General features: G+C 37.5%; 1 protein-coding gene across 1 annotated transcript; it reads left to right on the forward strand.

The window, feature by feature from the left end:
* Positions 1–9253: 9253 nt before the first annotated feature.
* LOC149774725 (uncharacterized) lies at positions 9254–24362 on the forward strand. Its single transcript, XM_089944989.1, has 2 exons — positions 9254–9551; positions 21814–24362. Exon 2 carries the CDS (start codon positions 22002–22004, stop codon positions 24360–24362), a length of 2361 nt encoding a protein of 786 aa, XP_089801115.1. The 5' UTR covers positions 9254–9551; positions 21814–22001.
* The last annotated feature ends 47727 nt before the right edge of the window (positions 24363–72089 follow it).

The following is a 72089-nucleotide window of genomic DNA, read 5'->3' on the forward strand; positions in this document are numbered from 1 at the left end:
CTGTGTGTAGTGTGTAGTCCAGCTGGTAAATTTAAGGCAACATAAGGACCATACTAATATCAACTAGGTCTAATTATTTCATGGTAATCATAGTATGTGGTGATAGATATCAAGGCATAGATTTATTATCATAATTTCGTGAGTGTGTATTAAGTGTGAATGACCATAGCTAGTTCTGTTGAATCCTGATAGACTAAACCTGATGCAAAAGAGTGGGAATATTTGTTGATCCCAGTAGATGGACAAACTTGATATGTAATTAGGTTCGATGTTATCTTCTTGTTTTGAAAGAAAGAGAAAATAGTTCTACAAACGCCTGAATTGTGGGGATAAAGAGTACAGTCCGCAACCAAGAGGTTGATGAACAAAATAGGCTAACGAGAAAGAGAGAGAGAGAGAGAGAGAGTGAGGTGATCGGCATCTGATGAAATAGTTTCTATCAATATAAGAAAGTGTAACTGAGAGTCAAATAATTGTGTAACTAAGTTTCTGAAAGAATGGGAATTATATAAACGTCACGTTTGATTTCATTTTATTCGTGTAATTGATAAAATTGTATTTTAAAGACTAGGGTTTGAGTTATCCTGTTTTATATCTCTGATCAGTTCTCTGTATTCTGTACATAAAATTCATATGTTATTTTATTAATTACCAGATCGGTGCAATAACACCGTGGCCGATCATCTCCTAGATATAGATAACCAAGAACCCTAAGAAGTAGGGGACATCTGACACACATCTTCTCCACACCCTGATATATCTCTGATCAGTTCTCTATATTCTGTACATTAAATTCATATGTTTTTTTATATTAATTAACAGATCGGGGCAAAAACACTATGGCCGATCATCTCCTAGATATAGATAACCAAGAACCCTAAGGAGTAGGGGACATCTGACACACATCTTCTCCACACCCTGACAAATTGGATCGTTCTTCACGGGATCTTGACTAATTTATTCGAGTAAGGAAGTTGATTGAATATCAAACAAAGCGTGATTATCCAAAAGGTCGATAATAATATGTATACTTTTGACTGATTTGCTTTGCAACATTATTTAAGCATTTACTTTCTGTACGGTTGATTACTCTTCACACCCTCCGTGTTAAACTCATGCCAGAATTCCCACAAAATAACAATTTATGTATTTCGTAGTCATTAATAATCAAGAAAAACCATGCAGACAGTTTGTACATTAGTAATAACCGTATGTTGCTACAGCGTATATTTAAGAACAAAAACTAAAATATTCAGAACATACAGTGTCGTTTTACTGTCAGGGACGGAAGTCGGGTGGTGGGATGGGTGGGTTTATACAACCTTTGAATCAAGATAGGTTTCCAGATTTCCGGCTTAGAGATAGTATTGCCATATTTTAAGATTTTCATTTCCTCGATGTTCTTGACTCAGTTTTCATTTTGTTTAATTTATATGTATGTATTGCTAACTAATGTTGATCGTTAATCAAAGACCTTACACCAAATAAATTTTCCTATTTTAAAAGATTCCACCACCCACCACCCACCGACGGAGGTTATATAATTAGTCTCTCATATTGCGGTGTCTTCTACGTGCAATGTGCTCTCGTGCTAGCGTGTGTGTATATCTATCTATCTATCTATCTATCTATCTATCTATCTATCTATCTATCTCTGTCTGTCCGTCTGTCCGTCCCTCCGTCCGCCCGTCCGTCCGTCCGTCCATCAATCCATCTATTCTGTCTATCTATCTATCCATCCATCCATCCATCAATCCATCCATCCATCCATCCATCCATCCATCCATCCATCCATCTATGTATATATCTATCTATCTATCTATCTATCTATCTATCTATCTATCTATCTATCTATTTATCTATCTATCTATCTTTGATTGTATAAATCCCAAGGAAAGTCCATACTTACTGTTACATCGAACGTGATTTTTATAGGCTACTTGGTGTAAGTTCAATTTCAAGGTCTTTACTCAGCTCAAACACTTTTCTCTCTCACACCAGGTTTATGGGTAATTTGTCCCTTATGCATGAGGGGGATGGGGAACGGAAAACAGAAAGCATTGAGATGAAATTATGTCCCATATTAAATTCATTTAGAAAATGGGGATTATTACTACATTTTATATATATGTTCATATGTTAATAGTGAAGAATGAGTTGAGAGCACACAGTTGCAAGGGCGCCGCTGCAACAATGTTTATACATGCGTCATGGGATGGTCACAATTTGGTATTCCAACAGTATAGGTATACCAAATTTCTTTTGCAACACTTTAAAAGCTATGCTACACAGACACACACACATGGACACACACACATACACACACACACACACACACATACACACACACACACACACACATATATATTGTAATGTAACTGCCAAGTTAAGATATAAATATATAGCATATGTTGTCATAACTTACTTAAAATATCCATGTTATGTCACCGATTACAAAATGAAAATTATACACTCTAACAGGGATAATCTGATTATACAAACTGGACCACTATGTAAAAAAAAGATTGCGAAATATGTAAACATGCACAAAGTTGATGATATATGTACTTTGAGGAGATGGCAAAGTTTGAAAAATCCAGAACTGTTTTGCCTTGCCGTGGGATAGTGTCCAAGACTAATACGAACTTCTTCCTGGCATCAGGCAAATAGATTTTGAAAGCCCAACTAACTATAATCCGAGGGTCTATTATGCATCAAACGGAGGACTAGTACTAATAACTGATGACGAGATTTACAAATATAACAACTGTACGAGATATGTGAAGGGGGATCATACAATCTCATTCAGTTAACTTTTTTAATTCCTACTTGTTTAACATTTGACATCATCAACATTCATGTGTTTCCATGTAATATATTGCATTGAAACTGTTGTAGTAACACGTTCTTGATCCCTCCTCCAAGAAGATCTAATACGGCCAGAGCAATACTGTTGTGTCTATATTATACATCATATATTAGAAACGATTTTGTTTAAAACAAAGTATACATGAAGAGCAGTCTATTATGGGCTAGCAAGCTGCCAACCATTTTCAAGATGCCTACCATGGTGACCATACTTAACATCAGATAGGCACTATTTTAATTGAGGACCAAGACATTACAAGAATTCTGTTTGTGAGAACCTCATAGTGTTGCTACTATCCATTCAGGCGTAGTAAGAACAATACTTCGAATATGGATGATATGTTGGCCATGTCTGAGTGGTATACGTTTCATTTAAAACCAATTAGACTATGTGAGGTAAACTTTCATGGCAATCCTCAAGGTCAATTCGTAACAGCAATATTATCCTCACCTTTTCTGTGATAAATTCAATGAGCATAGTTCACTTAAAGTGATCGTGGATGTAAATATCTGAACAATTTCGTTGAATGTCATGCAAAATACCATGGAAACAATGCTTTACTTGAGAAGAATATGACAAGTGCTATGGATTCCCCTCCTCGTTGCTCTAAATTATATAATAATCATTTTTAAACTAAGAACTGGAGTTCTGTACAGCTGTAAATTTACCCTCACTCTATTTGATATCTCTGTCTTGTTCTATTGTCCTGAAACTTCTTACAATGGCCCACGCTAATGTTCAAATCGCTTCTCCTGTACGTAATAATAATAAACACATGAATACGATCTGGAAAATACGCGAAACACGATGAGAATCAGACGCAATCCTAGTAAACATGGTAATAACTTGAACCACAACATCAGATCGTGCCGCTTGGGCTAAGCCTTTCAGAATTTCACAAATTCAATACTGGCAAAAACAATTTATTTTCAACGACTTTGTAACTGCGTTCCTATTTATAGACTTCCCGATAGCATACTCATTATACCCATTCTTATCAGCCAGCATAGGTCATAGCGCTAGTATATATATATATATATATATTTCAATATCGTAAATCTCTGTATAGCCTCTATAGAATGAAGCATCGCGATCTGAGTAAAGCAAATACAAATAGATATCAATCTATTCTCAACGCTTCAATCATCTAGACGCAATGCAAGAATGGGTACCTGTGTATTTTCTTCAGTGTGGAGAAATACCGGTAAAATGTAGAGAATAAGAATTATTATTCTCTGTTTTATGTATATGTCATAAAAATGTGCGCTGCGTAAATTTCATCAAACTTCCTTCTGAACCTCTCTCCGTCTCTCTCTCTGTCTCTCTCTAATACAAATTAATCTACTTGCCAGTAGCAATTATGTCATACATAATAGTTTTTAACAACTGTATGATGGCCCACAACTGCGATATTTAAATTACCTGCTAGATGTTACTTCCCTTGCCATATTCCCGTTCATCGAAATCGTCCTATCGAATGATGGCACTTTTAATGCTGCAGGACCATAGTCTTGATTGATTCTAAATATAGATTTCATGATCTAAAGCGACGTTCGAGTAAATCTTAGACTTGATATATTCAATTAGTATGAATATCAAAAACTAAAAAAACAATGACCATAACAATTTGCACACTATATATATATATATATATATATATATATATATATATATATATATATATATATATATATATATATATATATATATATATATAGTCATTTTAAGTGCATGGGAGTGATCAAGAGATCGTGTGCGTCAAGGATTGTTTGAAGATAAATACAATAAACTGACAACGAAGAGTGCAAATCTAGTTCTTGAATACTCTGGATGCAATTAACTGTCTTTTTTTCAAAAGAAAAACACACAATATGGAGAAGATATATAATAAACACAAACAAGTGGTCAACTGTCAATGTTCATATGAAACGTTCTACTAGAATCAAAGCAAGAAAGAATTGTTTTTCTTTCGATTAGTTGACTTCAGGATGACTGATGATGCTGGGCATCTTTTTGTATCGACCTACAAGTAGATGATTCGTACCACTGTGTCTCTTTTACGTACACGTGTTACCGTAAATTATCCCCTCCCCCCCGATATTTTTTGTTTAATAGTAATTTTATGCGAGTGAGTGACCAATTAGCAAACTGAAGGAAAAAAAATTGCATGTAAATGTGCTTGGTGTAAATAGATGATTCACGTGTTTGTCTTTTTCTAGTCTTCTTGACTGAGGACGCTTGATTGAAGTCTTATAATGTGGCGGTATCCAGCAAAGTCTTTTTCTTTTCCATGCTTCGCAACTCCAGTTGGAGTTGTAAGAAACTGTAATTGGTGTTGCATCACTGAAGGCGTGACCTTGGGAAGAGAAGTTTTCTAACCGGGCGTCTGTCCAGCATTTTTATCATCCAATCAGATCTGTGAAGATCGATGCTTTTGGGCTGGTTCTCTGACATACTGAAGGTCACAGATGTTACATAGGATGATACTAATCACATTCTCTGTTTGGCACGTTCTGTTAGGTCCATGTATATAGATACAGCTACACAAAAGGATCAAGCTTCATAGATATGACTGGATGACAAAGAAGCTGTACAGAAGGCCAGTCGCAGAACACTTATCCTCCCCTGGCTAGACTTTCAGTGATATAACACTTATCGCAATTGCTCACAACCCCAACTGGAGTCCACAAACTAGGAAAGAAATTAAATATTACTGGATATACCACCTTAGTAAATTGAAACCAAGCAGTTTAAACCAAGCAGACTAGAAAAAACACAACGATGCCGAAAAAAATATTATCTGTTGCATTCGCCAGTTTCTTTTAAATAATTCTCCAAATTTACTTAATAGCCTATGACTACTATTGCAACGAAATATCCGGGATATAATCTGCACTTACATACAGTTACATAAAATAACATATATCGTTACTGTTCATCCAGTTCTAGGTCAATATATATATATATATGCACTGTCAATATGTGTAAATACGTATCAGAATATCGACACAATAATGGTAGTTTTGTCATTTTTATCGTAAATTCTGCAAATATGAAAATGATAAATTGCTCTGTCGATTTTAGTAAGATAACTTACTTGAACATATGCAAATTTGACATAACGACTGAACTCTAAACAGTTGGGATACGAACAATAAGGATTCAAATGTGTTAGTAAAATCCGACCTTCCCCATTCCTCCAAAATCTTTTCTAGTTTCACATTACCATAAGCGACTATTCACTTCCTGCTTGATTACAGAATGCATTTAACGGTAAACAATTATGTGCTCGGCTGTTCATCATTCAAGAGCGGTACGTGCATAAGTCTGATATTAATGTAGTTGCACAATTCCAGACAAATAGTGGTCAATTTCTTGAATGCCAATCTTCTAATTCATCGCATTTTCTTTTACAGTCATTAAAATATTTGATCCGTTTTTATCCACATAACACGAAATTAGTTGTAAATATATTTCAAAATAATTTATGTAAATAATCATAACGCATATATTGTTATTTAAATCGGTAGTTTGTCCTTTATTTCCTTGGTAGAAGGTATAGTCCTTGTCTACCTGAGTTATGTCATTTTCTTTATAAAATATTTACTAAAATTTTAGTTCAAGACCTAACCTTGTCTACGAACTTAAAATGTTCCGGAAATATCTTTTTCAGTTTGATGGAATTTTTCAAAGGAAATCACTCACTAACAATGACTATCAGAAGAATCAATTGCGTTGTTGTTAAGTGGGTATTTTTACATATAGCTAAATTTATTCTTGTTTTATGATCATTCTGTGGTAACTATGACAATTGTGTTCACATATAATTTGAGAGGAACTATTATCTAATTATTCTTTTTTTACTAAGTGCTCCTTTACTATTCGGACCAAAACACAACTTTGGGATTATTGAGAACTTATTGACATTATTGTTTGTACCATTATGGTCAATCAGGACCAGAAAGACTATTAGCAATCATTCGGAACATCCCACATTTTGGACTTGTGATATAACATTTACAATTATATGGGATCTAAGTCACAATACAGCAAGTGTCTTTTGAATTTTCGTTTTTCATGTGAAATAAATTGTTTGTTGGATTTTATGCAAATTGGTTTCAATTAAGACATCGATTAGTAGCAATATATCATGATCGATGATGTTTATTTAAATATAAAAATAGTGTACTTGATACCAGATAATATTAGTGTAAATGCTAATTTACAAAAGTCCCATTTATGTATTAGGATCAAATTATCCGAAAGTAACACAATAATCACCGCTCGCATCTTATGGAAGTAGTTATTTTTAAACGCGAATCTTTACGGCCTGTGCCTGTTCATTTTGATCAAGCAATAGATCTCAGAATGGTTGCGTTAGCGCTAGGGTAGTATGAAATAACTCTTACCGCACTTTTATGTTATAATTGATAAAACAGTGTGAGGTCTATTACTTGTTTACATTGTATTAATCAAGTCTGACTGGGCTAGTCATTTTGATTTATGAAATATTTTAGTCCGTCTGGTCCATTACTTCGTCAATCCGATTTTGATCGTATCATTTTCCACAGTGCGAGCTGAAAATTTAACACCAAAAGAAAAATGTCACTGCTGATACATCTCTGTATACATCAGTATTACTCATTTTGCATTGAGCTCACAACTATTTTTGAGGCTACCTCTCTTTTCGTCTTCATCATCGTCTTGATATATATATATATATATATATATATATATATATACAATAATAAGTAGATGAAGAAAATGAATAAGGGAACAAAGTCAAAAACGTTTTCCAAACGTTATCGGCTAAATAAGTTCATCATCAGCGTAATGTGTGTGTGTCCGTGTGTGTGTGTGTGTGTTAGCACTTTTGCACTTGCACAATTTATTACTCACAAGTTTATGTCAAGCATAAATTCATTGAAAGTTGATACGCCCTCTTGATATTACTACTCATGTTAGAGGGAACAATCCGTTCCGAGACCTGAATGCCATTTATGCAATTGTTTTTTATAGTGACAGTTATCACTTAAGGACACTTTCTTTTAGCTGACATTCTATTTAACTGATGTATTTGGTTACACTTTTTTACTGACTGTTCTCTGTATTTAATTATTTCTTGCTGACAAATATGCCTGTCTTTAAGAATACACGTATTATAATATAAAAGTAGTGCAGTGATGGTGATAGAGTCAAATTATTACTGTATTTGAAACTCAGATACATGGTGAGAATTTAACATTTTTAGCCCGATTTCCTCTGCTAAGCAAAACTAATTGCTACATTAACATTTCACATCAGTGATAGGTTTCTAAGGGTAACCCGGCAAAGTAAACATGCTGCAAGGAAAATACTTATTTGATCGTGTAAAAATGCTGACGCTGCTACTAGCGCCATAAGAGATGATTTGGCCCGCATGATACGTTGATAAATCAAAATTAGAATTCTCTTTATCAAACTGCATAGTCCATAATTCCGTATTAAAATATAAAATATAAGAGTATTGTTAAAGATATTCAAAAGTTTCGTATGTCCATGGATTTGAAGTCTGAGTCTTGGCAAATAAGAGTTTACGCCTTTTGTTTCACTCATTTAGACTGACTTTACTTCGTTGGCTGTACTTGTGAAAGCCTTTAAATCTTTAAATTTGCAAGCGACTTATATATGGGTTACGACGGCATATGGGTTAAGACCTGCACATGGATTAAGACGTAATATGCGTTAAGACTGACATATTGGTTAAGATGGCATATGCCAAGAGTGAAAAATCAAGATTTGGTCGTTTTAATTACACTATTGACACATTATTGTCTGACATGGTTTTGTATCTCACCTGTAAACGCTACGTTGCAAGTTTCAAGTCATACCAACCGAGATAACTCCCAGCTGCATATGAAAAAGATTCATTTAATTGTGGGTATTTAAAAATAATAATTGATGATTCCAAATTTAAGTTTCTAACGGGTATCCTATTTTAACTCCACCTTAAACGACTTCCAGCTATATGCAGGTCCCTTCATCGGGAAACAGCTTAGTTGTGTTAAGACTAAGTACTCGTAATTATGCTTATTTATGAGGACATGACCCAAAGGTGTTCCATGCACATGTTTTGGAAGAATCTGCACACGAGTATGCCAGTCGGATACAAATATATTATAACACACACTTGTAATAAACCCTGGTCTGATGGGATAATACCTCTTGCTAATATACACACTTCTTTCAAAATTACCCTTGTTACCTGTTTAAATATTTAAACTTCCTTATACAACACATATAACACTTCTGTTCATATTTTCTTGATTATGCATTTGCGCCCTCTGGAGGTTTGATATTTCAATTGGCAACCTATTCAGTGACTCGAGTTACATTGTTGATTATTTATATGACAATTGTGGTTGAGCGCCTGTAGAATATCGATGTGGTACATTATCGGGACTAGTAACCTATTTGTGTTTAAGTTCTATGTTTTTTTCTCTGCAGAAAATATAAACCTTCTTTCGTCATTATCTCAAGAATGGATTGTAGAAACTGATATATAATCTGTCCGGAAGAACAGCTTGGCGAATTTATTCCATGGACATTGTATTGCAGACTATTCTTCTTCTTGGTTTGGGTTAAGTTTGACAGCAGCTTAGATTGATCCGAGTTTCAATGAATTGCCAAGAATGTGAGGAAGGTAAGTAGGATTGCGAAGAATCGCAGGACACTACGCAACATTGTCTTATCTATATTAAATGTATACAGTAATTGTAGATCACATATAATAAGCGCATTCGTGTCATTGTGACAGTCTTCGACTCTTACTATTTAAAGATGGCGTTAGTTGTGGAATGCTGTTGTTAAAAGACCAGACATCCTAGCAATTCTAAGTGTTTTCAGAGACGATAATATTGAATGCGTGATGAAGGTACTGCTCTGACAGAGTGTTCATGATGATAATATTGAATGTGTGATAAAGCTACTACTCTGACAGGGTATTAATGACGATACTATTGAATGTGTGATGAAGCTGCTACTTTGACAGGGTGTTCATGATGATACTATTGAATGTGTGATGGAGCCACTTTAGTCCGATTTAGTCAATAACACGTATGTTTCCGTTTTTTATTCTTGTGTTATTGTTTTAAATAATCTTTAACAAATTGAGTCATATCAATATGATGTCCACAGTGTGGCATTTATAATAATGTTTGGAACTGGGACAACATGCCGCAGACATTTGGCATCATGTCCGACCCAGTTACAATGTCCTGACACCAGGCCGACCACACCTAGTAATGCTATGAGCCAAGCGAGGCAGCTGCTAGTACCATTTTTATAAATATTTCGTATGATTCGGCAGGGGTTTGAACCCACGACCTCCCTCATCCGATGCTGAATCTCTAACTACTTGGGACACCGGAGCGGCCATCCCAAAGTTGGGTGAAAGTAGGATAATATCATCCACGTCTATTACAACATATGAAGTGCTCAAAACAATTATTCAATTCATGATACTTAAGCAATAATATTGTTATAATCAATCGTCTCCTATAAGAATTTGAGATATATTTACCTTTATTTACCTAGTCCGATAAATCACCCTCCCCCAATCTATATTGATACTGATGGAAGATATGTTGGTCCGATATTACCTGTTTATTAAATGTGCCATTGTGCTGCATGCAAATCATTCTAAAAAACACCTGCATACAGTTTAGATTATTACTGTGATTTAGCGCTAAACTCAAAATGGATAATTGTCAAATATGATGTTACTATATACATCTTGAAATGCCACGAATACATGCTTTTGTTCGGTAAGACCATGTTGACTACTAATTTGTACTAAAGGGTGATGTAATAGCACTTCCAGAGAGTGCAATTTTGGTACGTGCTAGAAACGACATCGTTAAAATGATTTCTGATTGCATAAACGATAACAAACATAATTCTTCAGTCACTAAAGTGGTTAACATAGGCATCCACAATCTGCATATTTAGTCCCCAAGATTAGCTTGAAAATATCTCCGCAAAACCCAAATATGAAACTGAGGGAAATTGCACTGGCAAATCGTAATGAGGCTTAAGACAGTTGTCCTTGATGTTGTGAGAATCCGTTATTGAAAGTGCCGGTAGGGTCAAGAACTACGGTTTGTGCATCTGCATTAGCATTTCCTCAGACGTTTGGAGGCCGCCTTACTGCATACGGTTAAGAGCCTAGATTATTAGATTTATCTTTGAAAAACATCATAAATGGTCCAGCTGATTTCGCGTAATCACAGCTGTATCTAGTAAGTTCAAAAGTAGTCACGACAAGATCTACGTTGTCAAGAACTGACACCGTTTCCCTTCCACTGATGGAATAACGTACACTGTTGGACCACGCCATGGAACCATTGATGACTCGTCCGTAGCAGACACAATAGCAGGTCAACCCACAAATGTGTCTACCACGTACGAGTGCATATATAACCGAGTTTGTATCATCATTTATTTGATTTGTAGTTAATCGTGATGGAATATAGTCTGGTGTGTGCATGCAAGGTGATAGGTACCGTTCATCCACGGACTTGGTTCAAATCTCCATATAATACAAATTAAAAATTCTCTAACTAAAGTTCAATGGCATTAGGACGCCTTCAAGTCGTGAATAAGGTCTTTGGTATGCAAGGACCTATCGGTTACATGCAGCATTAACACACATTACTGGTAATTCATGATTCGGTTGACTATTTGAATTATTGTCATAGATCAAGCTTTGACAGTAATAGTATCCAGAGATGTGATTTTATTAGGATATTCACTTCAAAGTGTTCCTCGTTGCTCTGTTACCATCGTCCAATCTTTTCTTAAACAGAACTATTAGTTCCACCAATAAAGGTGAACGTCTGTGCGCCATATCGAACTCAAGTTCCGGTAATCGCTGCTCGTAGAGTTGGATGTTGTTTAAATGTTTTTGTGTGCGACATCGCACACAAAATGAAGACATTATTGTACACTAATCGTATTACTCAATGGCATGACGAAAAAGAAAAGTCATAGATATTACCGTTATTAGCTTGTACTCGTAAGCAACACCTCAAAATCATCCAAGGGTGATGATATACTTCTCACTTGATTCGTGCATTGGTTATTGATTTAGCTAGATCAGGAAAAATTCAACCGTTTTCTAAATATTATTTTATGATGGCTGCACTCGGATCTGTTGTATATTAATTGCACCGTCGGCTGATGCTAATCCCTGTTATAATGCTTTCAAAGATTCCTAAAAGTGATCATTGACAACGAATCGTCCACCAGAAGCGTCATCACGGTTGATTTCTTTCAACAGTCGATGAAGCATCTACTATTCACAATTAAAATAAATACAATAACAGTGTTGTCGTTTGCAAGTATGTGATACCTGAGCACTAAATCAATTCCACGCAGACATTTTCACGAGGTCGTCACAAAAACACTGATATCATTTTTTTGGGTTCTATGATACGCACATATGACTTATGTAATCCGTGGCAACTGAAACAAGTTGATGATATTTCATGGCATCGATGTCCATAGCCTTGCAAACATCCATTTGACTTGTGCTACTTCCCAATCTTGGGGTGCATTTCGTGAAATATATCCGTGGATCACTAAGGATCCGTAAAGTTTTCTCAACATTTTTTTTTAACAGAAGTTCCAACCGTTAATATCGTGCCGGTTTTAACGAAAGCGTCGATCACAACCGTGTTTCACATGTCAATTACTGCTATATAAAATGTCTGCCAGTGATATCATAGAAGTGTATGAAAAGCGACGCCGTACAGCCTTTATATAAAAGCAGGATTACTTCCTATTGTGATAAAACGTTGCAAAGTGTGCAGGATATGCTACAAGTGCGATAAAATGAGCGAAAAGACCTGACGTTCGGTAATTAACAAGTAATTGAATCACTGATCAAACCGGGAAAGAAAATTATGACATATGCTAAGGATATTAAAATCCATCAAGCGCAACTGTGACGTAACGGCAACATAAGAGAAATATGGTGAAATCCGTAAGATACCACCAATGATATCAAGCGAAAGAGCAACTCCAGAGACTATTGGATACTTACCAACGGTGATAGCTCACGTCAGAGAAGATGTAGGCAAAATTGAAGATGCGATAAGTGCACTTGCAAAAGACACACATGTAGTTTGATGAAGGCGTTAGAGATGTAGCTGCCAAAGTACCAGACGTGCCACCTGACTATAAATCAGCCCCACATCACCTCAATACATTAAGTAAATGCTCGCCAGCCGATCTGCACACTGATGAGGTACAATGAAGAAAGCCAGTATTCACCAGCAAAGACTCTAAAACTTATAAACATGAACAAGAGCCCACATTCAGCTCTATCATTACAATTGAATTGCTGAAATATTTTTTCACTTTGGAATGTCGTCCTTAAGAACAGACTTTCGTTGGCCATAACTTGAACATTGTTTAGGGCCTAAAATGACTAGATATCATATTGCGCCTGACATGGTCACAATGACCACAATGACGAAGATCAACATATCACATTCCGCCGTCAGTGGTAGTTATAAAAGCAAAACTGAAACAACGGAGATAGGCCATGGAAGTAGACCCTCCCAAAGTATATATAGTCTGGGTTTTCACAACGTGTTGAAGCATGTGATGTATTAACAAACAGGTCTCCACCACCAGTATATATTTCATGTCATAATAATCCTTTGACACATATTCATTTTACTCTTTTGAATCAAGACTGGCATTTAATTTAATTTAGCAGCATTAATCAAAGTCTATTGATTGCCGTGTGGTATTAATCAAAATATATCGAGTCTCTTACAAACTAAAGAGGAAACTAAAGACATTTTTTGCAAACAAAAGTTTATTTGTTCGCGATTAGCAAGATAACTTCAATGCAGATGGTTTAAACAATCAGACAGAATGTCCCTAAAAAGAATTATGTATATCTAGACTTAAATATTTTATATTCGGGACACGTTTGCCATCAACTAATTTTCATATTGCAAGTTACTCCTAAACAATAAAAGAACTAACGGATCAGTTTGATATTTTCTGCAAAGAAGGCATTCCCATACTCGCCGGAGACTTCAGTGGTGAGTTAAGTTCACTGTTTAGTTCCAAAGCAAATTGTCTAATATCAAACGCTAGAGGCACTATTCTAGAAAAGTGTCTGAGCGATAGGCATTTAGTATCTGTTAATAGTCAATCCATTTGTGAAGGGACTGATTTTACTTTTTTCTTAACCGGTGGCAAATAAAAATCTTTGATAGACGATATACTATTGCAAAAAAGTAAATTCGATCTAGTGGTTACGGCAGAAATAATAGATGATCATCCTTTGAACATTTCAGATCATCATCCTGTAAAAATCGAGTTGGTCACACCTTTTGTACATAATGCAACAATGGCTGACGAGCATATCATTCATTCCATAAATTGAAAGAAAGCCTCAGCTAAACAAATAAATAGATATAAGGAAGCAACACGCAATGACTTGTTAGCGCAGCTGCATCAGGCAGAACTAGCGACGAATGTCGATATTGAAATTATTATTCAAGACACGGTAAAGATTTTACATGAAGCAGCTTCTAGGTTTCTCCCCATAAAGAGGTTTTGCCCGTACGCTAACCTCTATTAAAAACTATTAAACGTAAAAAAGTTTCACACGGAAATGCGGCTGAAACACAGGATATGCATTTCTAATGGTAGGCCAAGAGGCTTTGAATATATGTCATACGCGAAGTATAAGAAAGCAAAGAAATTGTTTGCAAAAGAATTATTGAAAGCTAAAGAAATGTACGATAGAGAACAATTCAGGGAGATTGAAAAGGCTGCAGAGCTCGATATTTCTACTCTGTATAAGTTTATACGGAATAAAAGAAATGAACTCGATTACATTCATGAAATGGAATCAAACGGAAAAATTGTACGCGACCACGACTCTATTAGAGAGTTATGGGCAAATCATTTTTCCAGTTTGTTACTACTTGACAATACTTATCTGTACGATAAGAATCATTACCAGATGGTCTTAGCAGAGGTTAGAAAACAGAGGAAAGAAACCTATTCACACTTTGATGAAGTTGTTGATTAAATTCCCACTAGAGATGAAATCAGTAGTGCAATTAGCTCTCTCAGTAACGATAAGGCATGTGGTCACAACGGTATTGTTGCTGAGCATTTACTGTTTGTGGACCCTCCAAGCAGTGTACAATTACTTGAAATTATATTCACAAAAGTGTACGAGGCCGAGAAGTACCCGAGCCATTTTAAACAAGGTTTGGTAATATCAATATTCAAAGGAGGAAGAAAGAACAAATTAGATATGAATAATTACCGAGATATAACCATAATTCCAGTGCTTCTGAAAATTCTACAACAAATTATATATAGTAGACTACTTATATTTTCTAAGCAGATTTCTTTTCCAAATCCATTGCAGCAGGGTTTTATAAATAATTACGGTAGTATCACTGCAGCGTTCTGTATTAAAGAATATATCTGCTACTATTTGGATAAAGATACTCCTTTCTATGCTACATTTCTTGATAATGCTAAAGCCTTCAACACAGTTTGGCACAGTGGGTTATTCTACAAGTTGTACAGACTTGGCATCAAAGGAAAGACCTGGCGCATCACGAAAGACTCGTTTAAGAGAGTAGCAAGCTCCGTTTTATTTGCGGGCAAGCTGTCCAAACGCTTCGCTATTAGGCAGGGTGTAGGACAGGGCTGTATCTTGTCTGTTTGGTTCTTTTTTGTAATGATAGATAATTTGATCACGGAATTAGATCACACTTTGCGAGGTATAAGACTTGTCGATCTCCACCTGCCTTGTGTCTCATTAGCAGATGACGCAACTGTAATGTCTAACCCGCATCATTCAATGCAACAGCTGCTTGACACAATTTTTAACTATGCGAAAAGGTGGCGATTACAATATAACGCAGAAAAAAGTTGCACCATCTTGTTTACTAACAAAAGAACGACTGGTATACCTTTTTTTATGCTCGACAAATCTCCAATTCCGGATGTCAAAAGTAAGAAGTATGCCGGCATGCATCTAAAATGCAGCTTAAAACCAAACGACGCGATAAACGAAGCATGCGATAAAGGCAAACACTTGTTAAACTCTTTTTATTGTATTGGCATTAGAGATGTAGGAATGAACACTTTAGCAAGTCTGAAGATTTGGAAAAGAATTATTCTACCCTAGGTCCTATATGGATGTGAACTATGGTCAGGTATCATAAACTCAAATATAGAAGAACTCGAGTTATGCCAGAGATATGCAGCGCGACGTATGCAAGCTTTCGATAAATATTCACCTACGGAGGCAACGAGTAGTACCTTAGGACTCTGGTCAATGGAAGCATACATAGATAGGATGAAATTGATCTTTTTGAACCGATTGTGTAAGGGCAATTAGACTTTTATCTGGAAAAAGTTTTGCATTATTCGCTTATGTCAGTATCTGAACAACCCGCTAAAACAGACGGGATTTATACCTGATATTGACAGAATAACTAAGAAATATGGTATGAGAAGTATTCTTTTAGACTATGCAGCAAGAGTGCAAACAGAAGATATTATTCAAAACCATGAAGAAACTACCTGGAGAGCAAATATGGAACTAAGGTGTGATTTAATTCACTTCAGAAACATTCATTTGGACTTAAAACCAAGTAATATATGGTTTCTTGGGCGTAAATTTCTATCCATGTTATGGCCTCTCTCTGAAGTAATGAAACAATATATCATGCCTGTTGGTAAAGTTATGGTATGCAAACTCTGTGGAAAAGAGACTGACGACAGAGCGAAACATCCTATTTTAGGTTGCGAAATACTGCTTAAGATCAAAGCAATATAGGATAAGGAAAGAAAAGAAGCGGAGAACAAAAAAAAACAGAAAGACTTCGAAACAAATGATTAGCAAAAGCCTCATGGTCCAGGGTAAATTTCAGCGACGGGTCATCGTGCCTGCGAAGCTGAAAAAGAAGAAAAGGAAATGGAGGTGAAGTTCACAAAGCCCACTGAATAGATGGTGCAAAATATGGAGGTCAAGCAGAAAGTGAAACAAAGCTCAATGGTCCCTTTCATAGTCAGTACATTTCCAGAAAAAGTAATATTTCGCTCTTGCCAAAAACATTTCGTCCCTGTGCTTGAGTGCATCTGTTTTCTTTCTTTTTGTTGTTGTCTTTTTCGTATGTCCCTATCAACTCTATAAACTCAACAATCCGGTCACAAATATCTTACAGTAAATTTCGAATTTATGCATTCAGTAATCATCCTTTCGTAAGACAATCACTGCATCTGATATATTTACCAGTGAAATTTATTCACTTCAATGTTAAAATAGATCGTCAAACCTTACCAGTACCAACCTATGTGACATCACAAGCATTGCCTTTATAACTGATTTTGTTTGTAAAAATGTTCATTTTTTTCGGATGGACATTTACTTTTTGATTTAGAATTTCCTAACAAAAATATAATTTTTAATATTAGTAGTTATACGTTCTGAGTTCATTTTATGCTAAACAAATGAAAGGTCCATCATCTGAGTCAGAATGAACGTAATTCTGCCTTCTTCTTTCATTATAAACTATTTGCATTACAATACAATCATGTGACAAACATAATCTCAAATAGATAATAACTAAATATTACATTTATTAAATTCGTTGAATAAAATAACGCTTTTGCAAGCCTCGGCGAGAAAAAAGCTGGATATTAATCAATTCGTTCCGTAAATGAAACCTTGAATGATAAACCATTTGAAATCCTCCATATAACAATTTGTGCTGTAACTTAACTCATGCTGATTTGGTTGTAAACTAGTTTTATCCCGAAAATACGTTGTTGCAACATATTTAAACCATATCTCACACCACATGAAGCTGTTAACATGTTTATACTTACAGATTGGCCATATATGATCATCTATTTGAATCCGCCGGGATACATGATTGCGCTGTAAAGGAAATTTTATATTCACGATTAAATTTAATTGACGACACACAACGGTGTTTCATGTTTACAGTGAGTACATTACAATGAAAGTGAACTATTCTTAATGCTTGATAAACCAGATGACATTTATTCTGCAAAGGTCATATCAGGTGTCATTAGTCATACAACTTATAGTTGGTACCATACAACTTTAACTAAACTTCTTGTAGTGAGTGTCATACAGTATTAATCTGATTGTTCTTAATGTCATACAGTATTAATCTGATTGTTCTTAATGTCATACAGTATTTATCTAGCTGTTTTAATGAGTATCATGCAGTATTAATAGAGCTGTTTTTAGATAGAGTCATTCGGTAATAATCATAGAGAATGGCGTTCAAAATGAATCTAGCTGCTCGTAGCTTGTGTCATAAAGTATTGATAGCATTGCTAACCAAAAAGTACAAGGTGAAGTCCTTGATCTTTATGTCACTTTGAACAATGGATTCTGACAATATCAACGGCATTCTCGTGCAGGCACATTGCGATTTGTATCATGTGTATTTCACCTCAGTCATATCTGTGGGATTAGCAGAGAAGTTAGCAGGGTTATTATTGGGGTAAACATCCAGTCCCATTAACCATTAGAACCAACTCCAAGGATGAAATTCCTCGTGGTACAGATGCCATTAATGGCAAAGTTGAATTGTCAATTATCTCAGAAGGTACTTGTGCATTGAAACTGTTCCCGATTGCATAAACGAAATAAGCAAACTCCAATGAGTCTGTAATAAGTGAAGGTTATACTCTACTGAATGTACACTCAGCTGTGTTAACGACACTGGTTTGCAAATTTGCCAACACGAATATTGTTCACTGTACCCGCTTTATTAGTTCCCGTTAGAGTTGTTCAGGAACCTCGTTGTTGATATGAAGTTTCATACGCGGCAAGTGCAGCTGCGGCTGTTGGTTATGAATGTTATGTTGTGATATTTTATTTCACGACTGTTGGTAGATGGTGTTTGTGGTCGAATGAGGGTCCTTGATGGCCCTGTGAAACATTCGAAACTAAACTGTTTAACTTATTATGCCAGATCAAGAAGTAAAATTCGGCCTTAGTAAGCATCTTCTGGGGTATTTCAAAGGCATTAAAAGCATATGTAGGCTAACACCTAAAGTTAACTGGAAATGTTCCTTTGTGGTTGGCCCAATCAAAACACACAAAGTCTGCGATCAAACATAAAAACACATCAGTGGTGCTAAAGGTGTCGAAACAAAAGCTAATGCATTACAGAAGACTTGTGAAATATTTTAGTTCTGAGCCTTTCGAAAATATCGGGTGGACTAATTTAACCGTCTGCGGTGTTGTTTTTAAGATTAGATTTATCATTATATGCATAATGGATTTTAACAGTGGTAATCAGGTTGTGGAATTCACAGACTAAGGGTTAGACCACTTGTCAGCAGATGCAAATTTTGATGATGATTTTGTTCCATTATTAGACGAATATCTGCGCTATATTGGTGTTAGCAGACCCTTGCATACAGTGAAGTATATTCTTCTTAAGCAACACCAAGAAAGTGTCCATTGGCGTCAAGCTGACATATAAATGACAATTTAAAGTCAGCTTGGAATTGCCGCAAATGCATATCCCCCAAAATTTGGTCTGATCCACCAGGTGTGAAATCACTCAGGGATCGCTTTTCACTGCTGTTACATACACCGATTAATATTTTACAGCAACATTGACTCAAGTGAGACAAAACTGTTCTCGATTGCTAGAAGGCAAGGATGCACGTATACGAATAACAGTTATTGAGCGACGAGTACGATCGTTGAATACACCAGGAACAGGTGTAACCAGTATATGTTTAATGCAAAGGGTGCTTTACCCCTAGGACGTTGAAATTTAGAACATTTAAATACTATTCAATCATTTTATGGTAATATTAACAGATGAACTATGATTTACCATCAGTGTTACCGATGTGAATGAATAGCTTCAATATGAAATTGGCAAGAGAACGTCGATTTGGTTTCAGATGACATTTATAGCCTTGCCGCTGTGATAACTGCTGGTCTTAGTGTGACATTACTTACGGCAACAACAACCATCAAAGGTGCATCAATCCGAATTATTATTGTGGCTAAATAGGTATACAATGGTGTCTTTGGTTCTGCTAAAACTTAATTTCCATAGAACTAAATTTACAAACAGGTACCTGGTCAGAACTACATGAAACGGTACAAAGTAGTCTTGATACCATGATTCAACTGCAATCAGAGGTTATGGAAGATAAAATAATTAAAGCGGCCAAAATATAGACAGTTTCAGCGGAAATAGAAAATCACCGACAACTCCGATCACAAGTAATAGAGGATGTACAGCAATAAAAGTCGAGTAGAAAAAACAATTTGTCATAAGTGATTTTAACTGTCACTCCACTGCATCACTGCATAACAATAATGCTAATAGTTAATGGCTTACACAACGTATGCGGTTTCCTTGACACAATTCATTAGGGATAGAGGTTGTAACGTACATAAATCAAGCAGAACGCAAAGCATACATAATGACGATACATAAAAGACAACTTTATCATTTGGGATTTCATTTGAATTGGTTATTATATATCGAGTTTTTGTGTAGGCAACCACTGTTCTTCCTCTATTCATGATCAGAAAAAGAACACGATGCAGATAAATAATATGATCCAGGTAGGTTTGCAACTTTGCGTTTTGTTTAATTCAGCCACCTTCGGTTGATGTCAATTGATGGGAGATGAGTATTTGAATGTCGTGTCTAATATTATGTTTCGTTTTCGTGGTTTAAAGATTTTCATTTTTCGAGCTGAATTTATAAGTCTCAATATTTAATCTAGCTCATAGTTTGCATATATATAAAGGTAAATTAATTGGATACCAATCTTCTAATGCATCCTAATGTTATTTAAAATCGTGCAATTGTGTCATTATTTTTTAATTGGATTATGTATTGGATTTCTGTCTCACTTGATTAACTTATCTTAACATCAAATAGATATATACAGCCGAACTAATTTACATAAATAATCATTATGCAGATATTATTATGCATATCTATTTTGTGTCCTTGATCGTTAATCCTGATTCAGGGTGGAGCGCTCCCATATCTTACTTATATCATAATTCTATGATAGTTACTAAACTTTCAGTTGACGGTTGAGCCTTGCATAAGAAATTATATAGGATAGGTCTTCCATACATGTTTACTATGTCAGACTTGGCGCAGCAGACAAGTAAAACAAAGCTTTCTGAATTGAATTTTTTGGTTGAGATTTGAGTCCTCCTTGCAGAAAGCAATCTTTCAAAATCAAATGTCCATGGTCATTCTTTGAATCAACATATGAAAGATAAAAAGCAAATATTGCTCTTGTCTGGATGTGTTGAATCTATATATATCTATAAATATATATATATATATATATATATATATATATATATATATATATATATATATATATATATATATATATAGATTACACTGGTGCTAAGTTCATTATTGTATAAGGCTATCATTCATTATTGTATGTTTATTTGTATATCAAAATGTCGATGAAAAGCAGAGAAGCTGGAACTGATTCTAAAATCAATTAGAAATAATTAATGAGCAGAAGCTATATCGTTCCTTAGTAAATGTGTCTTCACTCTGATTTTAAATCTGATTCATGTTTAAAGCTATACTCTCTATACCAAATGAGGAATACACCGTCCAGAAAATATAGTATCAAACTGAGTTATTGATTATCCGTTTGGTGCCGTGCGAAAATACGCGTAGAAAGAACCAGAAACAGCCCCAAAAACCTAATTGACAAATTATTATATATTCTAAGACAATCGGGTTTTATCCTTCATGAATGCCATTGTTTTTAATCCATGAATTTGACAAATAGTGCGCTCTTACAATGGTCTACTTTGTTTTCTATCTCTTTATGTTTATCTGTTTTAGGAAATGAAGACTCAACGACAATAAGCACTGATGAACTTACAAGAACGAAAATTGAACGTTGCGAATAAAGATATACTTGATTACTAAAATGTCTCAACGAAAACTGAAGTAATTGATTGAGCTGCACCGATCTATTCGATCATTTCATTGTATTACACCAATCGCCTCGTATACTTTATAATCAGAACATGGCAAGAAGACGTATTCGATCAGTATTGTTGATAATATATGTCATTATAACAGCCATTGAAGCCAATGTTACTTGTACTGAGGACGATATCTCTTATCTCTGCAAAAATATAGCCAACACGAGCGATTTTCCACATTCCTTGCCTTCGAATATACGGACAGTAACGCTGATTGGAACAGATGAATTGCAGGGATGTTTCCCCATTGCACGTTTTAGCAATCAAACATGGGCAAATGTATCAGAGCTGTCTATAATTGAATTTCCAGCTGTGACGTTTATTCCGGCAGGTTCTCTTGACGGCTTAGAACATTTAGAGTTTCTGTCCATATCGTCATGTTCCGACCTCAAATACCTGGATCCCGACATATTCCGTTATATGCCTGACCTTCATGCACTGCACTTGGACGAGAACCCTTATCTTAAAATATCTAATGTGGAAGCGGCTTTGACTGGCAAACTGAGCAAGCTCAAATATCTATCTTTAATTGCAATCCAAGCTAAAACGGAACCTGGTATGCTCGGAACTAACTTTTCTCAGGCTCTTCTAGGCAAACATCTTACATATTTAGATTTAAGTCGTGCCAATATACTCTCTATATCTCCTGATGTATTGTACACAATTCCGACCGTAAGATACCTAAATGTGTCTTATTCTTCGTTCGTTACTCAAGGGTTCAGATTGCGTGGATCTGTATCAAAGTATAATCTTGAACTTTTAGATATTAGTGGATGTCGTTCTGTGACAAAACAGTCTATTAGTAAACGGGACTTTCCACGTATGTGTGATTTCCCTGAAAATATAACATATTTCCTCGCTAAGAATATAGTGGAAGTAGGTACTGATATCAGGGCGAACTTTGCATTCAAAAAGTGTGAAAGGAACAAATTACTATTGTTAGATTTAAGCAATAATAACTTCAGAAGTTTAAATATAACGGTTTCAGTGGCATCTAATTTCAATGCAGTTCAGATGTTGGACCTAAATAGTAACGATATGGAATACATATCGCCATCTCTTTTAAGCAACTTTCCGTCTTTAAAGATTCTTGACTTGTCCAAAAACCAGTTGTATAAGATGCAGAATATGGACGAGTTTATCAATATATTCTCTCGAAACAGGGAGCTTGAGATACTATTCTTACGTAGCAACTCCCTTAGTGTATTACCAGCAAACATATTTTCATCAAATATCAAGCTACGCGTCCTTGTTTTGAGTGACAATGAAATCACACATTTGAATGGCGAGTGGCACATCATGCAGGACTTAAGGATGATTGACTTAAGAAAGAACCGCTTGAAAAATTTACCTACATCCTTTATAGAACAACTAGAGAACATTTTGCAGCATCAAGCCACGGCAAACAAACAGAATACCACCATGACGAACATGCTGCTCAGTCATTTTCTTGATAAGAACATTTTAGCTGATACGTACAGATATAGAAATGAAGACAAAAAGGAACAACTCACAGAAAAATCGTCAAATGTTCCAACATATTTGACCATCAAACTTTCTGATAACCCAGTCTTGTGTGATTGTGATACACTTGATTTTACAGAATGGATTTTGACCACAAATGTCAGCATTGTTAACAGGACAACAATGTTATGCAATGATGGCAATCATGAAATTGTATTGAATTACGAAAGTTTTGAAAGTCTCAGACAAACATGCAGACTCCCAGTCATTATTGGTACTGCAGTTGCCTCATCTGTGGTAATTATTTCAGGTTTATCTATAATTGCCATTATACGTCGTCATAGGCGAAACCTGGCACGCAGACACCAAGACATAGAAAATCTGAAAAGAGCAATACTGAGGAGTGACAAACATTTCAAATCTGTGGTATTTCTAGTATACTGTAGCAAAGACCACGATGACGTGGAGAAAAACATCCGGCCCTCATTAAGCAGATACCTAAAGCAACAGCTTCACACGGACAAGGATCTTGTGTGCACTGGAACTGATTCCTTTGTTCCAGGCATGCTTATCATGGATGAGATACACCGATGCATTGATGAAAGTCTAGTTGTAGTCCCTGTAATCACACCAGCATTTCTTCAGTCTCATTGGAGTCAGGCAGAATGTGCTGTTGCCATTGCCAAACACAAACAAATTGTACTTCTAATTGAGCAACACACAGATACATCTGTGGCAATTACGACCATCAAACATCTAATCGCACAATTCACCAGAGCAACCTGGTCGATTAATGAAGGCCAATTCGTTATTCATCCCTCTTGGAATACAATTTGTCAGGGAATAATTAACATCGCTGCTGCTACTATTCGTAATTATAGGAGACACGCTCTTCAAAAGTCTAATGCCTCACTGCCATTACTAGAAGAAGGTGTATAAGTAGACCATGGCGGCACCCTATTACTTTGTGCACGATTATATATATATATATATATATATATATATATATATATATATATATGTGTGTGTGTGTGTGTGTGTGTGTGTGTAGTATCATTATCACATGGTGTACACAGTGATTTATATGTACCAAAATTTCGGAGAGATTAATTAAAGACATATTTTCTGTACACAGATTTTTTTATGAACAGCATGGTGCAAAATAATCACTTAATGTTTCGGCTTTCATAAATGAATACCACCATAAATATTTCAGTTAGCATCCTTGGTTATAAGACTTCATAATACATGTTCGTTGTGGCTAGTTGTACCTATGAAACAGCATCATGTTTCTCTTGTTCAAGTTGTATGAGAATCTTTATTATTTGGGGGTTTTGTAGGGCAGACGGAAACCTTTCGTATGAATGTGTTTAACTTCAAAACTAGCTGTTAGCTAATAACATTACAGTGGATACATGTAACGTAGTAGTAATAATTTGATTAGATACGTGCTAACAAAGGTGTGATATCGATTTTATGATAATTGCTATCGTAGTACATCTTTCAGACCTATTTAGCAATACTGTAATTAACTATAATTTCATCAAAAGCATGTTGATGTAATGTTGTAACATTGTTTTGTTACAGTTGTATTATATATGCATATATTTTGTTTTATAATGTTTTATGGAGTTATCTGACGCAAAGTAACATAATAAACACATATAACACAGTCGAACGTTTGGATGAATGATTGCAGACATAAGTTGAGATATTTTAGAATCTACACATTTCATCCGTTGTGTAAATCTGACAGTTTCGTTTCTTGACCTAGGTTGTCTTGACCTGAATACATTTACCAGCCTCATTCATTCGGCTACAGTGAGATATGCTCATTCATGTAATGTTGTTTATCCATACTGCATGTTCCTGTATGGATTTTTAAAACTGCGGGCTCCTCACTATCTCCGTCTCTGTTTCCGGGTTGGGTGTTTTGGTTTGTTGTAGTGTACTGAGGTATAAATAATCTAATCGTGAGATACACATATCCCAGTTGATATCTCTATTTTATTGTAGTAGTCGCGTTTGTTATTTTTATTTTATCCTGTCTTCTGTCTGTGTATTTGTGCTATAGGAAGACAGTTTTTAAATGAAAATCGTTTTTGAGAATAAGAGGCTCTTTACACGACCTGCGACAAAAATGGTCGGTCTCAAAAATAACCGAAGCACGATTTTCTCGACCGTTTTTATTACAATCGATGATATTGTTCATTTATGTCAAAGAACTGTCGCATCTGTTCAGAGTTAAATGACACGACGTGATCTTTTGATCATTGGAAAAATTCGAATAGACGTTCAGCATCTCGTATGCCCATATACGATGCGACTACGATACGCTTCTATCTCTAGATATACAAGCGCTACGTTTATCTGTTATTACATTATCATATCGCTCCACTTTTTCCACTAGCATTACCCTTCATAACCAATGCTCTATTGAGTCCATCAATCAAAGTCTAGCTGAAGATCCAACATTAGCACCCGCATGTGTGCAATTAAAATTGTGAACGCAAGAAAACTAATTTTATATTAACGAGAGGAAACGAAAATGTGTGGTTTTTGTGTGGTTCTGCAGACAATGAAATCCTTCACATATACGTACGCCACATGAATATGGTCAGGTATGCAATGCTAAGTTATCATTCACTACTTCTTGGATGATATTTTTACGAAATATTTAACATCAATACATCATTGATGTATTATTTATCCTAATACTGCCAAGCTATAATTTTGTATTTATTTAGCACCTGTGATAACCACAGGGAGTTACAAACGACAACGTCAAAGGGTAGATTCAGCAAATCCTTCGAATGTATTTCAAAGTCGATTCAGATACATTATTACGTGATTTGCATAAAATCAAATAAGTAATAGTACTACAGGTAATATAACTTTCTATCCTTATTCAATGCCAACCACTTTGTATTCCAGTCCCAATGCCTATTATTTCATACAGCTTAATCGCTAATGTTTTGCGTTGTTCTCATAATGCTATTGATAGGGTATTGCATTGTTAGGAATGTGTGCTTAACTTTTGGTCACTGTTGTACAATTTACTTTATGGTACTGTTCATTTTTAAATAGCATGTTTACATAGTAAATTTTCGTCCAGAATTGCAAACTGTAAATAGGATGTTGATAATAATTTTTGTGCTTAGAATATTCTAGAAACAATTTGATGGAATTTTACTATTAGAAATGTCTTGCATCTATGTAATTCCACCTAAATTATGTGTAAATAGAGAGTTTCATAATAAGTGTCCATGAATGTTTCATTCCTGTTTTTTGATCAATCTCTGGATTTTTTGTCCTTGGGTACAGATATAAATCGAGAGGAATTAATTGAATCGGTCATTGGAATTACTAAAGAGCAATGAAAGGGATTATTCAAATAATGTATTGACCGTACTAGAGTGCTCATTGACGTTTAAACTATCACATTATTTTGGAAATGGTGTGATTTCATTCAATGACATCCTGAATAGCCCAATTAGTACGTCGTTGGTACATCAGGACATTCGTTAATAATGCAATTCGTTCAGAACCTTCAATACTTTTTACTTGTGATGGAAGAATAATTATTATTATAATTTTTAGTTCACTAATTGTAAATGTTTTTCACATTTTCGGTTTGTAACTTAGAAAAAATAAATTTTCAAGCCCCTCATATCGTTTTCAATAGTTTTATAGACTCTAGATTACATCCTAAAATTTTAAGCCACTCACATCGTTTTGAATAATTCAATCAGATAAAGTATTTCGTCTTGGTACATTTAACAACCGTATATGTGGATCTACCTGGTTCTTCTACACAGTTTGAATATTTGCAGAACAACACCAAAGTGCAGCCAGAAGGACAAAGATGAATAACCAAAAAGACCAGCACGGGTAATCAGAAGGAAGAAGATGGGTAACCAAAACGACAAAACACTGATACCCAAAGGAACTTAGCTAGTTATCCAGAAATACAAATACATATAACAGAATGACAAGGTTCAATTAAAAGAAGGGAAAAAAGTAGAGTAATAATAATTCAAAGATGGATAACAAGAAGGACAACTCTATAATGAGACGACGTGCTTTTGATGAAACAAAAGCATTTACAATGACTGTGGACCCTTCTTAACGCGTGCTTTACCAACAGACGTATGTTATATGAAGGTGATATGCAGTGTATTTTGCCACAATTTAATAAGCAGCATGGAGAAGGCATGTTATTTACTTTCTCGAAAAGCAGTGTGGCCATCATTTCAGAGAAAAATTCCAAAGGACTTTTTTCCTCATTTTATATCTCGCAGCTATGAATAACTTGTCAATTTCTATAAGGTTTAGTTATTTGCAATCTCTCGATTCTGATCCGAGACAGGAAACTAATTCAAGAAAGTTAAATACAGACGATCTTCTATAGGCTCTTCTATGCATCCTAACGTAACACCTAGGTGTTACTCTGGAGAGTACTCTCGCATTACACCAACATGTCATGAACATATGCAAGGCTGCATGTATTGAGCTGAGACGTATCAGCTCCATTCGCAAATACATTTCAGTTGATGTCACTAACATACTTGTATGTTCATTAGTACTTTCAACACGACTGGACTATTGTAACTCAATTCTGTCTGGTTCATCTCAATATTTGCCCCAGAAACATCAAAAAGTTCAAAACACAGCTGCTCGAATCATCCTCAGAATACCAAGATCAGAGCACACCTCCACTCTGCTCTGACCCTACACTGGCTATCCTTTCCATCCAGAATCAAACACAAAATTTGTTCTCTGTCCAATATACCTATCCGACCTCACCCATGTGTACACATCAGCATGCTACTTACGCTCCTCTTCTGACAACCGTATACTCATTATTCCCACTATGAAAACGAAGTCATATGGACAACGTTCTTTTGAATACCGGGAACCATCAACGTGGAACGAATTACACACTGAACTTAGACACAAATACACTCTGAGCCCATTCAAGGGTCTCTTAAAACTCACCTATTACAACTGCAAGAACAAACGTAAAGACCTAACAAAATTTCCTACCTTAATTAATTTTAGCTTGTTTATTTTGGATTCTAATATCATGGTATGTTTTATCATATCATAATAGTATGCTTTTAATCTTATAGGTGTTGTCTAATGTTGTAAAGCGCTTAAAGCGTCTAAAGATTAGGCGTTACACAAAGTCCTCCTTATTATTATTAATATCTCTCTTGCAGTTTATACCTAGTGGCAGATTTTATTAAATCAATACATTGTACTTAGTGTCATATACATGTACTATTAATCAGATTGCTTGTAGTGAATGTCATACATTAGTAACCTTGCTCCATAAAGTTAGTGTCGTACAGTATTGTTAGAGTGGCTTGCAGTTAGTGTCATACCGTATTTATCTAGCTGCTAGTAATTAGTAGCGCATGATATTAATTAAACTGTTATGAGCGCATATAAATTATTGGTAACTGGCATTGTGAGTGCCATACAGAATTAATCTAACAGCTTGCATTTAGCGGCATGCAATATAAATGTAACTGCTTGTAATGCGTGGGGTACAATAGTAATCAACCAGTTTGAAATAAGTTTTGTCTTATAATAATTTTACTGCTAAGTGTCATGGAGTGTTCTTCAAACTCATTATGGTTATGACTTAAATAAACCTACACAAAACTATTGAAAAGGATTTTGTCGAAGACGTATCCGTCATGATGACAACATGAAAATGAAAGCCATATCGAGCATAACATATTTGAGATTATGTTTGATCTAAATGATATGGAATTAACCAGACCATACAAAATAAAGTTGTAATGGTCACAAGACAGGAAAGAAGAAGTAACGGACATCCACAAAACATTGTTTAACTCCAGAATCTCGTGATAATGATATCACAAAATAGATAATACAATATCTAATTCCAACATGACATCAATTAAAAATTAAGAACATAATAGCAACCCTATCAAAAGAGGATTACTGAATATTGAATGTGTCAACCTTAAATCAGAGTTTAATGTCAGACTTTTTATTAATTTTCATGAGAATGATCACGGTGGGCATTTCATACTTATTTGCAAGCTAATAACACACTTGTGCAAAATGTAGGTATGGAGATAGATGGCATTCTTGCTAATTGTTTTCAGGGTGATTAGTTACTCAAGGTATTCTTATATATAACTGTAAAGAATGGAATTATAAACGAAAGAGTGCAAATTGTCGACCACAAGTTCAATCTTCTCCCCATTTTATTGTGGCGATGTCGTTATCGTTTTTATCTTGATCGAGAAAACAGTTCAAGCCTCCTAAAGGTAAAGGATACAAAATGATATATTTAACCGCCAGCTCGACTAATAATCCTTTTTGAAAATGTGGAAACTAAAGATGGTCAACACCCTCAAACCTACATTCAACAAATGAGTTTACCTCAAAGCAACGAATGTGTTATACTATTAAAATTAAAAGCACGGCAAATTGCCTTAATTAGGTGTTGGTTATATCCTTACAATATTTTGATTACTGTGGAGGAAAGAATATGCACACTATTCTATGTCCACTACACGCAAGCTTAAAAAGACTTCAAAAAGGGGAGCGGGTCTTCTTATTAAAACCTCAACTTCTTTGTTTGCATGTCTGCCAGTTACATCGTATTCATGATACGACTTTTTAACGACCAGTTATTACAATTTGTCTTCCTTATGTTAAATACTTTGGCAACAAGTGTCGAAAATCCCTTTCAGTAATTCCATTTGAGGCAATAAACATCGGAGAGCAAATAGGAACGGCATTATTAAGATTGAAACTTGGCCATGGTTTGAGATTGGGCAGATCAACTTGTTAGGTTTACATCCAGACGTGTGATCCGATATACAATCAGTGAGAAAGACGTCTTATGTATGCATTTAGAAAGTTTACTTAAGGAAATGTAAATGTTCAGAATAAGAAAAAAAAAACCATTACTGTATCTCAGACAAGCATAAGTGCCTATTCATTATGCTACCAAACTATCTTCCAATCCATCTGAACCGGCATATGATGATGTATTTAGGCTCAAACACCAAAGAACTGTGCAAGCTCATTAACCGAACTTTATTCCACCTTACCATTCAAATCCGACCTCACTTATAACAAATCAAAGTTGGAAATATTGCAGAATTATGTATTTACGTCACTTCCATGGTAATTAAAAGCTCCAAAATAATGTTTGACCTTTCCTAATTCGAAAACTGTTATATTAAACATTTTTGTCTCCGGGAAAATTCAATGAAATAGAGTATCTGATTGTTGCTAAAGTCCCCGTGTGAATGGTGACGACAAATTCGGTTCTGCTAGTTCAGCACTTTGTGAGATCATTTCGAACCAGTTACGTATACAATCTAATGTTCAACTGCAAACATTACATCCATACTCACATCTATGAACTTCGTTCTAACCACTGAAAAACCAAATTTTGTTATTTTGGATAATCCGTTTCCACATTCAAGACATTGGAAAACCTGATTAATGATATTATGCAAACAGTACATTCTCAAGAAGTCTGGGTAATATATAATGTAATGTAATCTCCTTTGTCAGACGGACATAACATGTAATTGAAGAGTATGCAGAGCAGCCAATGCTTATAAGCAGTCACCTGTTTTCGAATGGAAGATTTAATGTACTGGCTAAACTATTATATTATTGAGCATATTTGTTATATTTGAAGAAAATATCTGACATGACAAATCCACAAAGAAGCCTAAGAACATTAAGCCCACTATAGGATGGTGACATCTTAACTATAGAAAAATTGTGACAGTTGAGGTGACATTGTGCCCAATCGATATCATAGCCATTCCTTGGACCGTGAAAGTAATCGCTTTAATCTGGAAGTGGAACAATTAAGTCACATTGTATTCAAGCATTCCATCCTGACATGAATAAATAAACTTTTTGTAATTTCAGATATAACAATTAACCCATAAGATGTAACTTTGATAATCCACCAAATGAGGTGATTATCCAGTATTTACGAAGAAATAACATTTTGAACCAGATAGTTCAGTCACATACATACATACATACATACATACATACATACATACATACATACATACATACATACATACATACATAAATACATACATACATACATACATATTATTTCGACTAATAGTTTATTTGGGTTGTCTATATTCTATCTGAACTATCAGTATGGCGATAACATTTTTCCAGAGAATATCATTTTTCAACGCAGAATATCACACGAAAACCGCTTTGAGTTTCCTGAAGTGCAATTAATTGCCATGCTTATGAGAAAGGTTATCTAAACCACAGAATCGCAGAACAATATGGAACTAACAATGTATTATATATATAATTCGGGTGAAACGGCAGTATATAAAATCTCTATGTCTTGGGATTAATATGCAGGATACAAATTTGTGCATTGTAAATAGCAATATCATATTGTACGCATTAAATGTCTTATATCAATATACTCTAATGTTTGGTGCTAGTTTTGTTTCCTGTAGAGCCTCTCGTTGTATAATTGTCTACCTGATTAATCTATGTTGTCCATTCTTTTAGTCTATAATGTCTAGTCTAAACGTTCAATGAAATCGGAACCCCAATGTTGACTGACTTCGTTGTACTACCATCCCGTCTCTTATATAATATAAGTTTGAGTCATTACAATTAATCAATACTGAAATCATTGCATGTTTGTAAAGCATTAATTGCATTATCTTCAACTATCTCAGATAAGAATATGATGCTCGTGCAATGTGAAGTATGTATATATATATATATATATATATATATATATATATATATATATATATATATATATATATATATATATATATATATAGTGAACTAATTTCCAAAATGGTCTAATTGTTTTGTCACAAGTCCAAAGTGTACCAAACTAGAGTGATATTCCTAATAAAAGTCCACGTGATTGTAGTTTCGAATATAATAAGGTGCCAATGGGCTTTTTGATATATGAAAGTAATATAATCCAGAAATGGCATTAACGAAGTCTAAAGAAGTATGAATCAGCTCATTGTAGCATTGTAGTGCCAGCATCTAATTTAAAAAAGAATCTATCCAAATTAACTGACTCAGCATTGGATATTAAGGTAAGTACGAATAATTGTGGGGGGCCCCGAGTGGCCGAGTGGTCTAAAGCGCTCTTCGTTACGGATCACTGCCATCTCACCTCTGTCTGCGGCGGTTCGAGTATAAGATTCAGCCAATGTGGGCATGTGAGAAAGCTTGCCAGTAGCTTCTCGTGGGTCGGTGGTTCTTTCCAGGGTTTTCCGGGTTCTTCCTCCACCATTAATACTGGCCGCCATGTATAGCCTATCGTGCTCAAAAAGGCGTTAAACCCCACAACAACAACAACAACCAATAATTGTGGAAAAACAACATTGTTATAAAAAACAAAGACTCTATAATAGAACCAGGATGTTGGTCAGTTTGCTTCTATAGTTTAACGTAGTCAACGAAATCAGAAGTCTCCTAGTGAAAAACTAATGTTCTACACTGACATGCAAATCAATTTGTTTACATCCATAAATAAAGATCTCAATATTTAATCTATGACTATTAGCTACAGACTAGATTGCTTACCAAATAAACGCGACTAGCGATGTAGACTACTAACTTGATTTTGGAAAAAGGTAAATCACAAAATATAGATATACATAACATATAATCACAGAGAAGACCCCAAAACATTACAAATTAAATGTAAATAACAACATCCATCCATCCATCTGTCCTACATACATACATACATACATACATACACACATACATACATACATACATACATACATACATACATACATACATACATACATACATACATACACACATACATACATACATACATACATACATACATACATACATACATACATACATACATACATACATACACACATACATACATACATACATACATACACACATACATACATACATACATACATACATACATACATACATACATACATACATACATACATACATACATACATACATACATACATACATACATACACACATACATAAATACATACATACATACATACATACATACATGCACACATACATTCGTACTTATATACATAAATAGACACATACATATGAACAATAAGTTGTTTACTTCAGAAGAAATTACTACACAGTATGAGAACAGTCGAACATTGCCATCAATCCTTTATGGCGATTCTCTCAATCTGTTTATTTGTATATGCGCAACATTTATGGTAAATTATAATTATTATACAGTAGAGATATGCCGTGAGTCAAATCACTCAAAATTCAGAGTAAAACAAGTAAAATTTAAAATTGTATAATACTTGCATGAAGTCACGATCATGACATGCACTCAAAATTGTCCTTCCTTTGCCTCTTTTAACACATTTGCGGTCTTCAGTTGCATGTATCTGATACAATGAAACAATATATTTAAAATTAAATTCAAACAATTCAGCGTTCAGATCATAATTGACGGTCTTTATAAAATGTGTGCTCTTATAATTAGATGTGTCTATTCACATCTGTTTCTAATTACAGTTTTTAGTTTCTCTACCTAACGAAATTCATCGACAATAACTCAAGAGAAAGTGTTTGAATAGAATATCGAAGGTTGAAATATAACGATAATATTGATAAGCAATGGTAAATGTGAACCGTGGATTTTGACATACAAATAGATTCATACATAGCATAAGCAATGCGACCACAAGGCAAGGAAACTTTGTGTTCCATCAATCGATTCATTATTCTTCTAACTTATACTACACTACGGAGCTGAAATTTGGATTCTGTTCCCCTTGTCAATTTATTCTTTTAATAGGCTGAACATTGAGATAAGACGGACTCGGTCAGTAGTTTTATAATATATGTCATTATAAAAGATGTTGACGCTAATTTAACGTGTACTGTTCATGATACTTTGTATTGCTGCAAAATTATAGCCAACAAGAATGATGTTCCACATTCCTGGCCTTTGAATATTCTGACAGTAACGCTAATTGGGACAGATGAATTGAAGGGATATTTTCTGATTGCACTTTTCAGCAATTAGACATGACATCGGTAAATGTATCAGAGCATTCCTATCTCAAACTCATGGATGTCCGCTTTGTTCCACGTGATGTTTTTGACGGATTAGAACATTACAATTGTGTCCATATCTTCATGACCTTTATTCAGAAGAATTTATCCTGGTGTATTTCATAATACGCCTGATCTACAAACACTATATTTGGATGAGAACCCCAATCTTGAAATATCTAGTGCAGAAGCGGTATTGTCTGGCACAGTGACCAAGCTCAGATATTTACAATTCATTGCAATCCAAGCTAGAAGGAATAACGATGTCCTTGGACTCAGTTTTCAAATGTTCTTCAAAGTAAGTACCTTACATATGTTGATATCAGTCGATCCAGCATACCTTCGATAGAACTTGATTTAAGTGACGAAATATTTCCAAATGTACTTATCTAAGCTTCTCTTATTTTTCATTAGCTATGCTAGGATTGCCCCTCACTATATTTGAACCAATGTCTTGTTTGGAAATGTTAAATGTTAGTGGATGTCGTATGTTGCTGGAATACGTTGTCTATAGTAAAACTGTAACAGAAAAACTGTCAATACTCCCAAAATTAAAACAACAGTGTGAGAATAAAGAATTTATTTTGTTAGATTTCAGCAATAATGACATAGCAATCTTAGTTATCACTATCTCCGGAGAATTATATTTCCCTGCATTTCAGATACTGAACTTAAACAGTACTAATATGGTATACGTATATCCATAATTTTACACAGTATTTTATTCTTTAACGATAATCGTCTTGTCCAAAAACCAGTTGCATAATAGGCAGAATATGGATGATTTTGTCATTGTATTCTGTCGAAGCAAGGAGGGTGAGATGTTATTCTTACGTAGCAACTCCCATAGTGTATTACCAGCTTGAGATGCTATTCTTACGTAGCTACTCCCTTAGTTTAATACCATCTTGAGATGCTATTCCTACGTAGCAACTCCCATAGTGTAGTACCAGCTTGAGATGCTATTCTTACATAGCTACTCTCTTAGTATAATACCATCTTGAGATGGTTTTCCTGGGTAGCAACTCCCATAGTATAATACCAGCTTGAGATGCTATTCTTACGTAGCTACATTCATAGTGTAGTACCAGCTTGAGATGTAATTCTTACGTAGCTACTTCCATAGTGTAGTACCAGCTTGAGATGCTATTCTTACGTAACTACTCACTTAGTGTAGTACCAGCTGGAGATGTTATTCCTACGTAGCAACTCCTATAGTGTAGTACCAGCTTGAGATGCAATTCTTACGTACCTAATCCCATAGTGTTGTACCAGTAAACATATTTTCATCAAATATCAAGCTAGTTTTCCTTGATATGAGTGACAATGAAATCGCACACTTGAATAGCGACTGGTAGAATATGCAGGATTTCAAAATAATTGACTTAAGAAAGAATCGGCTGAAATATGTCTTTTCCCTTAGCAGAACAATTAGATAATATACTTCGGAATCAAGCTACCCCCACCCCCATAGAAAGGGGAGACCTCTATGACGAATAATTTGAACCATGAGAATCTCGATAGGCATCTTTTAGCTGAGAGATACAGATATGAACATAAAGATCGGACATTATTCCACGATATTTTACCATGAAAATTTCTGAGAACCCTCTCTTGTATGATTGTGATACACTGAACTTTTTACAATGGATATTTACTAAAAATATCAGCATCGTTAACAAGAAAACATTGCTATGCAATGATGGCAATCATGAAATTGTATTTTATTACGAAGGCTTTGAAACAGACACAATTGCAGGCTCCAAGTCATTATCGGTACTGCAATTGCAACATCTGTTGCCATTATTTAACGTTTATCCACAGTTGCCTTTTTAAGTCGTCATAGGCACAAAATGGCATGCAGACATAAAGACATAGGTAATCTGAGAACAGAAACTGTGACGGGCTACTAAAAATTCAAATGTGTTGGTTTGCTGGCATACTCAGGCATAGACCATGACATCGTCGAGGATAACATACGGCCCTCGATAAATATATACCTAAAGGAAAAGTTTAACACCGACAAAAACATTGTGTGCACTGGAGCGGATAGCTTTGTTCCTGGCGTGCGTATCATACATAAGATGCACCGATATATTGATCATAGTCTAGTAGTAGTTTCTGTAATCAAACCATTTATCCAGTCTCAATTGATTCAGGCAGAACGTGCTGTTGTCTTGCCAGACACAGAAAAGTTGTGCCTCTAGTTGAGCAGTATAAAGACACATCGATGGTACTTACGACCATCAAGCATCAGATAGCGCAGTACACCAGAACATCGTTTAATGAAGGCCAATTTGTTATTTGTCCCCCTTGGAATGTAATTTGTCAGGTTGTAGTTAACATTGTTGCTGATACACTTCGTAATTATAGGAAACAAAATGTTATTCAGTCAAATAACTCACTTCCATTACTAGAAGAAAGAGGATCATGCAGATAATTAGGTCATGTCCGTCTCCAAATTCTTTTGTCAGAATTCTAGTTTTCATGGTCGTCAGTACTCCTTGTATCATAAAGGGATGGACCTTAGCACGCAGCAGCGACACACACACACACACACACACACACATATATATATGTATATCTATATATATATATATATATATATATATATATATATATATATATGGAGTGATCTAAGGGAAAATGTTTACACCCTTGTTGTATCCATTTGTATGCCACTGATTTTTCAGGTGATCGAAATAGAGTGTAAACAAAATAATAATTATGAGAAAGGTTAGAAGTTGTATTTCAGAATTGTCGGTTTAGCATTTTACAAGGCAATTGACGTTTTTTAGATAAGCTATTATTACTCTCATAGTCTACGAACTTTGTGCCAGCATATCTTAGTACTTTTAAATAGGAAACCATTGCCATAAAGTGTCCACGGTGATTTTTATATGCCAACAAGTTCCGAGAGAGTTTTTGAAGATATATTTTGTGTAAACAGGTGGATTCAGTGTGCAAATCGAGCACTTAATGTTTAGGTTTCATTAAAAGTATACCTCTATAAATATTTCAATGTGCATTCCTGATTATATGCCTTCACAATATGTGGACGTGGAAGCTATGATGTCGTTATAAAACAACATCATTGTTCCAGAGTTCAATTTGTAAGAGCTTCTGTGATAATTGTTGTTTTTTGTGGAACGGACGGAAACCTTGTAGATGTACTACTTTCGTGCACCTGTGTTTTACTTGCAAACTAACCTAATTATAATTGAATAAACAAAATGTAATAGTAATATTTTGCTTTGATACGTGGAGACAAATGTCTGATGAATATTTCACAATAATTGATTTCGTAGCACATTTTCAATCTTATTTGGCGATGATATAAATACCTATAATCGAATTTCATCAAAAGCATGTTGTTATGTTTTGACTTTAACATTTGTTTATTTCTTATATAGTAATATATTTGCATTAAGTTTATCCGATAATGTCTTTACAGAGTTATGTAACAAAAGAACATATAATACGGATAGATAACACAGTCCTACGCTTGGATGAATAACTGCAGACAAAGGATTAATTATAATAGAAATCACATATTTCAACTTTTGGGTTAATCCGACAGTTTCTTTTTCGTTGTTGACATCATTGGAATTCAATGACATATGCCTATTCATTGAAATTTTTTATCCATACTGCGTGTTTCAATGTGGATTTCTAAATGTGTGGTCCCCTCAAAATCTCTGCCGCTCTCTCTCTTTCTCTCTCTCTCTCTGAGTTATAGAGGTAGGGGTGGGGGCGTTTTCAGTTTATTGAGGTGTAAATGATATTGTCTTGAAATAAGAATGTCCCAGTTGATATGTTTTATCAAATATATCGATCGAGCCTTTTTTATTATACTAGATGATGTTGTTCATCTATGTCAAACAACTATCGGAAATGCTGGCGCTCAGACTTACATGACACGAGGTGATCTCTGGATCATTGCCACAGTTCTTTATAACGTGTCAGTTTCTCGAATGTGATTGTTGCACTGAGTAATAAGCAAAATCTTTAACGTATACAAGGCCCATATTTGAAGATGCGAAAGACGATCCCCTTCTATCCAAAGATATAATATCCCTACGTTTTGCTGCCAACACTATATCATGGCCTTCCGCGTTTTGCACTGCCATTAGCTTTCAAAACCAATACTCCATTGCATCCATCAATGAAATTATGTATGGTGTTCCAACTGTAGCACTGACAACCTTGCAATTACAGATGTGAGCGCAAGAAAATGAAGTTTATATTGAAGAGAAAAAATATGTGGTTCTCATTGAGTAACAGACGGTACCGTCTAAACTTCTGAAGACAATGTAAATGTTCACATAGAAGTGCACGACATAACCATGGTCAGGTAAAGAATGCTAATGTATTATTCACAACGTGTGGAATGATATATTTAGGAAATTTTTAACATCAATACATCAGTAGTGTATCATTTATCCTAATACCGCCAAGTAATATTTTGTATACACCGATCAATTGTAATATCCACAGGGAGTTATAAGCGACGTCAAAGGAAAGATTCATTGAGTCATTGGAATACATTGCAAAGTCCACTCAAATGCAATATTAAGTGACGTAATGGAAAACTCTATTTATTCCAGTCCAAATGCCGGTTATTTTATAAAGCCTAATCATCAATGTTTTGCTTTGTTCACATAATATGATTGCTAGGATAGTGCATTGTTATGTATATTTATGTATGCTTATCTTTTGTCTGTGATTGTACATTTTACTTTAAATTTAAGTTCATTTTGTAAATAACATGTTTACATAGTTAACTTGTATCCATAGTTGTAAGCTATAAATAGCTATGTTCAGATAGATTTTTGTGTTCAGAATATTCTTGAAACATTTTGATGGAATTTTCCTATTAGAAATGACTCGCATCTTAGTAATTCCAGAACATAATATTGTCTCTTAATCCACGTGAAATATTTCAAATACAGTCGTTCACAACAAGCATCCATTTCTATTTCATTCCTGTCTATGGCAAGTCTCTGGAACTTGTTATCCTTCTGTTCAGGTATAATATGAGAGGCAAAAGTAATCAGTCGTTGTAATTGCTAAAGAGCTAATGAAAGGAATTAGTCAAATCCTTCATTGATCTTTCTGAAGTGCTCATTGACGTCTTAACTAACATATTATTTTGGATTTGTTGTGAATTCATTTAATGACATCCTGGAAAGATCCACTGGGACATCAGGACATTCACGACTACTGCAAATCATTCAGTACGTTCATTTATTTTTGACTCGTGATGGACGATTACACATTATTTGGAATTTAATTCAAACTATTGTACAGTTACTTACATCCATTATAATGGATTCAGGCATATTACAAGTGGCCCACAATATCAACAGAGCAATCACGAAACCTTATCAAAAACGCGCAGGACAGCATTTACATTTCATCGCTTTGTAAATTTATGCTTGATTTTCCGGTTTTTCTCGTAAGTATAGCATTTTGACTAGCATTACGCTCTACGAGAATGTAACTCTTGATTTTGTCCTTCTGGTTAATCTTCCTTGTTCTTCTAGTTACCCTTCTTCTTTGTCCTGATGACTTTGCTTCCATTTGAAGGTCATTACAATTATCAACCTTTTTGCTTCCAGATTTTCAAACTTTGTCCTTTTGGTTACAATACTTAGTCCTTCTGCTTTTTTCCCTTGTTCTTATAGTTATCCATATTGGTTATTATGTTTTCCTTTTATTGCCTTCTTGTTACTGGCATAATTTTCTGCAAAATTTCAGACGCGGAACAGATTCCGAATGAAAGGCGTTTAAAATATAACCTGTCAAAAAGATTAATGAAAGTTGTATGGCGGCGTGAATATTCTGAGAGGTTTATCTACCAAAGGCCTAAATTTGCATTAAAGTTGGTGAAAAACTTTGCACCTGCTAGTTTTACAATGGTTTCTTCAACTGATTGTAGTGGGTGGTCCTCTCTTTTAACTGATTCGGTCAGTTTAGTTACATCCACGCAAATTCTTACCGTAAAGTTTGGTTTCGGAACAACAACCATTTCCGCGACCACTCAGTGGGATCATCTACTTTTGAAATAACGCCCATTTTTTTCATTCGATCCAACTCCACTTGAACTTTATTCAATGACTGGGATATGGACTTTTCTTTGGGTAAATAAGGCATAAGATTTGGTATAGTTGTCCAGAGCAATCTTATGGAACTATTTTGTTTTCACTAGACCTTTAAACAAATTTGGGAACTTCTCGCGATAATCCCTACATAAACGTATGAATTTATCGGGAATTTTGCTTGCATTTCGTGAGTAATTTATCTGAGACATTTGCTGAGGATATATTTAACTGTTCATTAATCTACAGAGCCTGATTCAGTCCCTTTACAACAAATGTGTCTTGTACACTGAACGTATTGTTTGATTCCAGTCCACGTGTTAATTTCATTGCACTTTAAGGTCAGAGTTTCCAGGTCCATGCAGTTTTCGATCAGACATTGATCGCAAGTACCCCTCAGGAATTACAGTCACATCAGCTCCAGTATCAATCTTGAACAAAAGTAAAGTGTTGTCCAATCTCACACGCGTTATCCACGGCTGACCCTTCTTTGTGCTAACAGTCCCTATAAAGCCAGGTCCCGCTCTGAATTACATTGTGCAAACTGCTTGAGTTTGACAGACAGCATTTTGCATAGTGTCCTCTTTTCTCACACTTGTGGAATTCTGCTTCTTTTGCTGGAGATTGGTTTCGAGAATGATTAACTTTCTGTCATCATCTCATTTCTACTTTGCTGCTGACACTATTCTGTTTAACTTTTATGATGTTATATTGTTGTTTCCCATGTTTCAGTGAAGATGATTTTTATTGCATCCATTTCAGTCATTCGTTCTCCATTTGTTTGCGTACTTGATTGCTGATATCATACAGCCTTATTTTATCGAGCTTGACTAAGGGCATAATGTAGAGTTAGATTTGTATCTAACTGCAATGTTTCCGACAATTGTGAATTTCGCAGTCCAACTACAAGCCGATGTCTAATCATTTCATCATGTAGTGGACCACAATTGCAATTAGCTGCAATCTTATAGATAGCTGTAACAAACTATCCACTGTTTCACCATCTTTCTGTTTTCTTTGCCCTTTCAAAAATTACATTTCTCTTTGGAATGAAATATCGCACTAATTTATCTGTCACGGATTTTCACTTTTTTTGATCTTAATCTATCAATTTGATCGAAGACAAAATGTCATCAGTCTCACTTCCCATGCAATAAATCAAGGTATTTGGTTGTCTTTCGTCCTCTTTTTCACTAAGTTCAGATGTTTAACGAAAATGTTTAAAGCGCTCAAACCACTTTACCCAAGGTTCACGTCTAGAAAAGTCAAATTTGTCCGGATTTGTAAATAGAAATGAAGCCATTTTAAGCTCTGATATTTTCAATCCTGTATTTTTACCGCTGCCACCATGTATTAGTATTTGTTATTTAAGAATGATTGCAGAAGGAGGTCAGTAATATTTAATAGTGTAAGCTTTAATCTAAGTAGCTTTGAAATATCACGTGACATTAAAATTAATCAGATATTCCACACTGGATTAGAACTGTTACCCACAACAGCTTGTTTAAGTTATACATTTGTTTGAGTTTGTGTTCCATGGGAAAAAACCTTTCAGGGCAGTATTACTCCCCTTCCTAGCTGTATTGATATCTTGTATTCACTAAATAGTGTTGAACGTCTTCTGCAGTTATTTTTCAATAGCAAATAATATTGCAATAGCTAGGAAAGTAATTATTATATTTACCTAACTCACCATTTGTTACTAGGAATTTATTAGAAACGGATAATATGAATGTCATGTAAATTTTTGATTCGTTAATTTGAGATTCCATTCCTGAATTATATGCAATTTGCATAAAAATTTGTGTCAACCCTGGTAAATAAATACTTTAACAGTTCCCATAAACCTTTTGGTTCGTTTGTTCCAATGAGATATAGGTGATATATGTTTTCAAATACCTTCTACATGTAGTATGTGTTCTAATGCGGTCTAAATGTTAAATTTCTTTCGATATGGTATACATGTTATTTTTGTTCCAATACATTCTACATGTTGCATTTATTCGAATACAGTATGCATGTTGCATTTATTCGAATACAGTATACCTGTTGCATGTATTCGAATACAGTATGCATGTTGCATTTATTCGAATACAGTATACATGTTGCATTTATTCGAATACAGTATGCATGTTGCATTTATTCGAATACAGTATACATGTTGGCTTTGACCACCATAATTCTTCGTCAAAGAATTTTTCCAATAAGGTCTATATTTTAGGTGTTTCAACGTGGTCTACATGCTACATATATTCCAACACCATCTAAACATTAGATTTGTTCCAAATCTTCGATATGTTCTTCCATGGTCCACATGTTAGATTTGTTCCAGTTGTACCTGATATATTTTTTCAGATATGGTCTTCATATTTGATATGCTCCAATACGGTGTACATTTAACATTTTTGTCAATACAGTTTTTTTTATTGAGTTCAGTGCGGTCTGCATGTCAGATGTCTTCCAATATGGTCAACATTTTAGATCTGTTCCAATACGGTCTACGTGATAGATCATTATTCCAACACGGTTTTCATATTTGCTGTGCTCCAATACGGTATACATCTAATGTATCGTTACAATTTACTTCTTGGATTGATTCCAGTACAGCCGACATAGTTAGATATCTTCCAATATTGTCTATATGTTAAATGTTTTCCTATACGGTCTACATGTTATATGTGTTACAAAACAGGCCAAGTACTAGATTTGGTTCAATATGGTATAAACGTTTGAAATGTTACACTACGACCTACGTGTTACATTTACTCTAGTACAGTTTATATGTTAGCTATTTCATCATACGGTCTTTTTTGTTAGATTTGTTCCAATACAGTCTACGTGATTGATTTATTCCGGTACGTTCTTGATGCAAAATGTGTTGAAACAGTCTACAGAAAGATGAATCGATCCCTACTTCAGCAGAAAAAAATAAAAGTGGAATGACACAAGAACAAAATCAAATCCACAGAAACGTGACTCCCGGACATCCACCCTGTTTTTCGTCGGTAACACGAAGCCATCTCCAAACCAAACTAAATTAGTAGTAGCATCGGTAAACAGTGAATGACGTATTGAAGATAGTCCTCATGCAGAATCTTGTAAGGTTTTCTACAATCCTGCACAGGATACAGGCTACAACGGAGTTCAATTATTGCATTGTGCTGCCAAAACTAAATTGAAGAGTGTACGTTTACTCTAGGTGTGTCAATGGTTACAATAACAATCGACGATCACGTTGCACAATACCACTCGACATCACTTATCCAGAAGTCAAAGCAAAGTGGATTGAATCGATCATCAGTGTCAAGGCGTTTTATCCGTATCTTTTATGGCCACGTAAAAGTCTCGGTTGCAAATATTTGTTTTGCGTAATCGACATATTTTCCAAATTTGTTTGGGTCTTAGTTTTGACATCAAAACAGCTTTGAGTTAGTACAAGACTAAAGCCTGATGTCGGGACAAAGCTTTTATTACCCATACAAGGAAACAGAAAACCGGCAACGAATTTCTAAAGTTTTCCAAAACCAATTAAAGGAAAGAGACATCCATTTCTTACCAGCATCTCGAACCGAATACCAGCATAGTATAAAGTTTTCAAATGAATGCTTGTAGACATATTTCATGCATCAACAGACGATTATGTACATTGACATATGATCTCGTTCGGTCAAAGCGTACAACCAATTGTACCATCGGAACATCGGATGTGTTCCCGAAGAAGAAACCCAAGGTAAAGAAGTGACAGTCTTTTATCGCTTGTTTGGAACGACGTCTTCGGTCCCCAAGGAACGTAGATTGGGTTAAATTGGAAGATATACATTGAGAAGTAGTAAAAGGAAGTTTTGACTTGTTCGCATTAGACGAGGTGTAACATATCAAACGAATCAAAAGATTGAAAGTGTGTTGGAAACGATATTAACTGATTTTTGATTCTTGGATTGACGCTGTGTAATTTTTCGGTTATAGAAAAGGTAATCATCGTGCCCTTCAATAGACAGGGACTACATATGCAACATCAGCATAAAGGTATAGAATTCCTGGTGGAGACTAAAAAGTTCTCTTTCTTTTCTAGTAGAAGAAAGCCATGTGATTTCGTAAAGCCCGCAGTGAGACGAGGTGGTCTTCTCAGAAACCAAAAGGCAATCAGGATATATTGCCAAAATAAATCTGTCCTTTTTAACGCTCCTAAGATCTTTAGAAAGGAGAGTCATCTTTTAACCAAAACAGTTTTTGTCGTTGACTGCTCTTAAAAGACGAAAAATATTTCCTGTCTTCAATGAGTGTTTGCATGTAGGGTAATAGTAGTGTGTCTATAAACACTTCATATACTCATGTGATAGTGTGTGTTTATTTGAATGTTTAATGTAATTATGTTTTGTGCTTTTAGAAAGAAGCATTAAATATATTTGTGTTTGTAGTATAGAGTGACACAGATGATATTAGACCTTCATCTAGAGGACTAGGATCAGTGATGGAGATGAACACAGGCACATCATCAACGAGCAAGGGACACAACATTAAGAGTCCCTCAAACGGTAAAAAGGGTTTCTTAAGCTTCCCAACTCCTCTCTCCTCTCCAAATCGCTATCACTCCCAGGGTTGGAAATCGATGGAGTAGACGGTGTGTTGTGCTAGGCCTGGCAGATGAGATCATTAACCAGGTACACACGAACATAACTAAAGACCATTTTAAGATCCGACCAGATCTCTAGAAAGGAGATTATCGTCATTTTGTCATAAATATGTGTTTGTTTTATATGTCTTTCCCCAAACAAAATCATCCAATTCACATATATAAAATGTGTGTCCGTGTGTGTTGACATGTGAGGGTTTAGCAAGATAAAGTATTTGATACATTTGTTGCTTGTATATTTTTGTCTTTAAACCAATATACTAGATCCTTACCCGCTCTAAAGTATGTTGTGTAGTAAATTTGTATGTTGTTCCTCAAAATGTCATCATTTTTCCCAGTTGTGTTCTGGTACGGAGTATGTGATGTTTGTAAAAATGTTGAGAATTCTTTTGGTCCGCACGTTCCCATCTCTTACCTTCACTAACGCATTTCGAGCATATAAAGAGACGCATTTGTCATTTGTACCATTCGTCGTCAATTCGACAAGAAGAAACTATGGAGAATAAGATGACATGAAAGTTACATGTTGCGATCGATATCATGGTGGTTGTACCACAGCTACTAAGGTGATGCTCAGTGCTATATATATATATATATATATATATATATATATATATATATATATATATATATATATATATATATATATATATATATATATATATATATATATATATATATATATATATATATATATATATATATATATATATATATATATATATACATATATATATATATATACATATATATATACTATATATATATATATATATATATATATATATATATATATATATATATATATATATATATATATATATATATATATATATATATATATATATATATATATATATACACATATGTGTGTGTGTGTGTTTGTGTGTCCCCATTACATCAAAGTGCCAGTTTTCCCCACATGTCTTGTGCAACTGGAACATTGTTATTATCTAAGCCCCAAAATGAGGTAACCGCTGTAATCATTTCCCGCCAAGTGTCATTTTTCCCCAAATGTATTTCAGTGCATTTCGCCCCCAAGTTAAATTTGAATGTTAATTTCCGTATTACCCCCAGGTGCCATTTTTTGGCCAAGATCGCAATTTGCCCAAGATGTACTTTTTGCTCTCAAGGTCATCAAATCCATTTTGCCTGTAAGTGTCATTTCACTGTTTGTTGTCGGTATTGCCCCCATGAGCCATTATTTTATCTATAGTGCCACAAAATTTTACTCTTGTCCCAGTTTTATTCTGTAACCCGTTTCTTCAGAATGTTTCTTAAGACGGTGTTTCATACCACTGATGCATTCTTATGGTTAGCGCAATGATCAGATAGACCTTTCATTGAAATTGCAAATGTGTCATGTCCTCAACATGACATTAATAAGGATTACACACTGCACGTGCAGGTATCTACAAGGAAGATTTCCTGATAACTCAATGATATTATCTGACCTTTATATTTCCGGACACAACTTTCCAATGTTTTAATGTTTTGAATCACAACAATAAATCATTACCGCTTGGCAACAGACAAAATCTATTTTCAACGGCCTTGTAGCTGCGTTCCTATTTATCGACTTCCCGATAGCAAACTCAATACACCCCTGCTTGTTTGAGCTAACATGCGCTATTATAGGTATTTTAATATTGTATTTCTCCGTGTAATCTCTATAGAATCTCTATAGAATGAAGTATTGTGATTTGACTAAAGCAAATAACAATAGAAAGGAATATATTCTCAACGCTTCTACCACCTGGAAGCAATGAAGTAATGGGTACCTGTGTATTTTAATCAGTGTGGCGAAGTACCGGTACAATGTAGAGAATAAGAATTATAATCTTTGTTTAATGTACATTTTGTAAAGTTCGAATCCAGAATTCAGCCAATGTGGGTATGTGAGAAAGCTTGCCAGTAGCTTCTCGTGGGTAGGTCGTTCTTTCCGGGGTTTTCCCGGGTTCTTCCTCCACCATTACTACTGGCCGCAATGTAAAGCCAACCGTGCGGTGAAAAGGCGTTAAACCGTAAAACAATAAAAACAACAACATTTTGTAAATGAATAATGCATGTTACGTAACATTCTTTTAACTACCTTCTGCCTTCTCTCTCTCTCTGTATCTGATACAAAATTATCTTATTGCAAATAGTAATTATATGTCATAAATATAAATTTTAAACAACTCCAATATTTAAATTATCTGATGGCTGTTATGTCCATTGCCATATTCCCGTTCATGGAAATCGCGTTATCGAAAGACAGCGCTTTCAATCAATCCTTCAGGACAATAGTCTTCATTGATTGTAAATATACACTCACGTAAAATAAGCGCTCTTTTGATGGGATATACCGCTCATGTGGCCCAGTGATTAGAGCGTCTGCCTCGACGGCGGGGTGTGGGGGTGTGCGGGTACGAACCCCAGCCAAGTCGTACCAAAGACTTATAAAAACGGTAATAACAGGTGCCTTGCAAAGCGCTCAGTACTAAGAGATTAGTGTTAGGACTGGTCGGCCCTGTGTCAGGATAATGTGACTGGGTTGGACATCATGCTACATGTCTGCGGCATGATGCTCCAGTGCTAGATATCACTATAAAATGCAACACTGCAAACAATTGTAACGATATGACTGAAATTATTTTTCAATCTATGTTACAAATCTAAATACAAAGACACTCATAGACATTCACACACACTGATGGGATAAAATCATTCCGTTTCAAAATTACCCGTTTGAAACCGGTTACCTGTGTTTACATATGTAAACCTTCCTATGCCAAATATATAGCACTCCTATTCATATTTGCTAGATCGTGTTTTTGCGCGCTCTGGTGATTTTAGTGTCGCATTTCGATTGGCTACGTATTCGGTTACATATAATGGCATGTTTTCTGTGCATTGTAACTTCCTTATATCATATTTAATTTTATATTTTGAGTGTGTGACGCATATCGATCACCTGGTCGGGATAAATTATTGGGACTAGTAATTTGTTTCGGTTCTGATCTTATGTGTTCTATGCAGAACACCTAAACCATTCGTTCGTTGTAATTTCAAGAAAATTTGTAGAAACTAATATATACTTTTTCCTAACAAATTGGCGATTGTATTCCATGAAAATTTGGCCGCTCATGTTCGTTGGGTTTCGTTCGAAAGCAACTTTGATCTGATATGCAATGAATTGCAACAAATGTGATCAAGGCAAGTAAGACTGAGAATAAACGCGGAACACTACGCAGCATTGTCTATTCTATATTCACTGAACATACTAAGTGTAGATCACATATATAATAAACACTGTCGTGTCATTATGAGAGTGTTCGACTCTGACTATTTAAAGATGGCGTTGGTTGTGGAAAGCTAGTCGAAGAGACCAATCATTCTAGCAACTCTAAGAGTGTTTTCAGAAACTATAATATTGAACATCTGATAAAGCTAACTACTCTTGCTTTCAATGATGATAATATTAAATGTGTGATGAATCTACTGCCTTGAGAGTGTGTTCAAGTAGGTTAATATTGGAAGCTGTTTTAAACATCTAATTTGAGAGAAAGTTTCAGAGTGGTTCACTTTGGATCTTTGATCAAGCTACAACTGTGTTAATCTATTACTTTGAGAGTGTTTTGAGAGATTAATACTGTATGTTTGATTAATGTACTACTTTGAGAGTGTTTTGAGAGAGAGAGAGAGAGATTAAAACTGTACGTTTGATTAATGTACTACATTGAAAGTGTTTTGAGAGAGATTAATACTGTATGTTTGATTATTGTACTACTTTAAGAGTGTATTCAGAACAGTTAAGACTGTTTGATCAATGTACTACTTTGAGAATGATTGGATAGGAGATTAATACTGTTTGTTTGATTAATGTACTACTTTGAGAGGGTTAAGAGAGAGAATAATATTGTATGTTTGATTAATGTACTACTTTGAAACTGTATTCAGAGAAATTAAGACTGTTTGATTAATGTACTACTTTGAGAGTGTTTTTAGAGCGATTAATACAGTATGTTTGATTAATGTATTACTTTGAGGGTGTTTTGAGAGAGAGATTAATACAGTATGTTTGATTAATGTACTACGTTGTGTGTGTTTTGAGAGAGATTAATACTGTATGTTTGATTAATGTATAACTTTGAGAGTGTTTGGATAGGAGATTAATACTGTTTGTTTGACTAATGTACTACTTTGAGAGGGTTAAGAGAGAGATTAATACTGTATGTTTGATTAATGTACTACTTTGAGAGTGTATTCAGAGAAATTAAGACTGTTTGATTAATCTACTACTTTGAGAGTGTTTTGAGAGAGATTAATAATGTATGTTTGATTAAGTCTACTTTGAAAGTGTTTTGAGAGAGCGATTAATACTGTATGTTTGATTAATGGACTACTTTGCGAATGTTTTGAGACAGAGATTAATACTGTATGTTTGATTAATGTACTACTTTGAGAGTGTTTGGATAGAGATTAATACTGTTTATTTGATTAATGTACTACTTTGAGAGTTTTTTCAGGGCGAATAATACTATGATAATGTATTATTTTGAGAGTGGTTTGAGAGAGATTAGTACCGTATGTTTGATTAGTGTCCTACTTTGAGAGTGTTTTCAGAGAGCGATTGATACTGTATATTTGATTAATGTACTACTTGGAGAGTGTTTTGAGATAGAGATTAATACTGTATGTCTGATTAATGTATTACTTTGAGTGTGTTTTGAGAGAGAGATTAATGCTGTATGTTTGATTAATGTACTACTTTGAGAGTGTTTTGAGCGATGTTAATACTGTATTTTGATTATTGTACTACGTTGAGAGTGTTTTTAGAGAGATTAATGATGTATGTTTGATTATTGTACTTCGTTGAGAGTGTTTTGAGAGAGATTAATACTTTATGTTTGATTAATGTACTACTTTTATATCATATCACGGTGTTCTGCTGTTTGGCGTTTTGTCAACTTTCTAGCAATACCGTAAGTCACATAATTGTCTGTCAGATTCACTTACGAAGTTCAATTTAGTCATTATCACAACTCTAGACGCAAAGTTTCATGTATATGCTTCTGGCATTATTTTATTTTAAATAAGCTTTAACAATTCGAGTCATATCGCTAATATGTTTCCAGTACGGCAGTTTAGTGTGATTTCTAGCAATGGGGCATCAAGCTGCAGACATGTGACATTATGTCCCACCCAGTCACATATCCTGGTACCGGTTCTGATCCTGAGAGCCAAGTGCCATATTTTATGGCTTTGGGGATGAACCGTCTGGAGCTTTAACCCGCAACCTCCCGCATCCGAGGCGGAAGTTCTAACCACTTAGGTCACCGGAGCGGTCATCCCAAAGTTGGCTGAATTTATGATACTATTATCCCCATCTATTACAACATACGATAGTAGTTAATGGGGATCTTATAGGGTCTATGGGATTTATCATTACAGACCCCCTTGGGAACATATAGGGTCTATGTAAATTTAACATGGAGAAAAATCGTGGGAACATATAGGGTCTATGGGAATTAACATGGCCAAAAACCCTGGGACAATATAGGGTCTATGTAAATTTAACATGGAGAAAAATCGTGGGAACATATAGGGTCTATGGGAATTAACATGGCCAAAAACCCTAGGACAATATAGGGTCTATGTAAATTTAACATGGACATAAACCCTTGGGACTGTATAGGGTCTATGTAAAATTGAAACAGGGAGGGTCTCTATTTTTTTTAAAAAAAAAATAAAATAAAAAAAGGGGTAGGCAATTCAAAGACTATCTCTTTTCGAGAAATATGGCTGGCCCTGAAAAGGGCCTTTGGGTTTTTCTTCTTCTTCTTTTATCTTCTTAACTTTTTCCAACATCTTCTTAATTTGTCCATCATTCCTTTCTTCTTCTTCTTTTCTGTTTCCGGCAGCCAGTCCGGGTGACCCATGGCCCGGAACTTCTCTTGGATTTTCATCCAGTTTGTGTTCAGTTTTTCGAATTCATCCTTTTTTCTTCTATTTTCTTCGTCTTTTCTTTCATTGGACCACTTTTCTTTGATCTTCTTGACCTCTTTGGTCAGCACATTCCTCATTAGTTCTTCAGCTTTCTTAAGTTTTTCTAACCCCCACTTTGCGAAACACCAATCTGTCCATTCTACAACGTCTTCTAAAAAGCACCTTGCACTTGTCACATGATCTATTGCTTCTTTTAACTTACCCACTTTGACATACGGTGGGTTAATTAAACCTCTGATTCTCTTCTCCTCATCCTCTATCATTTCTTTCACGATGTTTACGGCTAAGTGCAGGCTCTTTACTTGTCTTGTGACGAAGTCTTTTGTCACTTCATACCTCCATTCCTGTTCAACCCTTTCTGCTACACTCAATCCATCTACCATCCAATACCAACTTCCCATAAGATCGTTGTATAAAGCTGAAGCTGCTGGCATCTTCTTGTTTGCTTATTCCGTAGAATGAGCTCCAATGGCCAACACTGTTAGTTTTATACTGAAAGTGCGGACGTGATGGAAAACATCCCCCTAAAAAACATAAAATTGATCTTACCTAGATCATGACCCAACAACGCGCGGACGTGAAGGAAAACATCCCCTACTTTTTCATTTCATTTCATATAATATAACCCAAACTATACTCTCCCCATTTGCTAAGAAACAATAAAGAAACCCATAATCTACTTTATCACTTACAAACACAAACTCACAATCACACAAACACTGACCCTCACATTTTTTAAAGAAAGAGTTAGTGTTTATTTTCACACTACTCTACCTACACACATTGGCAAATCGATCGTTATTTCTTTTCTAGAGTATTGGGGTAGCCCTGAAAAGGGCTGTTTTGTTTGGAACTTCATGGACACCTGGTTAATGGTGGCACCTTCCAGGCCTGGCGCCACATACACATCTTATCCCCCAGTTACTTTTTACCTTTTGGGGGCAGAGAGCAGAGACAGGATATGTCGCTTCAGAATCCCAATTTTCGCTCTCTGGGATTTTGAAATTTTTTCTTCTCTCCTTTTCCTCCTCCTCTTCTTTGTTTCTTCTTTCCTCTTTATATCTTCTTTCTTCTTCTTCTTTATATCTTCTCTCCTCCTCTTCTTTGTTTCTTCTTTCCTCCTCTCTTATCCTTCCCTCCTCGACAATGGCTTCCGCGGCCAGTTCATTTAATATGCGCCTGGCATATTCCAGATGCACATGAAGCTCCAACAGTTTCTCAAGTCTCGTGTTCATTCTTCTGGCTGTGTTGATCAATCAACAAGGGTAGCTGGACTACCGAACGAGTTTCAATTTATACTGAAAGCGCGGACGTGAAGGAAAACATCCCCCTAATAACATAAAATTCATCTTACCTAGATCATGACCAAAAAAAACAACAACGCGCGGACCTAAAAGAAACACTCACTCACTTTTTATGCTACCCATCACTATTTTAAAATTTTTTTATAAATCACTTCAGTAGACTATCCACATTAGCAAAACAATCCAATCTCACTCCAAATATACACCTCAAACACTAAGAAAAGATATCATTTTAATCTACTATCCACACCAACTTACTTGAGCTCTTACAAACACAAACACACCATCACATACACTTTCACTATCAATAAAGAGTTAGTGTTTATTTTCACACTACTCTACCTACACACACATTGGCAAATCGATCGTTACTTCTTTTCTAGAGTATTGGGGTAGCCCTGAAAAGGGCTGTTTTTTTGTTTTGCTATGGCATTCTTTTTTTAGTTTCTAAGAATGCGATGTCCTCTGAGGATAGACTTTCTGGCGATAGGTCTGCTTCTTCGGAAAGAGAAGAAGAACTCTTTGGTGTCGATACGACAATCGACAAAGCCTCTGTCAGCTTCAGGTTGTTGCTGCTGTTGCTGTTGTTGCTGCTGTTGCTGCTGTCTCTGAAGTCTGTACTTCTCCGTCCATTCTTCTTTTTCCCTGTTCACTTCTTCTCTGAAGAGCTCTTCTATCAGGTCTTCAGTGATTTTTAACATTCTCACATTCTCTATTTCTTCTGGCTTCGGTATCAGACTGTGTCTGACCCTATGCAAATTCACGTAGGCTTCGTTGAGCTTAGCTAGTTTGGAGCACATCTTCGTAGGAGGATGAGTCGACAATGGATGGTTAGACTGGGAACAACCCCGGTTATTATAGTGAAAGCGCGGACGTGAAGGAAAACATCCCCACACGATTTTCGATTCGCAACGTTCAGTGATTGTCATGAGAGGGATAGTAAGAAATGAAAGAGCATCAATTCAACATTCTTATAGCTAAACAAAAGACAAAAGCATTTTTTTCAAAGCACAACATTTTTTTATTCAAAAATCACTTAACACTAAACAACAACTCTAACATTTTTTAACAATAATCCAACACTATAACATCAAACAATTTTTTCAAATCACTAACATTTTTTTCTCAATCTACTTTAAACAAGGCTGACAACGTTGTGAATGAAATTGTGATTTCCACTGTTGGAAATCATTAGGCCATTGATGGACACTACGTTTCCTAGCTTGAGACAAAAGATAAGCATAATGGTCACAAAACCATCGATCTACTTTCACATCGTTTCTAGCAGAAGAACGAGGATCGAAATGAGTCACTAAATGTTCTAAGGAATAGCCCAGGCTGCGATGATGCAGAAAATACACACAGTACTGTCCACACACCAAGGAATCTGTGCCTTGTAATTTCACATTATTGAATCGGGTGGTTTGAGCATTTCTTCTCATAAAGTCGATGATATCGTCTTCCAAAGGGGGCAATCCGTACGAATCGAAATATTCCACACATCCTTCTTGAGGAAAGTAGACGGCTACCCAGTGGGTTCCTGGGAGATGACTGTCGTCCGTGTTGATCACGTAAGCTTGATGGTCTTTAGGTTTGCGATGAGGGAGTTCATCTTTAGCACAGACGACAGGATTCCAAGAAGCCGTATACGAACTGTGGTTCAAAAGGTAATAAAGTTCCCAGGTATCCATTGATTTGTGTTTGTTTTTCTTCTTCACAGGTAATAATAAGTCGTCAATTCGATCCTGACTTTTTGCTTGAAAATGTCTGACGAATAAACGGTGATTCGTTCTGTTTCCTCACTCTGATTCAGGAGAGCTTCGATACGATGGATCTCTTGAGTGGTTAATGGTGGACAAGAATGTTCACGCAAGTCTTTATACCACTGGTGCAACACGTCTTTGTTCGAGATGAGACTCCAAGCTTCGTCCAGATACTCGTCCAATTTTTCTTCTTGACTCAACATTAGGCATTTATCGTGTTGAATTTGACTGGGATGATCGTTTTGACATCCATAACAATTTTGCTTGATCAATTCCGTCATTTTGTCGACCAAGTGTTTGGCAAAACAGGAGACTAAATGGGCTTCTTGTTCTGGCCATCTTGACTTCATCATGATCACTTCTTCTTCCACAGTCTCCTCACATTTCATGTCCAAAGTTTCTCCACTTTGTAAAGAGGGATAGCAGTCTTCCATGGCTTCTAGTAATCTAGAATGACTTCTCTCAAACTGTTGATTTCTATGGTATTATCAAATTCTGCATACAGGATGACGTTCACCGTTACATCAGGGTCTCGGTTTCCAAACTGAATTTCCACACGAATCTGGCCAGATTTTATAGGGTGGAAATGTCCCTCGTCGCTGCCTTGGTCAGGAGTGAAATCGAAAGCCCACAAAGCATAGCCTCCTGCGTAATCTTCGTACGTAATGCCGTGACTGGTGTTGGTTCCTAACTGGCCGGTGGCTTCGTACAGGGACAAGTACGATCTCAAGTAATTCATCTTGGTAAAGTCAGGTTCGAAAGGTCGGGTACACAAGGTCTTGCCATCGCGACTCACTTCGATTTTGGACACGCCAAAGTGTTGAAAGTTGAAAGGATTTTTACCCAAATCTCCGTTGAAGGCTGTATTTTCGACGATACCAACGATCAAACGTTTGGGTAGCTGTCCTTGAAACAGATGATCTTCGATCATGGATCGTTGTCCCTTGGGAATGGTGAAGGTTTTCACTTCCACGCGTCGTATGGGATACTTGGCGGTCGTTCTGCTCAATGTTTGACTGATGTCGTTACCCACTTTAGGTAACACTTCTACGCGTCGTACGTAGAGCCTGGCTTCCTCGATGACAGTTTTGCAAGCAGCTTTACCTATCAAATGGAAAGCGGTACTGCTACGATTCAGTCTCAGGCGGACATTCACCCCGTTTAGCAAATATTTCTCTTGTAACCACATGTCCAAATGCAAACGATCCATCAGTTCTAAACTTTTGTCGACTCCCATGATTCTCTTTCTTCGTTCTGTAAATCCCTCATTGTATGGTTTATCTTTATCATTTGTAATAATTTCCAATTCTTCAAACTGTTTTGCATCGTCAGCTTCCCATACCACACAGGCATCGAGATGAGTGTTCTTGGCGTCTATTCCGTACGTCAAGAGATTTTCCAGGTAGGCACGGTAAGGGTAAGTATCCATGCTGCTGCTGACCAGTTTGTTATTCAAGTACAAGTCCACTCCGCTAAACAAGGAATGCATGAAATTGTTGACGGGAGCTATTACCTCATCGCCATCTAGGGTCGAATTGTCCTCATCGACAACTTTGACTTTCAAGTACAAGTAACTGCTATTCAGATCGATGTAATCTTCGGGCTGTCCTTTGATTTCAAACTCGATGGGAGCTGAGGCTGTCAATGAGGAGACGGGGTGAAATTCCACCCATTGGGATTCTTGCATCGTCATCATGGTAGGGGGCATGGCAAACAGATCCAGTTCCGTCTTGGAACAAGCGCAAGATTCTCGGTGCATCATTTTTTCTGTGTCTCAATAATCGAAAACGTCTAAGTCTCGAACGGTTCTTCTTTTCTTGGCCTTTCTAGCTTGAAGTCTGGTGAAAGGGTGTTTTCTTCGTCGTCTCTTTCTGCCTTGTCCTTGCTGAATGCCTGACTCGGTAGCGTGCAGGGCATTTATAGGTGTGTCTCGTCGGCCTAAAATGTCTTTGCCCGTTTGCAGCAAGACATTTTTGCCTGCCCTCATGAAGGCTTCTTTAGGGTTTTGTTTGTCGATGATGACATTTTGGAGAAATTCTTTGCCTTGTGTCAGTGCCGCATCTTTCAAAGCGTGCAATCCGCGTGTCACCATCGGTTTCAAGACTGGGGCCACCGAACGAAAGGCCGATTTTAACATGTCTCCTAAACCGTGTCCTCGCTGCTGAGCCACCCCTCGGTACACTGGATACATGACTTACGAGTCGTGAGAGAACCGTTTTCGAAAATGGAGTTTCACCGTGACTTTTCCTTTGGTGAATGGAATATTTTGTCCCAAATCTCCTTTTATAGTAATGTTGACCGTGTCCAAATACGACTTGCTGACCGGCAAATAGTGAGGATGGACAAATTCGCGGTGGACGTGGTAAGTGGTTCCACCTTCCTCGTCAGTGATCGTGGTAGAATCCACTTTGAAAGGAATGACACGCAGTAATGGCACAGAGGTGTGTCCCACCACGTTGTACTCCACCACATCGGAGTACACGAACATTAAATTCATTCCTTGGTTCAGTTCTACCGGTTTTCCAAAAGCTCTGTAAAAATCCATATTACTGTTGATCTTGGGGCTCCAATTGTTTATGACCATTGTTGAATGTCCACCCAAAATTTCAAACAAACTACCATTGAACCTGAAGGACAATGTGTCCGTATCTGGAAATTTCATCAGTAAGCGACGAGCCACTTTATGGTACTCCAGGGTGACACTTTTTTTGGTTCTGTTCAGGGCTTTGCCAAAGGCGAACTCTAACCTGTCCGCAATAGTGCCCACCAAATGTTGACCACTAAAATAAAACCCTGCTGGAATTTTCACGGTGTAGATACTGAAGGCTGGTTTGCTGGCTGGTCTTGTGATCCCTGAAAACCCGATGTCAGTAATGGCTTCTTGTAATTGTTGGTTCAGGATTTCCACCTCAAAAAAGTTTTGTTTTTCGGTGATGTTTTGGATTTGTGTAGGGTGAATCATTTCTACTAAACCCACTTCCCAATGGGCTTCGTGATCTAAGGGGATGGCTTGAGGTAATTTGGCCGTGTAACAGCACAACGCGTTGTGGGGAAACACCTCCATGGAACTGTCACTGGGTAAGGTTAAGTAAAATTGGTTTTGGTGACTCATAATTCCAGAGTTCTGTGGCTGTCCGAGGGGTTATTAATGGACGTCAGAGGCGTGTCTCCGCCCAAAATGGGGTTCTGGTTGTGATTGTTGTTGGAGTGGTGACTGGCACTGGCACTGGACACAACGTTCCCGTTCGAGGAGAATTTCAGGGAGGGATTGGGAAGCAGGTAACCGATGCAACTGCTCAATAAAATGGTCCACAATTGTTTGTCTCCTTGTTGCAAACTCAAATTGGCAATGGCTGCCCCGATGACACAATACACCACGAAGATTTGGCAGAAAAAGACGATTTGCGTTTTAGGCACACGTTCTCCACACCACACCCACAAGGGTTGTTTTTGTAAATCTTGCACAGAAGAACTAGGGGAAGAAGGACTGGTCGACGTAGCTGCGTCTGCTGCTGTGTGAAAGGGCATGATGGTCACTTCTTCTTTTTATAGTCGATGACTTGCGAAGCGTCGATCCAAGAATCGAAACTGGGTGGATATCCTTTCCAACGTACTTTGACTTCTTTGACACGTCGTTTGCCCACTTTACGGGTTCTGCGTTCGAGAATGCTTTCGATGTCGTACACGTCGTCTTCTTTTTTGGTGACACGTTGTAACTCGGGCAAATAAAACGTTCCTTTGAGTACTTCTCCGTTCATGTCTTCCAATTTATAGACGGCAGGATGACGGCCATGTACTCGTCCAGTGACGCGAAACAGTTCGGTCGTCCAGTTAGGTAAGTAACCTTTGTCGAAAGTGCGTTTGGTTTTGCCAATGCGCACCCAATCTCCTACGGTCAACTCTCCACTTTTCTTGGGGACAGCCCTCGTCGGGGACGTACCGAACAGACGCTCAAACACCAACACTTCGTTGTCGGGAGTCACGTCTTGCGGGGCAAGTCCGATGCTTCGATGGTAAGATTGGTTGTACGCTTGCACCAGGTGCGGTAAGATGTCGATGTACTTCAGAGTGTGGTGATGCGTAAAATATTTCCACATGCGTTCTTTCAAAGTGCGTTGAAAACGTTCCACGATGCTGGCTTTGGTTTCGGGATTCTCGGTGGTAAAAAAATGAATGTCACGTTTCTTTAATTCTTTTTGGAAAGCTTGGTTCAGAAATTCGGTGCCTTTGTCCGTTTGCCATCGAAGAGGGTGACGACCGCTTTGTTTCAACACCCGTTGCAGGGCTCGCACTAACTCGCTGCTCGATTTGGAAGTCAAGGGCACGACCCAGGCAAATTTGGAAAAGACGTCGATGACACAAAACAAATATTTGTAACCACGATTGTAGCTGGCCAAATGAGAGACATCGGCTAAATCGGCTTGCCATTGATGATCGATGCCTTCCACTCGGGTGCGACTTCTGGCAAACTTGCGTCGAATGGGTTTGTGTAAAGTGTAGGTAGCTTGTTCTTGTAACCATCGTTGCACTTGAGGTAAACGGAGACTTTTCAGTCGCGTTTTGGCAGCACGATACAATTTTTGAACTCCTGCGTAACCTGCAGGATGGGAGGGATCGTAGTAAATGCTGGCTAAGACTTTTTCCATTTTTTTGTGTTGATTGGTGTCTTAATAAGGCACCCACTCTTGGAAGAGGCTACTCTTTTTCTCTTGGGGTATTTTCTTGGATTGCAAGGCTTTGCGTGTGCGGCCAGCAATAGGTGTCGAAGAGGAGGAGGATGTCTGAGCGGGGGATATCGGTTCTTGTTTCACTTCTGTCTTCACTTTCTTTTTCTCTTGTGAGGAAGAAGGGGTGGCCATCATCTTTTTAATCCATCCAATTCTGGAGGTAGGTGGTGTTGTTAACTTGCGTACTTTTTCTGGTGGAGTTTGAAACCCTTCTTCTTCTTCTTCTTTTCCTTTTTCTGTCTTGACCACTGGTACCGGTACTGGTACTGGTACTGGTGATGGTGCTGGACTTTTCATCAAGGTCTTAAAATCTTTCAAAGTGGGTAGAGCTGTTTCGTCTAAAGCTTTCTGGTGAAAGAGTTGCAGTCGTTGCAAGAGTTGACCGTACTTTTGCGATTTTTCTGTTTCGGACAAATCTTGGCGATCCATCAAGGATTGCAATTCGTGTTGTAACTGGGACATCTCGCTCAAATGGGGATTGGGAGGTAAATGCGGGGTGCGTTGTTCTTGCCACCGATGGTATTCCATCCATCGTTTGTAAGGCACTAAAGCTAGTTTTCGTCCTTCCATGGGGTTGTCAGGGGTCGATTCTGAGATCTTGGAACTTCCGAGGCCTTTTTATCTTGCTCCCACCAGTCCTCCCAACATGGTTCCCAAGACTCCTTTCAGTATGGGGCCTAACAAGAGAGGTAAAATGCCTCCACGTTGGACCAACATCTTCTTTTTTTGACGAATGGGAATTTTCTTTTGAACCATTTGGCGAAGAACGTGACGATGTTTGCCTAAGCATTGTTTCTGGTGTTTGGACAAAGGGATCGTGCCTTTCAAAACGTTCAAACAACATTCGCACACGGTATCGATGACCTCTTTTGAGGCCGTTTGAATGAGTTTTTTTCGTAGGGGTGAAGAAGCTTTGGACAGGACAGATAACAGGTCCCCATGTTTAGCTAAACGTGGTGGCAGTCCTTTCCTTTTCTTTCCTTGGGGTTTTCTGGAGGGTGACATTTTTTGCTTGTGGTTCCGGGACATTCACCGAACAGACACTAACGTCGATGACTTAACGTACGCCCTTTTATCTTTTTTTTGGGACTATCGCTTTGTCATAAAGGTGACAATGTTTTTCCCAAAATCGCCAAGGAATCCTCCCCTTTGTTGACGCCTCTTTTTCTTGGAACGACTGTGTCTTTTCTTAGGGTAATGTCGATGCTTGGCTAAGCGCTTTGTCGGATGACGCGTCTGCCTTTGTCTCTTTCTTTTGTGGCTTCTTGGAGGTGACATCTTTTTTACAAGTTCACTGATACCCCGACTTGGTCACAGGCTCTTTTTATACTGGAACGCGTCGCCACTGATTGTCTTTACGTTTTATCAGTTTGAGGACAGGCATGACACGTCGTGCAGGGGTACGCAACGGACTAAATCGAGCCAGTTCTTGCTTGGACAAATCCAGTAAACTTTGTAACATGCCCGATCTTTCTTGGACTTTGATTTTGGGAGAAGGTACTTTGTGAGCAGCAGCCACTGCCACTAAATTGGAGGGTCCTGCCACTGGGGAAGTTCTTTTGGGGGTCATCAACGGAGATGTTCTTGGTGTGATCAACGTCTCCAAGTACTCTTCAGTTCTGGGTGTCATCAACGGAGAAGTGGATGAACGTGAGGATGCCGGAGACGCAGTCACTGCCGTGGCAGGTCGTGGTTTGCGAGTGTAAGGTTGCGTCCTGGCCGAAGTGCCTCTCTTGCGACTAGTTTTCTTCTGTGGACTTTTCTTTTTCTGGGGACTTTTTCTCTGTTTCTTTTTCTGGGGGCTTCTTTTCTTTTTCCGGGGTGGTGGTGTCTGGTAAGAGGAGGGTCCTGCCACTGGAGAAGTTATTCTTCTTGGGGACCTGGTCTTTTTCTTTTTCTTCTTGGGGCTTCGTTGGACTTTTGTCTTGGGGATAACTTTGGGGGCATTAGGATCCCATCTTAAGAGTGAGCGAATGATGACCCCTCCTAGAGTACCGCTCCCTCCAGGTTTCAAAATGATTTGTTTTTTGGTTTGAGTGTCGATGCGGGGATCGGCCAGTTGGACCAAAGCGACTTTGTTTCGATCGAAAAAGCGTTGGGTTTGATGAGGAATCTGAATGATTCCTTGGAGTAATTGACGTGCCGTCACCGTGAACCATCGTAGGACTTCTTTGAGACTAGCTTCTAAGACACGGGCTCGTGTTTGTGGATTTTTTTCTCGACTGATGCCATACAAGGCACGAATCAATTTGACGGGAAGATGCGACTGAAGGGACGTCATGTTCACACTGTGTGAGACAGACGAAAAAGGGTCTGAGGTTTTTATAGATTTTTTGATGGGGAGTGAAATGAAGTCGAGGACGGAGACGTGTACAGGACAGGCCCTCCGTCTTGGCACCAGTGGTGAAACAAGTGGGTACGAAATCGCAAATCCTCGGGGGTCGTAGGTTTCAAATCGACGAGTAAATAGGCGTGTGGCGTTTGAGTGGCATCGTCGTACGCCTGAGTCAGCCAAGGCGTTCCTAACTGTTTGGCTAAGACTTGCACTTGCGATTTATCTCGAGGGCTTTTAAACAAGACCACGTAATGCGCATTGAGACTGATGGTGCGATGGGCTTTACTTTGTTGAAACAAATTTTGGGTGATGTAAATGACACTGGCATTACGGTGATGCCCTTTGCGCGTGAACCACAATTTAATTTCTTCTTCGTCTTCTCCTAACATGTCGTCGAAAATGACCAAATGGGTTTGACGGGAGTCAGAGACGATGCCGTCGTCTTCTTTAGGAATGCCTTCCACAAACACGATGGAATCGCCTTGACTTTCTCGCAAGAGGCTGTACGCCGATTGCCACTCTTTGTAACACCACACGATCCGTTGAGGTGGCCGATCGATCAAATGATGTTTATGTTCGATCAAACGTTTGACGAATTCGGTTTTGCCTGAACCGCTAGGTCCAGCAATGAGCATGTTAAAGGGATGGCGAAGATACAAAGCCTCCCAACTGGCACGATCTAAGTGTTCGTCGATGACTTTGACAGTAGAGGAAGAGGGAGCAGAGACAGCAGAGGTAGCCATGGTGTGAGAAATGTCACTTGTGACACGAAAACGAACAAGACAAGAGTTTATATACTTTTTCAGAACACGTTTATTGAATGTTTTTTTATCAAACATGAATACGAAAGACAAAAATACATAAAAGCCAAAGGCTTAAGTACAAGGATAAAAGACACATGATAACGATGAACGTGGAATAAACACAAGTGTCTGTACAACAATCACATCTTTTGGGTAATGTTCTAACCAGTTCAACAGAGGGTAAGGTCACACAAGTATCCTCCCGAAAGGGTCTTTCAGGTCTGTCCACGACAGTCCTGTCCTGGGTGACGGGTTCTTCTGGCACCGTCACTAACACGGGTTGAAAAATAACTTTTTTCCTTGAACAACTCTCGTGCATACTGGGCCACTTCTTGGGTCCAAGCCTCAAAATCCCATTCTTTCCAGGCACGGACATCTGTCCAATGGGGATGTAAGTCACAAGCTACACACACATCGTCATACACGTCTTGGGTAGCTAAAAGTTGACGAATCTTTTTTTCCCGTAGAGGTCGAGAAGTATCCAGATGAAACCGCAAGGCTTTGAGCAAAAGGAGTTTTTCGTGACCATTTAAGGCCATGGAGGTGGTAAGTACTGATCGTAAAGAGTCCACAAAGAATCGGCTGGTAAACGAAATCCCAGAAAACAAGTCACTAAGACACACACCACTTGTCGTCCCAAATTGAATGGATACAGTTCTTGTAATAATCGATGGTAATGATCCACGGTTTGAATATGGTCATTGAGTTCCTTCCACGGAATCTGTTGGATGACATGTGACATAAGTCGTGGCATGGCAGCCTGTTTTTATAGTCTCTTTGTTTCGGAAACAATACACGTACTTTCTAGCCAGAGATCTTCGTTCTCCAGTAGGGAATCTAAATCTTGCATACTGTAACCGAAACTTCAGAGTTCGTTTAGAAGTTTCCTCTTCCTCTAAGTAGATTCCACGTAAAATATGTTGATAATCCTTTAACTTGTCTTCCTCAATGTATTGCTGTAGGTGAATCTCGAAGTAACCAAAATAATGAACATTTCGATCATTCACTAACTCAAAGTGTTGAACAAGGTCTGACCACTGAAACAATTTCTGACGAATCAGTTCTCTTATACCATTCAGGTACCAGTGGTTAAAGATCTGGTGACGTAACGGATGCAATTGTTCTTTACGTTTGACTTGTATTTTCACCAGCTCTCGGTAAATGCGTTCTCTCAACTCCACAGGCAAAGCACGAATGTTCTCTAGCAAAGTATCCATGAATAGGTCATACTAAATCCTCTTTGGTCTGACACAAGAAATGTACTCTTTGCACAAACATGGTTTCACTTCAGTGTCAAATTTAAATCGTTGAGTCACTAATCTACACATGACAATTCGTTCAGAAGTTTCCTCTTTCACTAAGTTGACATTGTGTTCAAGATGTTGGTAATTCGTTAACTCTTCCTCTGGAATTCGATGCAGTACGTTTACAATGATGTAGGTAGAATCGTCCATACCAAACCAATCCTTTTTAAAACTAGAGGATCGTTGATCAATGTCTGTCCGATGGAACACTTTCAATTGAATCAATCCTTGTATAGCCTTCAGGTACCAGTGGTTCAAACACCGGTGACGTAACGGATGCAATTGTTCTTTACGTTTCACTTGTATTTTGACCAGCTCTCGGTAAATGCGTTCTCTCAACTCCACAGGCAAAGCACGAATGTTCTCTTGTAAAGTATCCATGAACAGATTATTATGGTAAGAAGTTACTTCAATGTCTCGGTCCCACTAAGGGTAAGTAATGACAATTCGGTGACCATCGAGCATGTTCTACGTAGGCCGAATCTTGCGGTTCCCAGTGGTGAAGTGTCACATCGCAACTGAAGCACCTGACTTTATCTCCTTCGCCCAAGTAGAAAAATCCGGCTCTGGCTAATTCTTCGGGGGTCGGTCCTCCCAGATACTTTGGCCATTTTCCTTTGAACGATTGAAGACGATTTTCAAAGTCGCAGTATTCCGACAAACGCACAGGAAACGAATATTCGTTTTTCACAGGTTCGTTTCGATGAGGGTTGAGTGACATGGGTAGGAGTTTGCTCAAGGCTGGATGACATCCGTAGGGGGGTAGACGTGAAGGTGAACATTCCCCTTTAAAACGAAACCCAGTAAAATGTCCAAGAGGACGAGCGGCATCACTTTCGCATCCGACAGGTTTGACACGCACAGCATCACTTTCCATGATAGTGGTAGGGGCACTAAAGTTCCCATGATGCTTTACGGCATCGCTCAGGTCACAACGTACAGCATCGTATCCATCGCAAGGCTCACAATCGCACTCGTCTGCAAACTCCGTGACGCAATTACAATGGTAACCACATGGACAATCGCAGTTTCCTTCCGGACATTTTCCGTCGCAATGCATGGGTCTTATCCATCCAATATTAGTCACACTAGAGGAAGATACAACTTTTTTACAATCCCCAAACTGGAACGATGTCTCTTTCAAAGTATTCATCTTGTTTGCTCGGTCTTGGTAGTCACAATGAACTATCGATCTTGCCTAGGGTTCCTTTTTATATACAGACCAATACCGACGTGACCGTACGGTAAGGTGAAATGATTGGGAAGTCGAACTCGCTTCTGGTACACGATTTGATAAACTTTTTCCAAAGGTCGACTGACGATGTGGTGAGTGGGTAAACGTACAATCTTGTTCGGTTGGTAAGTGGTCACTTTAAAGTTTCCATCCTCTTTCGATTGCAAGGCTTCTTTCAATACCCCAAAGTTGACCACACGACTGGTACGATGATTCAGAGTCAGTCCTTTCACTTTGCACGTCGTGTGCACCTCTCCTTGTTTGTCCCGGTATTCGTAGCCGTAATTTTTGGGACCGCCACTGACGAAACTTAGAATCTTGTCGTCGGGATGTTCGTCTGTCCAGGCTCCTAAACGGTCTCCTTCGATGTCAGGGTGATGTTGAATCGGGTGATGGATGTAAATGCAACTGTCCGTGTCAAAGTACAGGACGCGTTCTTCTAACAGTTCTAAAGCTTCGTACAATTTTAAGCGAGCATGGGCTGTCACGTAAGCCGCAATGATGACATTTCCAAAGGGGTCGTCTTGTACAAAGTCCAGATCTTCTTCGAAATTGACTAAGATCAAATCCTCGCGAACGACGTCCACGTGTTTCATGAATTTGGTTTTGTCGTGAATCATCTGAAAGTAGCGGGAAGGTTCTGTCAAATATTCCGTCTTGGGTAAACACGGGCGTTGTGCCATTTTACCACACAAGCAATTTAACATCACTTTGGCAAACGATCGCCTGCCTTCGTTTTTCTCGATGTGGTCTAAAGTGATGCCTTCTTGTTCGTAGTATTTCTCTTTGAATTGTATTTGGTCTTCGGGAGTGTGACACCAGGAAGGATAGCCGCTGGCTTCTTGCTTCAGTTTCAAAAAGGCATCCACGTAGTCTGCGAAAATGCTTTTCTGAGTAGGGTCACCCTTGTGGTATTGTTGTGTCTTGGGAAAGTGGCAAATTTCGTACACTTCTAACAGTTGGTATCCCATGTCCAGAGCTTTGAACAATTCTACGCTGACCCAGGTTCCCGTCAAGGCCCGTTCTTCCTGGCTGTGATGACAAGGCTGGTCTTGGTTGCACGTTTCGGCACAAGTACGGCACAAAGGAAACATCAGTTTGCCTTGACAATGGTGAGGTAAGACGGGATGGTATAGGTTCGTGGGAGGCAAAACTTTACACTTGATCAAGCCTTCGTATTGTCGAATGTTGACCAGGTCGATGTGTTCCGTGAACAATTGCGGGTGCCCTACGGGAAAGCGACAATATTTGCACACGTAGGGATACAGCGAACACACGTCCAAGTATTTGATTTCTTCTCCGTTCTCTTCGTCGGCTTGGTACAGCAAACAGGTGGCATTGGTCCTTCCTCCGTACAAACTATCCCTCGGGTTCAGCGGGTCCATGAACTGGTAACTTTCCACGAGGCGTTTAAACTCGGGATCGGTTTTCATACGGTGATCGTATTCGTGTTCCCACATTTCCACCACTTGGTATCCTTCCTGTTCCAACTTTAGGCGCCGCTGACAAGTGTCCTGGTACAAGTCTTCCATGGTTCGTTGTAAAAACTGATTTTTAGTGCCACGGTCAGGATAACAAACGGGACATCCGTGAAATAAGCAACCGTTAAACTCGTACACGATCTTGGGGTTTTCTAAGTCCCAGCCATCGACCGAATACGTTCCGATGGTCTTTTCGCCCCCTCCGTTGCGGGCATGCTGAATCCACTTGTCTTCCTTGTCGCACAAGTAATGTAACCAACGTAGGGCTTTGACCGAGTATTGACGCTTGACATAGTGGGGTCGTTTGAGGGCTGATGACAGCCACGGTGTTTTCAGGCATGAATCGTTGTCGATACACTAAGGAACACGCTTTGGCAATGGTGCAAGCTTCTTTCAAAGGATCGACCCCTCCGTGTTCCATGAACAGTTCTCGAAATTTTCCACAGCAACGTCGTAAAATGTCCACGTCGGAACGACAATACTTTAGCATTTCTTCCTGAAAGTCGAAGGGGTCAGAGGCATGAGCCTGGTACCAAGCGTAGAAAGCTTCTCGTTGTTCGGTACGCATGTTGTCGGGGTCGTAATAGTGAGCCTCAGGTAAATGGGGTAGAACGGCGTGTTGATTGGCTTCCGTATTGAAAAAGTGCGGAAAGTACCCTTTAGCCATTTCTGTCATTCCAAACGTTTTAGGCATTCGACTCAAAGGCATGGCCAAATAGCTCATCGAATCTTTAAACTGTACTTGTCCCACTTGCATGAAAATGATTTTGGCTCCGTTCAAAGTCACTTTAGGACGTTCGGTGCCATGTTCCGTATAGTATCTGAGAAGAAACTGTCCATCGTATCCGGAGAAATTGTGAGCCATCACCGTGGCATGACGATGACAATCTCCGTAAAGTCCGATGTCCTCTTGGCTCCACGTCTTGTCGATGGGGTCTAAGACCCATTGGGCAAAATCGGCTAACGTGTTTGGCCCCCGAAAGATTTTTTCACGCCCTCCAGGAATCTTGCTGCAGTGAGGGCAATGACTGAAGATAGGTTCTTGAATGCACTTCTCGCACGCTCGATGAGCCACGCAGAAATTAGGAATGTGAATGCCAGTCTCTTGCATGCATTCGAAATCGAAAAAGATGAAATTGCCTTTCTTCTTGTGACCGTCCTCTTTCTCTGGTGGGGGTTGGTATTTTTGCACGTAACATTGGTGTTCCAAGTCCACGATGTGGTGACAAATGTGACATTTCTTTTTTCCTGAACATACGTGTGCCTTGGTACTATTGGTACGTATGCCTTGTCCACACGTAGGGCACAATCTCAGGAGTTGACAAGCACATTTCTGCTGTGAACCTTGCGTTTTCAGATGTTGTTGGTAACAGGTAGGGCTGACAAACGTGCGCAGACAAGTTGAACAAGGCACTGGTTCTTCGCTCAGACAGGGTGAAGAGGCCAAACATCCTGAGCATTTCGATCCACAATGCTTGTGTTGCTCTCGATTATTATAACCATGGTCACATTTCTCACAGTAATAACCGTATCCCAGGAATCCGGTGATACTGGTAATGGTATCGAAATGGTCATCGTGATGATAAACATGAATGTATTTTCCGTCCTTAAAATCTTGCCCTCGAAACAACAGAGACCCGCGCACTTCTTGAGGGTGCACTTTCAAAGTGTATCGTGGAGCTAGGGCATCTTGCAATTTTTGCATCTCAGGAATGCCACAGGGTGTGTCTTTGGACATGCCAGCTTTTCGTAACAGGAGTTCTGCTTCACTTCGTTGTTTGGCTCGGTCCGATTGTCGAATGTTCTCCCAGTCTCTTTTCCATTCTACCGTGTCGTTCTTGTTGGCATAGGTTCGTCCCACCACGATGGCACGGGCTAAACACATCTGGTCATGAGGATTGTGAATTTGGACAAGGCTACGCTTAATGCTGCGAAGGTCGTTCACCAATAACATCTTTTTGCGTCCGGTCCCTTGAGGAGGAGAGACGTGGGTCATGTCCAATGTGGCTTTTCCATCGGTGATGTCAAACTGGTCATTAGATTGTTGCACGTGTTGAATCTTGTCCATGACTTTGGAAGCGGTCAATTCTGCAGGGGTGCTAAACTCGATCCAAACAGGGGATTTCAAACCGTCGTGTTATATGGAAAGTCTCAAGCGATCGTCTTCTTTGGGTTGACATTGTCGCTTGAGTGCAGTGAGCAGAGAATCCCACACTCCGGTGATGAACCCTTCTGCTTTCTCTAACGGTACTTCGGACTTGAAATCTTTAAACTTCACCGTGTATTTGTAAGCCGTGGTTCTAAATTTTCTAGAGGAGCGCTTTTCCGTCTCTCGAATGGAATAGTACTTTTCAGGGTTGACAAAGGGTGGTGGACTTGGTTTAGAGGGTTCGGATTATGGTTCACTCATGTCCTCTTCAAAATCACTGGCATGAATTTGTGTCAATATTTCAGCCCTGGTACGAGGCGATAGATCACGTTTCTGCCTCTTACTTTCTTCTTCTTTCTTCTCGAATGAATGGGATCGTTTCATCTTGAAAGCAAAAAGTCAAATGACTCAAGTTCAAACACCATGAACTACTTTATAGTCATAGCAGACCAGCGTATATAAAAGGGTGTGTGTCTTGTCCTTTCACTATTCATTTCACTCTCAAGCCGAGCACAACGATGGAAGAGACTAACCAGATGGAACGTTTCGTCAGAGCTTTGCGAGGGGTCATTAGAAAATTCTCTTCAGACCATCCTACGGACTACTCTCCTTCCTTTCGAGATAAAAGTCAAGATACTTGCTATATCTGTCAGAAGAAAGGGCATTGGTCTTCAGAGTGTCCAGACCGTCAAAAAACAGGAGCTAAAAAAGACAAAAGTAAAGATACCTGTTATTATTGTAAAGAAAAAGGACATTGGTCTCCAGATTGCCCAAAAAAGAAACAAGAGGAGTCAGAAGAAAAGAAGGATTCTTCAGAAGAAGAGAGGGATTCTTCAGAGGAAGAAAGCAGACAGGTGAAGAAAAAGAAACAGGAGACGAAAAAAAGAAGGGAAGAAAGCGAGGAGGAAGAAGAGGAAAAGAGTGTGACGGTGAAGAAATTCAAAAAACAGAGAGACTAAACAAGGAGAAAAGAAGAAATCAATGAACTTTTTATTAAAGTGTTGTGTTGTGAATTGTGAATTGGATTGTAAAAAATGGAGAAAAGAATAAATGAATGATATAAGGTAAGAGTCTTTGAGTTTTGATTTTAAAATAAGAAGCTACACTCACGCACTCATACACAGGCACGTACTATAAGGGTAAAAATGGGTGGGGTTTATTTTTTTTTTTTTGAGTTATTGGCAAATTGAAATTGTATTTCTTTTCGAGATATGTGGGTGGCCCTGAAAAGGGCCTTTTTTCTTTACGATGTAGGGGTGAGTTTAAGCAATCAACTTTAACTGCCTTATGCCTTTGCCACGGCCAAGGCCTACTTCTGGACTGCGTAATGTTGATGATGATGATAACGATTGGGTTGAAATCACTAAGGGTGGTACGGTAGGCTTAGTCACAGGGTTGACGTGTTTAGCTCGGGAAGGTCGTATTCTCTTCGGTCGTGATAAAGAAGTCTGATACATTTGTTTCAGACTTCTTAACTCCGCTAAAATATCCAACAGTACCGTGACCGTTTGATTCTCACCCTCTTGTTTCTTTGCTGCTACTTCTTCTTGCTGTTGTTTTTTTCTTACCTCTTCTTCTTGTTGCTGTTGCTGTAGGAGAAAAGCCTGTTCCGCTTCCTTTTGTCGTTGCATAAATTTCTCCAATTCTTCTTTCTGTCTCTGTCTAAAATTCTCCACTTGCGGTAATGAAGAAGGTAACGAAGGTTCCGGAACAAATTCTTGCGAGGAGAGAAAATCCACAAAATCCCAATTCACTTCTTCTGAAAGTAAGTCCGAGTTCCCTTGGGCAGTCTCCCCTGCTGGTGCAGCCCAATGGATCGTTTTCTGAGTTTCCGTCATGTTGAATCACTGTCGCATAGATTGACTGCACACAAGCGTTAGCGAATCTATATTGACTACGTGACGTCACAGACTGCTCTCTTCGGATTGGATGCGGGCTGACTGAATTCTGTAACGCGTGTTCGGATTGGTGAATGAACTCAATCCGTTTCAATCCCTCCTGTCCCTATAAATAAGCGCCGTTCACTGCATTGATTCACCTATTCTCATCGCTTCAAGATGTGGACTACAGTTGAGTCATCCACCCTTGTGTCTTCCATGATGTTTCGGACAGACTTGCTTATGTATGTCCGATCGAAGTGGACCGTTGTCCACAGGACAAACACCAGCCTGTGGATACGTAGGATCTACGTGGAAAGACAAGGATGCCTGAAAAGAGTGCTGATGTACGGACCAACAGTAAGACGCAGCCTAAGGAGAAGAAGAAGACCAATGCGGTGCCATTTATGTTTATGAATACATTAACATAAACCCAAAGGCCCTTTTCAGGGCCAGCCATATTTCTCGAAAAGAGATAGTCTTTGAATTGCCTACCCCTTTTTTTATTTTATTTTTTTTTTAAAAAAAATAGAGACCCTCCCTGTTTCAATTTTACATAGACCCTATACAGTCCCAAGGGTTTATGTCCATGTTAAATTTACATAGACCCTATATTGTCCTAGGGTTTTTGGCCATGTTAATTCCCATAGACCCTATATGTTCCCACGATTTTTCTCCATGTTAAATTTACATAGACCCTATATTGTCCCAGGGTTTTTGGCCATGTTAATTCCCATAGACCCTATATGTTCCCACGATTTTTCTCCATGTTAAATTTACATAGACCCTATATGTTCCCAAGGGGGTCTGTAATGATAAATCCCATAGACCCTATAAGATCCCCATTAACTACTTACGATTACTCAATACAGTTACTCAACATACATATCACTGAATGATATTAAAGCAATAGTGTTGTTATTTTCAATAATCTTCATTAAGAATCTGAAATATATTTACGTCTCTAAATCACATAGCGTTTGCACCATACCACGAAAAGCCGTTTATTTTCGATTACATACCAGAATTTAAAAATCCCATCTGCATTCGTTGCAAAATATTAATGCACCCTGCGAAAACAGTCGTCGAGTTTAATTAGACATTTATATAGACTCTCTCCATCCGCTACCTTTTATGGTAGATTATCCTTATTTATACAGTAAAGACTACCATCATTCAAAGAATATGAAATTTAGAACAGAGCAAGAACTATTTCAAACTGTACGAAACGTGTATCAAGACATTGTCATTACATGAATTCAGATTGGTCCTTCTAAACCACTTTTAATACAATCTATTCTTTCCTAGGGTATATCTTAATTGCTAGCGATTGCGGGTTGGCGATGTGAATTGGGGGTGGGCACTCTTATTGTATAAACACACCGATTACTCATGTACCTTTTGTATCTAATGGTCATCTTTGCTCAATAACTGTTACCCGAACAAGTTCGTTCCTGTTGAAAAACAGTCGAGATATTTTTTGTCTCACTTGTTATTAAAGAAAAATTGGTGAACGTGATCTGGACGGATACAACGCCATTATGGAAACAATCCATGAATGACTTGAAAACTGGTGGTTTTATCAACTTTCAGACGTTTGCCTGGGCCATTGATCCTAAATTGGCCTCTAGCTGGTAGTGGTCCTCTGCATGGTTCCAACAGCCAATTTCTACATGGCTTTTAACAAAATTATATGTCAGTTAATAAGAGTGTTTGGTAAGACCAATTTGAAACAGACATTCATCTACAAGTTGTACAAGTGGAACGATATTAGTATTGATGTTAGCACATCTGCCAGTTGATCCAAAAGTGAATTGGTAAATTCCGCAGCTTCATTACCGCTCTTAGAATGCAT

Source organism: Sinohyriopsis cumingii, unplaced genomic scaffold (genome assembly GCF_028554795.1).
Source record: "Sinohyriopsis cumingii isolate HCF-2022 unplaced genomic scaffold, ASM2855479v2 utg000160l, whole genome shotgun sequence".
In the NCBI taxonomy this organism is placed as follows: domain Eukaryota; kingdom Metazoa; phylum Mollusca; class Bivalvia; order Unionida; family Unionidae; genus Sinohyriopsis; species Sinohyriopsis cumingii.

What these genes read in the sequence shown, in the direction of transcription:
- LOC149774725 (XM_089944989.1), top strand. Translation starts at nt 22,002, where the DNA reads ATGGCAAGAAGACGTATTCGATCAGTATTGTTGATAATATATGTCATT.